A 72,089-nucleotide genomic window follows, 5' to 3' on the forward strand; every position below is an offset into this window, starting at 1 on the left:
CCGAATAGTTCCTTCACAAAGAGGCAAAGGAATACCTTATTAATGCCCTCATTTTGAGGCAATTAATTTGTTGTACTCAATTTTGTGCTCATTTCAGTTTGGTCACCGATTTGTCACTGTCCTCATGACTCCTACTTCTTTACCTGGGGCATAAGATTCAAAAGGTAAGGATCCCATGTGGTAAAAAGAGAAGGGAAATAATTCTAGCTAGGATATAGCTTATGAAAACATATACATGTATTATTTAAATATTTTTAATAAATAATTTTTTTTAGTAAACATCAAATTGGAAGAATCCTAGCTTTTCTTTACAGCAAAAGTTTATAAATTTTTATTTCCTGAAAAAATTTCATTCGAAATTATTATTGCTAAAAAATAGAGATAGAAACAGAAGTCACAGGGCAAGTCGTTGTTGGATTTAAAAGGACTACTTATAGATGTTTAATTGTACTATAAATACACTAACTAGCTTCTAATAATTCATTGCTTCTTTAAGATTACTACAAGGTTTGTGTGACTGTCCAGCTAGCCATCCATGCTACTAAAGTTTCCATCCTTCCTCTTCCTTCTTCTTCTCCTTGTCCTTAAGCTTGCAGCTTCTTCTCCTACCAAAGAAGAATTCTTCACCTTCAATGGATTCTCCGAAGCCAACCTCACCCTCGATGGCGTGGCGACGGTATCCTCCAACGGCCTCTTAATCCTTACAAACAACACGAAACGACAAAAAGGCCACGCCTTCCATCCTTCCCCCCTAAACTTCCGCGGCAACCTTTCCGACGATAGCGTCTCCTCCTTCTCCACAACATTCGCCTTCGCCATTGTCTCTGAGTACGCCGACGTCGGTGGCCACGGGCTGGCCTTTGTAATCGCCCCCTCGGCAAACTTTTCCAACGCCGCAGCACTCGAGTACTTGGGCTTATTCAACGCGAGCAACAACGGCAACGCCACCAACCACATCGTCGCCGTCGAGCTCGACACGGTACTTAACTCCGAGTTCCAAGACATCGACAACAACCACGTTGGGATCGACATCAACGGGCTGCGGTCCTACACGGCACACACCGCTGGGTACTATGCGGATGATACCGGAGATTTCAGGAACTTGACCCTCATCAGTGGCAAAGCCATGCAAGTGTGGGTCGACTACGACGGCGCAGATTCGAAGCTAAACGTTACGCTTTCCCCGATAAACGCAATTGGAACGCTGACGACAAAGCCAACTAAGCCGTTGATATCAATCACGGTCAACCTCTCCACCGTGCTGTTTGACCGGCCCGTGCACCTGGGTTTCTCCTCGTCGATGGGCTATGTGCTGACGTCACACTACGTCATCGGATGGAGCTTCGCCATGAACGTAGGTCAGGCACCGACCCTCGACTACTCGAAGCTGCCCACGATCCCCCTCACGAATCTGAAAGGCCACAGGTCGAGTGCTGCTGGTGACCGTTGCTGCGTTTGCGGTGGTGAGGTGGAGGAGCAAGTATGCGGAGCTACGCGAGGATTGGGAGGTGGAGTTCGGGCCCCACCGCTTCTCGTACAGAGACCTCTTCCGAGCCACCAACGGGTTCGGCGAGAGGGAGCTGCTTGGAGTCGGCGGCTTCGGGAGGGTCTACAGAGGAACGTTGCCGAATTCTGGAGTGGAGGTGGCGGTGAAGAGGGTCTCCCACGAGTCGCGGCAGGGGATGCGGGAGTTCGTGGCGGAGATTGTCAGCATGGGCCGCCTCCGCCACCGCAACATCGTGCAGCTGCTCGGCTACTGCCGCCGCAAGGGGGAGCTTCTCCTGGTCTACGACTTTGTCCCCAATGGTAGCCTCGACAAGTACCTGCACTACGGACGGGCTCATAAGCCGCCTCTCGGGTGGTCCCAGAGGTTCCAGATCGTGAAAGGGGTCGCGGCGGGGCTCCTCTATCTTCACGAAGAGTGGGAGCAAGTGGTGGTGCACAGAGATGTCAAGGCGAGCAATGTTTTGCTGGACGGCGAGATGAATGCCAGGCTGGGAGATTTCGGTCTCGCGAGGCTGTACGATCACGGGATCGATCCGCAGACGACCCACGTGGTGGGGACGATGGGTTATCTCGCGCCGGAGCTCGCCAGGACGGGAAGGGCAACCACGGCTACCGACGTCTTTGCCTTCGGAGCATTCGTCTTAGAGGTCGTGCGAAACAATTTTCTCTTCTCCTCCTTTACGAAGCTAGCTTACACTGCTGGCTAGCTAGAATTAAAATATAAAATAACGTTCATGTGTTCGACACTGATCATCTCTGAATTCTTGATTCTTTTTTTTTTTATTTTTTAAATGAAATTTTGGAAAGACTTTCAAACAAACTATTTTCCTCTGTCGATAGGGATTGAATAACATAGTGGGTACCATTTGATATTTTGTATGCAACAGGTTGTTTGCGGACGGAGGCCGGTGGGGCAGCCGACGGTCGCCCAGCAAGGGGAGCAATTCATGTTGGTGGATTGGGTGGTCGAGAACTGGCAGAAGGGCTCGATTCTCGATACGGTGGATGCCGGATTGGGAAGAGAGTATGCAACGGAGGAGGCGGAGATGGTGCTGAAGCTGGGGCTGATATGCTCGCACCCGCACCCGTCAGCGCGGCCGAGCATGCGGCTGGTGGTGCAGTACTTGGAGGGCCACGCGCCGCTGCCGGAGCTGTCGCCGGCTTATCTATGCTTCACCAATCTATCATTACCTCACAAGGAAGGTTTTGACGATTATGTTGTCTCATATCCATCTTCCGTGCCGAGTGCATCTACTCTCTCCGGAGGAAGATGAATGAATATTAGCCATGTATGGATCGGATAAAGAGAGGTTCGTAGGAAAAAAGATATCTTTGGACTGTATGAAAGTAGAGAATTAGCCGTGAAAAAGTAAAATAATTTCTGCCAAATGGCATACCAAATAGATATATTGCTTTTATTATTATTATTTTTTTGTTGATATCTTTTATTTAATTAATGATTGTGGCAAATTGAGCATTTTGAGTTAATCTCTTTCGATTAAACCCGACTCTCTAAATGCTTGGATTTTGCTTAGTTCTTGGTGCAAACCACTTTTGCCCTTAGTATCTTGAGGATTTTATTTTGAATACTTATGCCTTTTTAAATGCTTATCTCTACTTAATTCATACCTTTGTATGTTTAAAGTTGTACTTTGGATAGTTTATTTTTTGCTTACTCCATTTTGCTCGATTTTTCATCTGGCTTCTTACTGTTCTTTAATCCAATTTTGTCTGAGATTTCATGTTAGGAGAGTGCTAATATGAATCCAAACATAATATACAACGATTTTTCGATATATCTGTTTTAGCGTTTAATGCAGTAATATTAATATTAATTGTTCTCTTATAATTAATTTCGTGTTTGGATTGAAAACAGAAGAAAGGAGACAGAACAAGCGAGAGAGCTTTGATTGGATCAACACCCCAAAAATGTGAAACAAGGTGCTTGGCATGTGGCCATTGTGAGGCAATAGAGGTGCGTGTCCCTCCGCAGGAGAGGAGGAGAGGAGATGGGCTTCGCACAAAAGCACTTCTCAGCGCAGATGATGCCTACTCAAACTAAGCCACTGAGTTGGAAATGTATGTGTGGGAACTTGATCTTTAGTCCGTGATTTTTCAATGTATCACACATAAGTGGAATTGTGAATAGATATATAGTTGAGAATTTTGTGAGTGAGATTCTCTTCCCTTTAGTTTCTCTCTCTCTCTCTCTCTCTCTCTCTCTCTCTCTCTCTCTGTTTCTTGGGGTAAAATATTCATCAGCTCATTAAGTAAGACCAAAGGAAGACAGAAAATCTTTCGATTCGAAGAAGCGTGGCTTAATCATGACGGCTTCCAATCCAAGGTACCTGGATGGTGGGCCGAGGGAGCGCCTAAAAGTTCAGCCGTGCTCACATTTTCTGCGAAGTTGCGACACTGCCGGCAAAGGATTGAAGAATGGTGTAAAAACGAGTTCTATAGCATTCGAGATCATAAGAACCTTCTTATGGCCGAAATCCACAAGATTGATATAGCGGAGGAACTTGGAACGTTGCCCAAGAAGGGTGTTGCGAGAAGAGAGGAATTAAAAGATAAGCTGCGGGAGGTCTTAAGCGATGAAGCCGCCATGTGGAGATCCAGGGCGAACCAGCACTGGTTGCGGGAGGGGGATAACAATACGAAATCTTTCCAAAGTTTTGCTAACGGGAGAATACGGGCCAATGGAATTGGAGTCGTTACCGACAATGGTCGTGTTTATCAATCAGAGGAGAGTAAGAAGGAATATTTTTTTCGCTACTTCTAGCACCTGTTTAAGGCGGGCGACACAGCGCCGCACTCCTTTGGAGACTGGAGTGGGCTATTTACTTCTAGGCGGGTCTCGGTGCCCATGATGAGGTGATTAACGGTGGAGTTCAATGTCGACGAAATAAAGGAGGCGGTATTTCAGCTAGGTAGTGATAAAGCTCCTGGACCGGATGGGTTCCCTTTAAGATTCTACCAGACGTTTTGGGACGTCCTAAAGGGAGACATCCTTAATGTCTTCCAAGAGTTATACGAAGGCAGGATCTCGACTACTCCTTTCGACTACTCCTTCATCTGTCTAATTCCTAAGAGAGAAGGGGCGGAGAGAGCCAACGAGTTTCGACCTATCAGTCTTATAAACGAAATCCAAAAGATCATCTCGAAGGTCCTCGCAAATCGACTGGCAGCTGTTATGAACGAGTTAATCTCTCCCTCCCAACCTGCATTCTTAAAAGGGAGAAACATTACCGACCCGTATATTACAGTCTCTGAACTTATTGGATGGGGTTGTAAGGAGGCTATTGAGGGGGTTGGTATAAAAGTGGACTTCGAAAAGGCGTATGATAGGATTTACTGGCCCTTCCTCTTCAGTATTCTCCGTTGGTGGGGGTTCGAGGAGAAATGGTGTGACTGGATTAAACAATGTGTATGCAACGCTAAAGTAGCTATCTTGGTTAACGGTGAGCCGACTAACTGGATCAAAACTAAGAGAGGGGTACGACAAGGAGATCCACTATCACCATTCCTGTTCCTGTTAGTGGCGGAGTGTCTCGCTAGGCTGACCAGCACGGCCACCTCTAACAACCTTTTTATGGGTCTTGGTCCTTCACATGACAGTCTAACGACACTTACACAGTTTGCGGACGATACGTTCTTTTTCTCTGTAGCAAGGAAACGATATATGAGAAATTTACGACTTATGTGGAATTTATTCGAGTGGGCATCTGGGTTGAAAATCAACAGAGAAAAGTCTGAGCTCTATTACCTGGGACGGATTGAGGGCAAAGCGGAGAGACTTGCGCAGTTAATCGATTGCAAAGTGGGTTCCCTACCCACTACGTATCTAGGCCTACCCCTCTCACCTAAACCTCCCACAAAGGAGGTTTGGAGAGGTGTTATTCAGAAATTTCAGCACAGAATAGATGGGTGGCAGACCAAACTCCTCTCGAGAGGGGGTAGACTTATCCTTGTCAATGCGGTTCTCACCAACCTACCATTGTTCTTCCTAACAGTGTTTAAGGCGCCCAAATGGGTCATCAAGCGTATCGAAGCTCTGCGCAGAGATTTCTTTTGGAGTGGCCAATGCGACCTTCCTGGCAGGGGGTGCCTGGTCGCGTGGAAAAACGTTTGCTTGAGCAAACGGGCAGGTGGGCTAGGGATTCTAGATTTAGCCGCCATGAAAACGGCTCTTCTAGTCAAATGGTGGTGGAGATTTCATACTGCACCCCATTTGCCGTGGATTAAGATTATCCGGGCTTTGTATTACCATAGAAGAAGACCGATGTGGGAGGGGAGGGGTTTCCGACCATCTTCACACTGGTGGAAAGGATTGCTAACCACTAAAGATATTTTCAAATGGGGGACGGACTTTCAACTGGGTAATGGGAGTTCGGTTGACTTTTGGCTTGACAGATGGTGTGAGGATACCACACTCCAAGCGTCCTTCACAGAGCTATTCACACAGCTGGATCGAAAACCTAGGCTGGTCCGGGACTGCTTTGGAAGCAACGATTGGGATTGGAATAGGATACTGGGCGACGAAACGTCTGTCCCGCCTTGCGCCCAAGCATCTCAGAGCTCAAAGAAAGAGTTACTAGCTGTTGTATTGGACTGACAGAGGACAGGATAGGGTGGAGATGGGATAAGAATGGTATATTCTCAGTCCAATCGGCCTATCGCATGTTGAATGACTGGGGCACGAGAGACGGACGGGGCAGTCTGATTTGGAGACTCCGTATCCCACTCAAGATCAAAGTCTTTTGTTGGCTAGTGCTTAAGAAAAGAACACTTACGGCAGTTAACCTCAGTATGATGGGTTGGCCTGGAAACGGCGTGTCCGCTGTGTACCCAATGCGTCTTTATCAAGTATATCATGGTCGCGGGAATCGAAGAAGTCCAGTCGAGGGAGATGGGCGATGACGTCCACGATGTATGGGATAAGTGGAGGCGTAGGGATGGTGGTCTAAGTAGGAGAAACGGCCTACCCGCATTAGCAGCATGCTGGTGGACCATTTGGAAAGCTAGAAACGACCTTATCTTTCGAGACATACAGTTTGACCCAGTAAGTGTGGTGCACAGGCTCAAGTATCTGATCGACTCTTGGAACGACTTTCTTTAATGGTTTTTTTTTTTCTTTTTTTTCCGCCCTCGCGAGGCCCTCGTTGCCTCACCTCTGTAGCCTAATTCACTCTTTCAATGAATGAAGCAGATAGCGTGCTACCTATTCTCAAAAAAAACAGGGTCGAGTCAAAAAGCGTAAATTGATGGAGAGAAAACCCCCCTGCATCGTGTACAAACCATATCCAATATGGAATTGTTTTTCTTAAGACATTTTTCTGATACTCACAAAGTTCAGCTAGTATGTATGGCACGTACTTAACGCAATTATATAAGGATTGGATGAAACCGATTATAAAGGCAGATGCGAGCTAGATGAAACTAGTTAAAAACTAGATTGAACCAGCTAGAAGGGCTGAGCCGCAAGAAAAGTGTGAACCACTCTGGTAGTATATTACCGTACCATAGACAAGCCGAGATATCATTTTTTTATTTGCCTGCTGGTCCGATATGTTGGGCCAAAATTCTGATGACTGTTACACTTACACCACGTCATCAGTAACAAACCAATCGCATTTCTTCTTTTCAAATAAAAGTACAATAAAAATACTTTTTTACAATTATGATGGAACATATATCTCTAAAACCTTTCAATTCATTCATCATAAAAGGTGACTAAGTCTCTGCTAGGATACCGACCGTCCCAAGAGCAAGTAGTAAAGAGTTTAGTGGTTGGTATCCGAAACTCAAGTTCGAATCCTAATTGATTCACATTTCCAACTAAGTTTATTTCTAAATAAAATAAACGAAACGGGTAGTGTGCTACCTATCTCTCAAAAAAAAAACGTCTCTGCTAGGTTGTATTTGGTAACATGTAAAATCACCCAAAAAAAATATTTTCACTTAAAGATGAACTTTCTGGTATTTGATTATCTGTAAAAAAACTAATCACGGAAAACAAATTTTACAAATTCTACAAAAACTTTCACAGAAAAAAACGCATGGCTCAATGGGCTCTCCTGCAAGGCGGTCCACAAGGTCCACTTCACCTCGTGGTCCCGCATGAGAAAAGTCCACGGTCCTTGTGGACTCCACCCCGCTCTCTCTCTTTTATTTGTATATGTTATTATAAATATTTTATGTATACATATATTATTTATAAATATATAGTAATTTACTTTATAATATTAATATATACTATTATATATTATATTACTTATTTATTATATAATATATTTAAATTATATTTTATTTATAAATATAAATTATAATAATAATATATATGTAGCATGATAATTATCATATATCAATAATATATATATATATATATATATATATAGTTTTCTATTTATGTTTTTTTCCTTCAACTAAACACCATAATGAACAATATTTTTTTCTTTCAAACTAAACACTAAAGAGCCAAAATTTATTTTCCTCAAAAAAAAATTTTCACTGAATTTTTTTTAAAATTTTACGTCAAAGCAAACAGCATCTTAGTCACTACTTCCTTACTGTTGCATGACAAGAATTTCAAACGAATAATTTTTGGCCAATTTGCATAAAAAATTCACTTATTTTGGGGTTTTGCAAAACCGGGCCACCTTTTTCGTTTTTGCAGATTCGGTCCGCTTTTTCCGCCGCCTGACCAAAATGCCCCTCCTATACAATAGCCTCCCGCGTATTTCTTGACATACGTATACTACCCTGCCGTACGGTCTGGCGCGCATTAAATGACCCGTTCAATCTCAGTCATTTCTCGGAACCCGAACCACATCCACCCCCGCTATTCGCCGACCCCGCTGTTTCCTGTTTGGCTTTAATTCTTTAATACAATAACTCACGATAAATGAGAAAATATGCACGGCCCGAGCAGGGATAATAGTGCAACGCAAAGTGAAACGCCCGAAAAAATGGTGCAACTGCCATTATAGCAGTGCATCGCTAGGTCGCACCAGTGCAACCTCTCCAAAATCAGTCAAAATTTTACTTTCTCTATTCCTTAATATAATCTCAACTTAGTACTGCAAATGAACGACTACCCCTCCAAATGAAGCCGAAGCGTCGGCGGCGCAGGACGGTGGCTGCGGGGTTCGAAGGTCGGCGATGTGCGACATAAAAGTCGGCAGGCTAGGAAGCTCGGCGGCGGGGCTGGAAGGTCGCCGGCGTAGGACGCTTTTTGAGAGGCGCGACATAGCGGCTAAACGATTGTGCAAACTGTTCTTACGAAAGATCAGCGTTCTTATAACGCATGAATAGGTTAACAGATGAACGCCAATAATAGTGCAAGACAGAGTGAATAACAGAACAATATTTTTAAAAGAGTGCAAAGATGCTTGTAAGAGTGCAATAAGGTATAAATAATAGTGCAATCGATTTAAAAACGAGTGCAACGAAAGTGCAATAAGGTAGTAAACCAGTGCAATATTTTGAAAAGACTCGTACTAAGCTTATAAGGGTTCGTTGGAGAGGTTGATACAAGGTATAATAATAGTGCAACGCCAGGTCGGTGAAATGAAAATTTAATTTAAAGAAGGTTTTAAGTATTGTAACACAGATCAAAAGAGTTTAAGAATCTCTGCTAAAGCGTGTAACAGATGATACCTAGTACGAAATTTTCAAAGATTTGGCGTTAACATGAACAAAATAGTGCAAAAAGGTCGAAATTTATATTATTCTATGATGTAAACAGTGCAACATTTTATGAAAAATATTGTAACTGGTAAATAGTGCAACAAATTCCTAAGCAGTACATTAATTTGTGAACAAGAATTATATTTTCTTCTTTAAATCCGAGTACACGATTTTATACAAGTTTACACAATACAAAAAGGATTTGCCTACAATGAAAAATTCTATTACTTCAACAATAACAAATTGAACATAATAAAAATTATGTTACAGAAATATCTAATCATCGAAGCTTGTCTGCAATTCCACGCGCACATAGCCTAAGATAACATGTATAGGCCAGGGGAGACTTCCGCAGGAGACTGCGAGGAGGAGATTGCAAGTAGAAGACTGCGAGGAGAAGACTGCGAGGAGGAGACTGCGAGAAGGAGACTGCCGAAGGAGACTGCGAGTAGGAGGAGGGTCGTTCGGAAGTGTAGATCCAGCAACGAGGCCTTAAGATTGATTTGCACTATCTGGAGTGCTTTATTTGCCTCAAGCCCTTTGGAGCTCCGCTCTACCATGAAACAGACAGTTCAATCAGCATAACATAAGAATCCATCAATAACAATAAAGATCTGTAAGAATTTAAGAACCTGTATGAGAGGAGGGCCAATGGGCTCGTGGCAAATAACGCAGTCCAGATAGCACGAATCAATCTTAACGCCTCATTGCTGGATGGTACCCTTCGGAGCGAGCCGCCTACTCCACGAACTCTGCTTCGGCTCCCTTCGCAGCGAGCCGCCTACTCCGCGAACTCTGCTTCAGCCATCTACCGTCGTTGCCTTAACGTCATGGATGAACTGTAGCCTAGTAACTATTGGTCAAGGATGCGAAGGCGAGGAACGGCGTTCCCGGCAGGAGGAAGAGCCGCGGCAGTGTAGGAGGAGGCTCCATCTCGTACTTCGGCGCTGCGTTTCCTCTTGCAGGGAACGCCGTTGTCGATTCACGTCCTTCACCAAAGGTTGTGTTTCCGTAAAGGGAGATGCATCTGAAGAACCGATATTTAAAAAAACGAATCGTGGGCTGACAAACCCGCCAGTACATCTCTTCCTCACTTACCGAATATACCTTACACGTCACTTATCGTGCCTTCCACTAGCATTCAAATGCGAGGGGATTAAGGGTGCGACGCGCACGGCGATTATTAGTGCAATGTAGGGTGAAAGACCACAACGATGATTGCAATGGTGCAATGTGGTCGACATAATAGTTCAATGATATCAGAAAGCAGGAAAAGAAAGTGCCGCGCAAGTCATGTAATAGTGCAACGTCCGGTAAAATAGTACAACTAAGTTCATAAATGTGCAACTATGTCATACTAATAGTGCAATGGGTTCATGGAACAGCAAACACACGTTCTGGCGAATAGCGTGGATATGCGCTCCGACCGCAGCGAGCATTTAATGCTTCTAAAAGTACGTAGCGTTACGTCTACGTCATAGCGTCTATTCTGTGAGGATAGGAGACACCGGCGGTTATATCGAAGCTGCCTCGGGAAAAGTAAAAGCGAGTTGTTTAAATATGGCTTCTTCAGTTTCAATGCGCGTAAAGGCGTTGCACTGTTATGGCGAATGTTACTCTAATATATCGCCAATATTGCACTTTTTTTTGCATTTTGTTCCCTGGCGTTGCACTATTATTACAGCCTATCGTTGCACCGTTATGACGAATGTTACTGTAATATCTCGTTAGTATTGCACTTTTTTTGCATTTTGTTTACTATTCGCCAGCCCCGATGTTTGCTGTTCGGCTATTACTTTTCCGAAATATGTGAAGCCAAACAAGTCTGAGATAATAGTGCAACGAGAAGAGAAATGCCAGGAGAAATGATGTAACTGCCATTCTAAGCGTGCAACACTAGTTCGCACCAGTGCAAACACCTTGAAGCATGGACGGATAATAGTTCAACATTCTAGTAAATAGTGTAACGACAAACATTACAAGTAAATTCCTACCCATATATTTATAACAAAGGTAATGAGAATTACAATATGTATATCAATTCGTCATATTGTGAAAAAAATGATAGTACAAATAAAAGAACTGTAACTCGAACCAGCGTCGAATTATTACGTGTCAAAAAGACGCAAGAATTCTGCTGCTATCTCGCCGCGTCTCCTCGTCATATCCTTCTGGCAGAAGTCCAAGTTCCTCCCCTTCTGCAAGTATTCCTCGTATGCTAACAGGAAGATTGCGCAGTCATTTGACTGATCTTGCAAGAGGATATCTTCCAGATTGATCATCTTCCAGTCGACGGGACGGGTACCGCGGCGCCCAAACAAATCAGAAAAATGTTCTTGTAAATAATTTTCTATGAATTTACACTGCATAAGGAAACATTGCACTAATTAAAAATATAATGGGGTAATACTGGTACAATTTCTATGCATTAGGTAACACTTACTGCTTTTTCAAACCCCGCGTTGTATTTAGGGTTTTTAATGGATGATAAGTGGAGGTACTTCCCGCCTTGGAGATCAACAGCCAGCAAATGCCAGTGTTCGAAGTCGAAGAGTGGGATGAACCAGTATTTCGCCTCATTGATCCTCTCCTCGGTGATGTCGACCAAAAACATCTCGGGGCTCATTGCAGTCCCTAGGGTCTGATAAAGGAATGACGTGGTGTATATGCACTTGTCCCCTTCCGCCTCCTTGAGTAAATTTTGGTAGGCGTTAATAACTTCGGAGCTGACGAAGGCCATGTGACTTGTTAGGTCAACCAAGTCTTTTCTCCCGATGTCAATATCTTTCGAAGCCAGTACTAATGCGGAGGGGGTGGTGCTTGTCAGGAATTTTTCAATTCGCTCCTGATCCTCCTTCGGTAACTCACCTTTGCCGTAGTACTTTAATTCCAGGGGCGGTGAGGATCTTGTGACCTTCAATTTTAGTGCTTTTCCCTTTTTTAATCTTGATGTATCATCCGAGGAGGAGGGGATGTCGACGATTATTGGGTGCTGTTACCAAACAATGAAAGAAAGAGATCGTAATTACACCATTGCAGAAAATTCTTACACCATTTCAGGAAGGGCTTACACTATTATAAGCTGTATCGCATTAATGAAATACATCGTTGAAATATTCACACACCTCTGTAATGCTGTGTTTTTGCATGAAAGACTTCGAAGTTTGTGTAGACTCTTTTGTCGCCGCCGATAGACGCACCAAGAGTCTTTTCGGGTGAGACTTCTCCTTTTTTTCAATGTCCTGTACAAAGAATATAAAGTAGTGCAACAAAGAGGGTTATATTACACGAATAGCAATATATTGCACTATTCCAAAAGTATCGATGTAATATCAACTTACACGTTTAGTTACACGAGCCGTTTTACTGTCCACCGCCTCCGCCGCAGCTGCCGAAGTCGGTGCCGCCGCCACCACCTGTACCTTCGCGGCTGCCTCCTTCGCAGCCTCATCCGCCGCCTTCGCCTCCTCCTTCTCCTCCGCCGCCTTCGCCTCCTCCTTTACGGCCGGCGCCGTCGCCTCCTCCTTCTCCGCCGCCGCAGTCGCCTCCTCTTTCTCCTCCGCCGCCGTGGCCTCCTCCTTCTCCTCCGCCGCCGTCNAATTTCTTTATAACAAAGGTAATGAGAATTACATATGTACACCAATTCGTCTTAGTGTGAAAAAAATGACAGTACAAATAAAAGAACTGTAACTCGAATCAGCCTTGAATTATTACGAGTAAAAAAGACGCAAGAATTCTGCTGCTATCTCGCCGCGTCTCCTCGTCATATTCTTCTGGGAGAAGTCCAAGTTCCACCCCTTCTACAAGTATTCCTCGTATGCTAACAGGAAGATTGCGCAGTCATTGGACTGATCTTGAATCGGGATGTCTTCCATATTGATCTTCTCCCAGTCGACGGGACGGGTACCGCGGCGCCCAAACAAATCGAAAAATTTTTGTTGCAAATAATTTCCTATGAACTTACACTGCATAGAAATCATTGCACTAATTAGAAATATAATGGGGTAATGCTGGTACAATTTCAAAGTATTAGGAAACACTTACTGCTTTTTCAAACCCCACGTTGTATTTAGGGTTTTTAATGGACGATAAGTGGAGGTACTTCCCGTCTTGGAGATCAACAGCCAGCAAATGCCAGTGTTGGAAGTCGAAGAGCGGGATGAACCAGTACTTCGCCTCACTGATCCTCTCCTCGGTGATGTCGTCCAAAAATATCTCGGGGCTCATTGCAGTCCCTAGGGTCTTATAAAGGAATGTCGTGGAGTATATGCACCTGTGGCCTTCCACCTCCTTGAGTAAATTCTGGTAGCCGTCAATAACATCGGAGCTGACGAAGGCCATATGACTTGTTAGGTCAACCAAGTCCTTCCTCCCGACGTCAATACCTTTCGAAGCCACTACTAATGCGGAGGGGGTGGTGCTTGTTAGGAATTTTTCAATTCGCTCCTGATCCTCCTTCGGCAACTCGCCCTTGCCGTAATACTTTAAATCCAGTGGCGGTGATGATTTTGCGACATTCAATTTGAGTATTTTGCCCTTTATAAATTTTGATGTTTCATCCGAGGAGGGGGGGATGTCGATGATTATTGGATGCTGTTTAGCAAAAAATGAAAGAATCAGATCGTAATTACACCATTGTAGGACATTCTTACACTATTATAAGCTGTATCGCATTAATGAAATGTAACGTTGCAATATTCACGCACCTCTATAATGCTGGGTTCTTGCATGGAAGACTTCGCAATTTGTGTAGGTGCCTTCGTCGCCGTCGAGAGACGCACCAAGCGTCTCTTCGGGCGAGGCTTGTCCATTTTTTCAATGTCCTGTACAAAGAATTTAAAGTAGTGCAACAAACAAGGTTATATTACAGGAATAGCAATATATTGCATGATTTCAAAGGTATCGATGTAATATCAACTTACACGTTTAGATGCCCGAGTCGCCTTACTGTGTATCGAAATCTCCTTGTCCACCTCCTCCGCCGGAGCTGCCGCCGCCAACACCTTTTCCTTCGCGGCCGCCTCCTTCGCAGCCTCCTCCGCCGCCTTCGCCTTCTCCTTTTCCTCATCCTCCGCTGGCACTGCAGCAGCCTCCACCTTTTCCTCCGCCACAGCCTCCACTTCCGCCTCTACCGCAACATTTTCCACCTCATCTGCCGCTCCCGCCGCTTTCTTTTCATCCACCTTCGCCACGAATGTTACCGGCGCCGTGTCCGGTTCCGCCGCCTCGGTTGCCGCCGGCTCCTCTTTCGGCGGAACGTGTGTTACCGTCGCTGCCACCGGAGCCCCTGCCGCCGGCACCTCTGGTAGTGAAGATAACCGGGGCACGTCTTCACATATTTGGATGACGATGTTATGCAGCTAAATTTAAAAAAATTTAAAATTGGCGTCAATTACACTAATTATTTAGATATTACACTATTTAATTACCTTTTACACTATTACTTACTCCTTTTACACTATTACTTACTTCATCGCTTTTCATAAAGGAGTCTCCTGCGAAAAGACCAGCTTTTGGACGGTCATATTCTTCGCTCCGTCTCGACTGCGAAGCCTGCATACCAAAAAAGCGATTATATGTTACACTACACAAGTATATGATGCACTATTACAAAGAAATTTATACAAATACAGAACTAAAACAAGAGTTTATTAATCGAAGTCTGGTACCGTTACATTATTATTGAGATGAAATTTACGAATCAATCGTTTGTTTACAATGTAAACTAATAAGGGCGTCACATACGTCGGCGATTGTGTCGTTGGCTTTATTTTTTCGTCCCCAGCGAGGTCGGAGATCATACGGGCTTCGAAATCGTTTGGCCCTCCTCGACGTGCGATTTTTAAGACACTCCTTGGGAGCCTTTGGCGGACTCGATAGTTTTTGGCCTGCCCCATTCTTTCTAGATTTCGAAGAAGCTCTCGACCGTTCTTTCCCAATTTCGGGATTCTCCTTAATGGCCGAGATCGGTACGGGCATCGCCAATACGGATCCTATCCTTCCTTTTTTAACTCCCTGTGTCGATCGCGTAGATGATTTAGACGGTGGGGGTGTTGGTACTTGCACCCCATCGTGCCTCCTCTTCTTGCTTTTGATAATTCCAGTAGGTGCCAGGGTGGATTTTGGTGCTGGTAGGAGTGCCGGATTGCTCAGTATGCCGGCAACGAAAGTGGCAAGACTGAACACCACGGCCTCCAGGCGGCTAATTGTCGCCATCACCTCTTTATAACCGCCCGGAGGTTCCTCATTCCTTAGGCGGCGGTGGCGCCTCGGAACTTGAGCCTCGACACCCACCAGCCGTAGTTCCTCCGGGGAGAGTTCGAGCCTGCGGCGGCACGTAGTGAAGTTAAAATCCTCCTTCACTCTAGACGATCCTCGCGAACGACGAGTCCATCTAATTGTATCCCACCTCTGGACACGAGGAAATATTGCACGGCGGGAAGGCAGAGGGCATCTGTACCCAGTGTGCTCATATATCCACACCTGATAGCAAAGATATTATTACACTAATATCAGAAAGATATTACACTAGAGTTCACACAGTTACATGATTTAAGTATACAATAGCTTAATTTGCACTATTATAGAAATTGGATTTGCACGATTACTTGAACGATAGAGACTTACTGGGAAAAGCGGGGTGCATCCAAGAACGTATCCTACCAGCTTCGAATTAGCTTGTAATTTAACGGCGGCAGAGCATAGGCTATCGATTATAAGCCGGTGTACTGCTTCCGGCCAATTGTAGCGTGTTAGGGCGGGGAGATCATCGACAAGACCTACCAGTCCTTTGGGACAGAGATTATTGGTATTGGTGAAAAGAATACAACAAAAAAAGTATAGAATAAGTAATTTCACGAAGTCGGTAATCCTCTTCGTCCTTCTTGGGTGACATCTCCTTCAAAACCACCTCCAGGTTCTTGCGGTCGACCTTCTTCCCCTCAAGGAAACAATTTTGAATATCCGACCCCCAATTGAGGCTTAGGTCTAGAGCTTGGCCCGACAGGGGTAATCCAAGAAGAACTGCCACCTCCTTGGCCGTGAAGCGTATGACTTGAGGGCCTATTTCGAAATCTACACCCTCCTTCCAATGACGGAGGATGAACTCCAGCAATGGCCTATCTGAGGTGATGTCGGGGAAGTGTAAGATATTACCAAGTATCGTACTCTGGATGACGGGAAGATGATGCGGCTTCACTACCGACGCGTAAGTCTTCCTGTACGCTCCGACGAAACACCGAGAATTCACAATGAATCTACCGGCGGGGCCGCCGGCAACCGGCCGCGAAGGCGCCTTACGGCCGTCGGCAGACGATGAATCAGTAGATTGCGACGACTTCGACGCCATTGCAAGCAATGTAGATTTAGATTGGCCGTGTATTCACCGATGGGATTCGAAGTGGACGATGGTGGTTACAAATAGAAATGCGGCTGATAGGGCAATGACCGACGTAAGGCGGTTTAAAGCCCTTAAAAAATTAGAATAGGGTAACAGGGAGCAACAGGAGTTTGAAAGTTAGTGGGATGCTAGTATGGGCCAACCTTCTCACGAAACAGCGTAAGAGTCCATACAAAACCTGACACATTAGTACAACAAACAGCCAACAGCGAGAATGTGAAAAATAGTGGCATTAAATGTAGCGACAGAATAGTACATTGACGTGATCATTATACTCGAGTAAGTAGTGAAGAGGCACTGGCCGGTAAGAAAGGGGAAGAGACACTGCTGGCCGGTAAGAGAGAGGAAGAGACACCGCTGGCCGGTAAGAGAGGGGAAGAGACACCGGCGACACATCGAACTTTCTTCGGGAGAATTCATCCCGGATTTAATCCCTGATTAAACTTCTTATTGCACCATTCTCAACATACTGTTGAAGGTGTATTATAAAATATATGGACCATCATAATCCAGTTCTAAAAATGGTTCTAAAAATGGTTAACTCGTTGCACCATTACTTCAGACCATTGACTCGTTGGACCATTACTTTCAAACCATTGATCGATTACTACGATAATATTACACCATTACGGGCCTATTTGAGCTCTTTTACAGCGCGTCGCACTATTAATCGCGTTTAACGTTGTAAACTTAATCGTGTGGTCTTTCACCAATTAGTGTAATAAATTGCCTAAATGGTGCAACAACTGTCTAACCAGTACAGGAAAATTCCTTGGTGCAAGAACTTTTTTAAAATTATTTGTAACATTGTTTCCTAAGTACTGTAAGTAGCCAAAAAACAGTGTAAGATTTTCTCTGAATTTGTTTATAATATGAATGTAAAAGTGCAACATCGTCGGGAATAATAGTGTAAAATCTGCGCTAATAGTGTAATACAGCTAAAAGCGATGTAAGAATATAATGAATTATACATATATATTTACTATAAGGCGTAACAATGTAAAGAAAGGGATCTCTTTATTAATATACGAGCAAATTATACATTGTCTTTGACGAAAACGCAACATATAATACACGTTTTGCATACAATACGATGTTCACAACATCAACTGTAACTTTCGCATCAACATTATTAGTGAACAAAATTAGGCCTTCATTTTACAAAAGTACTGAATCATCATCAAAGCTTGCCGCAAATCCACGAGCACATAACATACTCTGAGGTTCCTCTATCGGAAGATGAAATAGCAAAGAGGAGAGGGCTCGCTCGGAGGGGTATGTCGGAGCTTAATTTGCACTAGGCACTTTGGCATTGACGTTTTGGCACTACATTGTTCGTAAAGAGACAGTATAGTCAGAAAAAATTTAGAATCTATCGATAAGAATAAAGGATCTGAAGAATTTAAGAACCTGGTATAGGTGGTACCTCGTCGCAAATAAAGCACAGTACTTCAGATAGTGCGAATCAATTTAACGCCTCCTTACTGGATGATACACTTACGCCCGAGCCTCTTCTTCGTCGACGTCTCCTGCGGGTCTCTCCTTCGTCTGTGTGTACCTCCATCATCGCTGTTTCCTCGTCCGCCGGTTTGCCCAAGTGCCTGGAGAGTGCTTTTATAGAAACGAACAGGCATTTGAGGAATAGAGTCGAGGTTACTCCTTTACCTACGTTGCGTAACCATTTAGGTAACGCGACTATAATCGCTCCTGCGAAATATTAGTTTTCGCGCGTGAACAGAAAGTGGCTAATGCTCACCTGAAAGAGCCGTATTACTGTAATCATCACTTTAAAATATCAATAAAATCATTCAATTCGTATAAAAAATAGTGCAACAATTGCTTGTAATAATAGTGCAACGTTAAGTAACAAAATGCAAAAAAATGCAAATACTGGGGAGATATTAGAGTAACTTCGTCATAACAGTGCAACGCCTTTACGAGTAAAATTCGAAATAGTCGCCTTTACTTTCCCCGAGGCAGCTTCGATATAACCCCGGTGTTCTCCTATCCTCACAAAGAGACGCTATATAACGTAGACGCTCGCTACGAGTACTTTACAGCATTAAATGCTGCGCGTGTGTTTGCTGAGCGTATCCACGCTATTCGCCAGATCCGTGTGTTTGATGTTCCATGAATCTATTGGCACTATTATTGTGACATCGTTGCACCTTATGAACTTAGTTCTACTTTTTTACCGCTACGTTGCACTATTATTGTGACATAGTGACACCCTTATGAAATTAGTTCTATATTTTTTGTCTGTACTGTCTTTTTCGATGACAGAGCGGAGCTCAAAATTGCCCAAAAACAATGAAACATTCCAGATAGTGCGAATCAACCTTAACGCTCGTTGCTGGATCGCTTCTTCTGATCGCTCGTGCTGGATCGTAACCTCCGATCGACCTCCTCCCCCCCTCCTCTAGCATTCTCCTTGCACTGGAACGACGCTACGGGTTGCATGTTAGAAGGTTGTTCCACCGTTCTCCGCCGTAGAGCCTTCGCCTTGCACTATTAACCCTGGGCCGCGGAGGTATAGCCGCCGCGGCGGCGGGCGGCAAAAAGAGGTGGTGAGGCCTCTCGCTACTTCACATCCGCTATATTCGACGTCACCATGTCTTTTCATTTGCACTATTACCTTAAGATTAAATTAAAAATTAACACCAAATCTGTGAAAATTTTGTGCTACATATCATGTCTGTTACAGCGCTTTAGCGGAGAATCTTGAACTATATGATCTGTAGTTGCCAGTGTATTACTACCGTATTGCACTGTGTTTACACGGTTTCGTTGCACTCGTAGATAAAATTGATTAGACTGTTATTTCCCGTATTGCACTCTTACGAGTTTCTTTGCACTCTTTGAAAAATATTTTTCTGTAATTAACACTGCTGTGCACTATTATTCGCGCTTAACTGTGAACTTATTTAACAAGCAAAAGGACGCGTGATCTTTTATAGGAAAACTTTACACAATCGTTTAGCCGTTATGTCCGCCCTCTCGAACTCCGAACCCGCCGGCCGACGCGTCCAGCCCCCGCCCGAGCTTCCTGGCCTGCCGACTCTTTTGTCGCACATCGCGGACGTCCTACCCGGCAGCGACCCTCCTGCGCATCCGAGCTTCGGCCCTGCATTTGGAGGGGACGCCGTTCATTTGCACTTTTAAGTTCAGATTATATTAAGAAATGGAGAAAGTAAAATTTTGACTGATTATGGTTTGTTTGCACTGGAACGAGGCTAGGATGCACTGTTATAGAGGTCGGTTGCACCATTTCTCATTTCGTAGACTTCACATTGCACTATTATCCCTGTTGCGGAGCGCGCACTATTTGTCAATAGCGTTCGAAAATTTCGTAAAGTCTTAAGCAGAACAGGAAACAGCGGGGCCGGCGAATAGCGGGGGCGGATGTTGTCCGGGTTCCGTGAAATAAGCGGTCATTTAATGCGCGCCAGACCGTACGGCAGGGTAGTATACGTATGTCAAGAAATACGCGGGAGGCTATTGTATAGGAGGGGCATTTTGGTCAGGCGGCGGAAAAAGCGGACCGAATCTGCAAAAAGGAAAAAGGTGGCCCGGTTTTGCAAAACCCCAAAATAAGTGGATTTTTTATACAAATTGGCCTTCATTTATTGTAAACTTTTACGGAAGTAGATTTTTGTGGCCTCCTCAAACAGTCAAATTTATTTCAGCATTCAAGGCATGTGACTCTAAGACATTTCATATTTAACTCAAAGAAGTCTGAGATTCAAGACTCTGGGTCGTTTGGCCTAGATTTTGAAAAAAAATTTATGTAGAATTAATTTTGTTTTAAAAAAAAAATTTTGGCTAAAAACTGTAAAACGCTTGGTTGAGTTTAGATAAAAGTGATTTTTCTGAAATAATTTTTAAAAATATTTGGTATTTTTTTTTTGCATAAATTAATATTTTTATTAAATTTATTTTAAAATAATTTAAAATTAAAATTAAAATTTGAATTAAAATTAAAATTTTAAATTTTAAAACTGTACAAAATTTAAAATTTGATATTTTTATTTAAAAATAAATTTAATACTTGAATTTTTAAATCTAAATCTAAATTTAAATTTTAAATTTCAAAGTTTAAATTTAAAATTTGAAATTTGAAATATTTAAATTTTAAATTTTAAATTTAAAGTTTTAATTTTTAAATTTTAATTTTAAATATAAATTTTAACATTTTAAAATTTAAAATATNTTTTAAATTTTAAATTTTATAATTTTAAAATTTAAAATTTGAGATTCAAATTTAAAATTTAAAATTTAAACTTTAATATCCAAATTTTTAATTTTTGATTTGAAAAGCTGAAATTTAAAAATTCAAATATGAATTTAAAATTTAAAAATTATAATTAATTTTAAATTTTAATTTTGAATCTAAAATTAAAATAAAAATTTGAAGTTTGAGTATAAATCAGAATCGGATTTTAAAAAACAATTTTTTTTCTGTTTCTTATTATGGAGTTTTCAGAATTAATTTTCTGATTTTAAAAAATATAATCAGATTTTTCAGAACTTTCCCAAATACTGAGCCCTCAGAATTACTTTTCAGAAGCAGGACCAAACACCCCTTCTTTGTATTTTCCTTTTTTTTTTTTTTTTTTTTTTTCTTTCGAAGAACATGACTAACAGACAATTACTCTAGACAAGGTAGTTGAAAGTGACAAAGACATTAGTTGAAAGGTTGTTGTGTGGACACGCATAGTCCAATGGAGCTCCTTAGCTAACACGGGAGAAGCATTTTTCTCAATTTCCTTGTCATTTCAGGTCGGTCAACAAGTTGTCACTGTCCTCATGACCCAAGGGTCAAGTGAATTTTTTATTAGGGCATAAAATTCAAAGGTAAATGTTGCTTATACACACTCTCAATAAAATGTACATATATTTTACATCCTAGTAATTCAATTGTATTTATTGAATGGATAAGATGGATGTAAATATATATTCAAGTTTAGAACTTTAGATATAGCATTGCTTAAATTTTAATAAAATAAAAATTTCACGTTGTAAAATATGAACCGGTAGAAAATAGCTTATACAAATAACTGCTATACTTAAATATTTTTATTAATTTTTTTTTTAAAGAAGAAACACTAAATTGAAGAGGAATCCTAGCTTTTCTTTGTAGCAAAATTTACAAATTTTGTATTTTATCAAATATTTTATGAAAAAAAAAAATATTGTTAAAAATAAATACAGAAGCCACGTGATTTGTCAATGTGGCAAAGAGCCATAGATCTATTACTCTGCTATAAATACGTTAACTTCGAACTGCTTCATTCTACTCAGACATTGTTTCTCTATAAAGACTACCGCGACAGGGTTTTGCATAGCAATTTTATCCATGCTACAAAAGTTTCCATTCTTCCTCTTTATTCTTCTTCTTCTTCATTTCTTTCTCGGTAAGCTTGTAGTTTCTTCTCCTACCGAAGAAGAATTCACCTTCAATGGATTCTCCGGGGCCAACCTCACCCTCGACGGCTTGGCCACCGTATCCTCCGACGGCCTCTTAATCCTAACAAACAACACAAGACAACAAAAAGGCCACGCCTTTCACCCTTATCCTCTCCGTTTCCCCCGCAACCCGTCCGACGGTAGCACCCCCTCCTTCTCCACCACCTTCGCCTTCGCCATCGTATCTGAGTATGCTGACCTCAGTGGCCACGGGATCGCCTTTGTAATCACCCCCTCGACAAACTTCTCCGAAGCCCTACCGTCCGAGTACTTGGGCTTGTTCAACATGAGCAGCAACAGCAAGGCCACCAACCACATCGTTGCCGTTGAGCTCGACACGATTCTTAACTCCGAGTTCCATGACATCGACGACAACCACGTCGGGATCGACATCAACGGACTGCGGTCCTACAAGGCCAACACCGCCGGGTACTACACGGACGATACCGGAGAGTTCAGGAACTTGACCCTCATCAGTGGCAAAGCCATGCAAGTGTGGGTCGACTACGACGGCGTAGATTTGAAGCTGAACGTTACGCTCTCTCCTGTGAATGCAATCGGAAGGTCGACGACGAAGCCTACTAAACCGTTGCTATCGTTTCCGGTCAACCTCTCCTCCGTGCTGTTCGACTTGCCTGTGCACGTGGGCTTCTCCTCGTCGACGGGCTCCGTGCTGACGTCACACTACATCATCGGATGGAGCTTCGCCATGCACGTAGGTCAGGCTCAGGCACCGCCCCTCGACTACTCGAAGCTGCCAGCGATCCCTGGCACGAATCTCAAACGCCACGGGTCGAGGGCTCTGGGCATGCGGTTAGCTGTAGCTTCTCTATTATTAGTGCTGCTGGTGACTGTTGCCGCATTCTCGGTCGTAAGGTGGCGGAGAACGTACGCGGAGCTTCACGAGGATTGGGAAGTGGAGTTCAGGCCCCACCGGTTCTCCTACAGAGACCTCTTCCGAGCCACCAAGGGGTTCGGCGAGAGGGAGCTGCTGGGCGTCGGTGGCTTCGGGAGGGTCTACAGAGGAACGTTGCCGAATTCGGGAGCGGAGGTGGCGGTGAAGAGGGTCTCCCACGAGTCGTGGCAGGGGATGCGGGAGTTCGTGGCGGAGATTGTCAGCATCGGCCGCCTCCGCCACCGCAACATCGTGCAGCTGCTCGGCTACTGCCGCCGCAAGGCGGAGCTTCTCCTGGTCTACAACTTTGTCCCCAACGGTAGCCTGGACAAGTATTTGTACGACGGCCGGGCTCATAAGCCAGCTCTCGGTTGGTCGCAAAGGTTCCAAATTGTGAAGGGGGTTGCTACGGGGCTCCTCTATCTTCACGAAGAGTGGGAGCAAGTCGTTGTGCACCGAGACATCAAGGCGAGCAATGTGCTGCTGGACAGCGAGATGAACGCCAAGCTGGGGGATTTTGGTCTCGCTAGGCTGTGCGATCACGGCGCCGATCTGCAGACGACCCACGTGGTGGGGACGATGGGTTATCTCGCACCAGAGCTCTCAAGGACGGGGAGGGCAACCACCGCCACCGACGTGTTCGCTTTCGGAGTTTTCCTCTTAGAGGTCGTGTGAAACAATTTTAGTGAATTACGTACAGTAATGTCCGTATGTATATTCAACACTCATCGCGTCTGAATTCGGGATTATTTTTTTCATAAAGGAGACTTTGAAGAGGCTTGAACTTTAATCGCATGTCCAACAACCAGTTTCCTCTATTAACCTGATCGAATATAGTGCGTACGTTTTGATAATTTATTTACATCCTGCAGGTTGCTTGTGGGCGGAGGCCGGTGGAGCAATGGACCGCGGGCTCGCAAGGGGAGCAATGCCTCTTGGTGGATTGGGTGGTCGAGAACTGGCGGAAGGGTTCAATTCTCGATACGGTGGATGCCGGATTAGAAGGAGAGTACGCGAGGGAGGAGGCGGAGATGGTGCTGAAGCTGGGGCTGATGTGCTCGCACCCACACCCTGCGGCGCGGCCGAGCATGTGGCTGGTGGTGCAGTACATGGAGGGTCGTGCACCGCTGCCGGAGCTGTCGCCGGCTCACCTCTCTTGCACCAATCTTTCATTACCTCACGACGACTGCTTTGACGATTATGTTATCTCATATCCATCTTCGATGCCAAATACATCTACTCTCTCCGGAGGAAGATGAATGAATATTAGCCATGTATGTAAGAACAAATAATAATAATAATAATCACAAAAATAATACTAGTAAAGTCAAATTTGCATGCATAAAAAATTATTAGTTTTATATTTTTATATAAATAAATTATTTTTGTAGATTTTACATATTATTTCTAAATTTTAATAAATTAATTAAATTATTTCTATTTTATTTTTTTTATTTTTCTCGTACCTCGTCGTCTTCTTTCTGCTTGCTGTCCCTCCTCATTCGTCGCCACTACATAGACGTCAAGCTTCTAGAAATGTAAAATGGGGCCATCCGGCCTAGCACGATTACGAGTCGAGCCTAGGTACGACATGGTATTTGTTGAGCCCGTTTTGGGCTCGCCCGGCCTGGCAACATGACTGGTGCTGGGCCAACCCAACGAGGTCCGTCAACAATTTGTCGCCACCTCCCAAACTGGACCTTACCGGCTCCCTAACTCCCTAGTCCGATTTTTTTTAGAAAAAAAAGAGTTTTCGAAATAAAGGCTTAGTTTGGTATAAAGGCCGCTTCATAAGGCTTAGTTTGGTATAAAAGCCCATCTAATTGTATTACGATAAAATAGAGTTGGGATAAAGGCATCTAGGTATCTGCGTGAATATGTGGAACGCAAAGTACGTACGGAAACAAACAAGCTATTTTTCAATCGTAGTTTCTCACCACACGTAATACGATCTCCCCACAAATTTCGAAATAGAGGATAAGATCCGTGAGAATTATTCAAAATATTTTTTAAAATAAATATTGTGATCAAATTGCTTAATTAAAAATTATTAATATGTATATATCATATTATGTATTAATTATTTTAGTTATTTAATACTAATATTATTGGTTATTTACTTATATATAGAGAGAGAAAGAGAGTTACTTTTTTAAATAATGAATGAAGCAAGATCTATTAAACGATTAGCATTGTATAAGAGATAGAATATTCAATTTTAGTGGTTGTGCCATACTTTAGAAACGTCCAATTGAGGTCCTGCACTCCTGTTGTAATTATGTCGTACACTAACTCTAAATTATGTATCAAATATAAATTTATATTATATAATAAATTATTTAAAAAATTTATATTATATACTATTTTACACTTGATTATTAAATATTTTATTAATTATTTAATATACTGTACGATGTATGAAGCATTAATATCAACTAGGTGACGGAAAAGATTTATTTTCTCTTTTGAAACTATGAGCATATCAAATTAAGCATTCTCTGCACCGTATATATATGTGCACCGGGTGTTTATGTGCACATATATCACATACTTAAAACTCTTTGATAGAGATTTGAAAATCTAATTTATTTAATAGAATTTAAATTATCAACTTTGAGGTCATATATGTTTAATTAAACTTTGATGTCAAAATATTCATCATCTAATATAAGTTATGATGTATAAAATGTTAATATATATAATTTGCATATAACTTTTTAGTTAAAAAAGTTATTTATAAAATAATTTTCAAAACTATTTAATTTTATTAATTTTTAAATAAAGTTGTTTGAATAATATAACTATTCAAAAATTAAGAAAATATTAATAAAAGAGTTATTTTTTACAATGTACATATATAGTACTATTTGATAATATTTTTATTTAGTTATAATTTTAATCTTACAAGTTTAATAATTATATATTTTAATTAATTAAAATATTATCTATCCGCTGCGAAGCGTGTGCCCTGCACTGGTTTAATATTTTTTTTGAGAAAAAGGTAGCACGCTACCCGCTTCATTCATTGGATAGATGAACTAGGCTACAAGAGTGGGGCAACCAGGTCCCTAATAAAAATATATAAAAAAAAAAAAGCAAGCAAGTAGATAGGTTAAGTAGAGAGCAGGGAATCCCAATCCTTCACCAGCTGTTTAAGGTTCGTAACCGCTGTCCCCGGGTTCGGTTGAATACTCTTAAAGATCCAGTCGTTTTTGGTCTTCCAAACGATCCACCAGCAACCTACTAAGTCCGTCAAACTATTTCTCTTCCTATACAGGCATTTCCTGGTACTCCACCTATCCCATACTAGGTTCACTTCCTCCCCGAGGTCTTGGGCCTGTACCCCGTCAACGCCTCTGACACAGATAAATTTGCTAATCACACACTGGGTAAATAGGTGGTCGACTGTTTCCTCTTCCACTCTGCACAGTACGCAAGCTGGGTTCTGTTTCCACCCTCTCTTAAAGAGCCTGTCCGCCGTAGGGGTTCTCTTCTTGAGGACCATCCAGCAGAATACTTTTACCTTTAGAGGGATACTAATTCTCCAAATACTGGCGGCTCGTGCATCCCTTGTTCCCCCGTCCGTCAACGCCTCGTAGGTCGATTTTACCGAGAAAAGTCCATCCTCACTCTATCGCCATTGTAGTCTCTCTGGTGTGTGCACGATTGCACTAGTTTAATATTACACCTTATTTTTGTGGGCTTTTGTGGGATCCGGGCTGTGTGGCAGCTTAGATCGCCACTCCTACACGATCTTCTTCTTCTGAAGAAGAATCGACCTCCACAAATCAAGCCTCTCTGGATGCGTCGTTCTTACTAATTTAACCTTTCAATTCATTCATCATAAAAGGAGACTAAGTCTCTGCTTAGCCACTACTTACTTACTGTCGCATGACGAAGAATTTTTACAAAAGTTTATTTACTGTAGACTTTTGTGGACGCATATTTTTTTTTCATCTCTCCAAACAATCAAACTTGTAAGATTTTTAGCATTCAAGGCATGTCACCCTACGACATGTCGTATTTAACTTGAAGAAGTCCGGGATCCAAGACTCTGTATTTTCTTTTTCTTTTTCTCTCTTTTTTCCTTCAAAGAACATGATTAACAAACAAAATTACTGTAGACAAGGTAGATGAAAGTGACAAAGATATTAGCTAAAGGTTTGATGCGTGGAGACGCATAGTCCAATGGAGCTCCTTTACAAGCTCCTTTACAAAGACGGCATCCTCGTCATTTCAATTCGGGCAACAAGTTGTTACTGTCCTCATGACTCAAGGGTCAAATGAATTATTTAGGGCAAAAATTCAACCTGCTAATACTATTATAGTGCGTTGTCGAGTAAGAATATGCTTAATCCTCATGTTAGAATTAGAAGGCAGTGAAAATTTACAAATTAGATAGTCAACATATCCACAAATCGCATCGGATTGCTTATTTTGCTAGCCTGCTTGAATCCTTTTTATCGCGACATTTTTGGATCTTTCACGTATCTACTGTTCTCCCACGCGCGTTGCGGATAGGATGCGAACTGTCAGAGTCCTCTTCATTGTTCATACTCCAAAACTCCGAAAATATAGATGAAAATTCCATAAAGAAACAAAAGAAAAAAGAAAGAAGAAATCTCTTATACGCTATTTTCTCTCATATTTGATAATACAAGAGAAAAGGAGAACTGATTTTAAAATATCGAAAACTCTACAATATTCAAAATCTTACATAAAAATTAGAATTAGAATTAAGATATCTATTACGATATTTTAGATATTCACTAAGAGATACATTTTTAAGCTAATAAAAAGCGTATAATTTATTCTTATTTTTAACATATTAGAATAAATCACAATTCACATCTTATGTGAAACGGGTTAAACATGAATAGACAATTATGGACACACCAATGGACTATTTGAGTTTTTCACTCAAAACTCTATTTTGTTTTATTTTGTAGAATTAATGTACACAACGGTCAATTACTTTGAAAGAGTGTGCTTTGAAAGTAACAAGCATATTAATTAATGTAGGGAGCAATTAATCATATTCTAAAGAGGTTGATTGTGTGTGTACGTGGATTATATGTGCACTCCAGTAATCGATCGAGCTCCTTTACGTACAACGCAAAGAATTTTTTTTTGTAACGCCCTTATTTTACAGCAACTTGTTCTACTCAACTTTGTTGCCATCTCAGTTTGGTCAACATATTGTCACTGTCCTAACGACCCAGCCCGGTCAACTTAAACGTTTTTAATAAATAATTTTGTTTTTAAGAAACACTTAATTGGAGGAATTAATCCCAATTTTCTTTGCGGCAAAGATTTTATTTTTTTTATATTTTATCAAATTGTTATTAAAAATTATTATGATAAGTTATACGTTGCTGCAAAAAGGACTTGGGTATTCAACTGTGTTGCAAATACATCAATTATACCATCTACTCGTGTTTTGCTTCTTCGAGACTATCTGGAGGTTTGCATAGCTGTTCGTCGATGCTACAGAAGTTTTCATCCTTCCGCTTCTCTCTTCTTCTCCTTCTCATTCTTAAGCTTGTGGCATCTTTCCCTACTGAAAAAGAATTCACCTTCGATGGATTCTCTGGAGCCAACCTCAGCCTCGACGGCATCGCGACGGTATCCTCCGATGGCCTCTTAATCCTAACAAACACCGCAGAGCCGCACAAAAGCCACGCCTTCCATCCTTCCCCTCTCTGCTTCTGCCGCAACCTCTCCGACGGTAGCATCCCCTCCTTCTCCACCACCTTCGCCTTCGCCACCGTCCCGACCGAGAACTCTGCCATCGGCGGCCACGGGATCGCCTTTGTAATCACCCCGTCGACGGACTTCTCCAATGCCTTATCTGCCCAGTACCTTGGCTTATTCAACACGAGCAACAACGGCGATGCCGCCAACCATATCGTCGCCGTCGAGATCGACACGATACTCAACCTTGAGCTCCAAGACATCAATGACAACCACATCGGGATCGACGTCAACGGGCTGGTGTCATACAGGGCTCACACCGCCGGGTACTACGCGGATGATACCGGAGAGTTCAGAAACTTGACCCTCATCAGTGGCAAGGCCATGCAAGTGTGGGTCGACTACGACGGCGCAGATGCGAAGTTGAACGTTACGCTCTCCCCTATAAATGCAATTGGAACGCCGACGACGAAGCCTACTAAACCGTTGATGTCTTCCACGGTCAACCTCTCCGCCGTGCTGTTAGACTTGCCCGTGCACGTGGGCTTCTCCGCGGCGACGTACCCCCTGATGACGTCGCAATACATCCTCGGATGGAGCTTCGCCATGAACGTAGGTCACGCTCATGCGCCGCCCCTGAACTACTCGAAGTTGCCCGCGATCCCCCGCATGAATCTCAAAGGTCATANACGGGCTCCGTGCTGACGTCACACTACGTCATCGGATGGAGCTTCGCCATGCAAGTAGGTCAGGCCCCGCCCCTGAACTACTCGAAGCTGCCCGCGATCCCCCGCATGAATCTCAAAGGCCATAGCTCGAGGGCTCTGGGCTTGGGGTTAGCCGTGGCTTCTTTAGTGTTCGTGCTGCTGGTGACGTTTGTGGCGTTTGCTGCGGCACGGTGGCGGAGCAAGTACTCGGAGCTTCGTGAGGATTGGGAGGTGGAGTTCGGGCCCCACCGGTTCTCGTACCGAGACCTCTTCCGAGCCACCAACGGCTTTAGGGAGAGGGAGCTGTTAGGAGCCGGCGGCTTTGGCAAGGTCTACAGAGGAACGTTGCCGACTTCACGGGCAGAGGTGGCTGTGAAGAGGGTCTCCCACGAGTCGCGGCAGGGGATGAGGGAGTTCGTGGCGGAGATCGCCAGCATCGGCCGCCTCCGCCATCGCAACATCGTGCAGCTGCTCGGCTACTGCCGCCGCAAGGGGGAGCTTCTCCTGGTTTACGACTTCATCCCCAATGGTAGCCTCGACAAGTACCTGCACTACGGCCGAGCTCATAAGCCTGCTCTCGCGTGGTCCCAGAGGTTACGGATCGTGAAGGGGGTCGCGGCGGGGCTCCTCTATCTTCACGAAGAGTGGGAGCAAGTCGTTGTGCACAGAGACATCAAGGCGAGCAATGTGCTGCTGGACGGCGAGATGAACGCCAGGTTGGGGGATTTCGGTCTCGCGAGGCTGTACGATCACGGCACCGATCCGCAGACGACCCATGTGGTTGGGACGACGGGTTACATCGCGCCAGAGCTCGCAAGGACCGGTAGGGCAACCACCGCCACCGACGTGTTCGCTTTCGGAGTTTTCATCTTAGAGGTGTATTTTTCTCAATCAATCTTATATAAACTGTTAGTTAGAGAACGAATATCGTGTTGTGCGTTTTAATGTTTCATATTCAACAGGTTGCTTGCGGACGGAGGCCGGTGGAGCAACCAACGGTGAGCTGGCAAGGGGAGCAATTCCTGTTGGTGGATTGGGTGACCGAAAACTGGCGGAAGGGTTCAATTCTCGATACAGTGGATGCCGGATTGGAAGGAGAGTACGTGAGGGAGGAGGCGGAGATGGTGCTGAAGCTGGGGCTGATTTGCTTGCACCCGCACGCGGCGGCGCGGCCGAGCATGCGGCTGGTCGTCCAGTACTTGGAGGGCCGTATTCCCCTCCCGGAGCCATCGCCGGCTTCTCTCTGCTTCACCAAACTATCATTGCCTCACAATGTAGGTTTTGATGATTATGTTGTCTCATATCCATCTTCGGTGCCGAGTGCATCTACTCTCTCCGGAGGAAGATGAATGAATATTAGCCATGTGTGGATAGGATTGAGAAAGGTTCATTTGAAGAATAAGAATTGGTTTACAATCCACTGTTAATTGTAATTTTACAACAATTCTAATCAAATGATCTTTTTTCTTTTTTTTTTTTTTGAGAGAGATAGATAGCACGCTACCCGTTTCGTCTATTTTATTTAGAAATAAACTTAGCTAGAAATATGCATCAATTAGGATTCGAATTTGGGTCTCGGGTACCAACTAGCAAGTTCTTTGCCACTTGATCTTCGAAAAGGCCGTGCATCGCCACTATTCCGATTCCCCTATATGATTATTATTATTTTTATTATTGTTATTATTATAGGATTTTTAGTTGGTAGCTAGTAATCGATGGGTAGGTTATAAAGATGAAGAATACATCACCTATGCTTTCTCAATATAAAATACAAAAAAAAAAAAAAATTGTAAGAAAAAAGTTTTAAGTGGTTTACTTCATAAAGAAATGAAAATCTAGAATATAATTGCTGTAACATAAACAATACTATCAAAATTAATAAATTTTATTTCAATTTTAGAATTTAAAATATGTAAATCAAACAAGTCCTAAAAGGACCGACCGTCCCTCACGCAAGTGGCAAAAAGGCTTGGTAGTTAGTACCCGAGACCCAAGTTCGAATCCTAATTAATTCACATTTCTAGCCAAAAAAATAAATCTAAAAGGAGTGAATAAAAATTGAGAACAGTTATTCATCTGCCGAATAAATACGTGGTAGTAGTTGATGATAGGCTAAGAATTTGATTTATTAATCTCATTACATACTAATGTTTCTATAGATTGATATCTTCTCTTTTTATTGACATCTTTTATCTAAAATTTGCTATATTCCTTATTATACCTTTGCAATGGTGGATGGGGTCAAGCATTTATCATGGTCAAAACACGTGGATTGAATAAACTTGCAATTGGTCACTAGTTTCCAAAAAACTAAGCTCCTACTCATTGGTGCTGTTTGGATTGGATTCAGGAGGAGAGATAAGGGGCTTATCTCCTCCTCTCTTGTACCAAAAAAAAAAAAAAAAAAAAAAAAAAAGGTGGGTGAGAATAATTTGTTTCACCCATATCTGGTGTGGGAACAAGCTTGTTCCCACCTCTGGGATGAGAGAGAGAAAAATTTTTGTTTTAATTAGAATTTAAATTTTTAAAATTTAAAATCTTAAAATTAAAATTTATAATTTAAATTATAAATTTTAAAGTTTAATTTTAATTTGATATTTATTTTTAAATTTAAATTTTAATTAAAATTTTTAAATTTTAAATTTGATATTTTATATCTTTCAAATTTAAATTTGGTCTTAAATTTAAAATTTAATATTTAAAATTAAAATTTTGAAAATTAAAATTTTAAATTTTAATTTCAAATTTTAAAATTTAAAAGTTAAAATTTAAAATTTAAAATTTTAAAATTTTAATTCAAATATAATGAGAGGGGTAATATCATTATTTTCTATTTATAACTATCAACTATTTTTCTTATTCCATCTTATTTATCCAAACGCTATTTTTCTTATTCCCGGAAAGAATCAAATTTTCATCCAAATACAAAATTGATCTAGTTCTCACTTATGTCTAAACTTGTTCCTATTCCTGGTATAAGCTAGTTCTTACTTATATCGGAACCAAACGAAGCCAATGGCTATACATGTATTATATATTATTACTGGATGAGACTGCCCCTAGCCTGTAGGCCCTGACACGAGGTTAGAATTCTAACTCTTCTAGAAAAAAATCCATGGAGCTGAAATGAAATAGTTCATTATCGATTGGTGGAATAAAATCGTTCATTATCAATCTCACAATAAATTCTAACACTGCATTGACCTCAATTAATTGAATCTTTCATTCTCAATCTGAATCCATTAGCCCTAACCAGGTTTCAAAAATTAAAAATGATAGACTCGAGTTTTTTTTTTTTAAGTTGACTTAAGCTTGACTGAGTCTATTCGTTAATTCTTAGTAGACTCTATCGGGTCTTGTTATGACAAACGCACAAACGAAAATAAAATGATGAATACAAAATTATCAAAACACAAGCAAAAATAATAGAACACACAGATTTACGTGAAAAAAATTTTACAGGAAAAAAATTATGGGCGAGGGAAGAGAGAACTTTACTATCGAAACGAAAGGGAATACAATGTTTTTCAGATTACAACAAATCACGATCACACGCCTCTAGGATAAAAACGAAGAGAAAAATTCATAACGGATTTCGAATCCGATCCATATCGTGGGGGGCTCCGCCCCCAGCCCGAGCCCTCCCCTACCCACTACTGACATTCATTTTTCCTTCACAATTTAATTTTCCAATTGGTCGCACCGCGAAGCTGTCGGCGAGTCGTAAACCCGAAATAGATTTCGAGTCATATCTAACAGGTCTCACGGGATTATCTTACACCGGACCCATTCTGAATGTATCTCGATATTATCTGAACCAAGTTAAATTCGAGTAGAATTTTTTTTTATTTTCAGAAACATTATAATTAATTAATGCTCAGATGTTATTTTTGTTGTATTAAGCTACTGTTCTACTAAGTAGATAGAAAATATTTACTATCAACGTTTTAGTTCTTTGATATATATATATATATATATATATATATATATATATAAAGGTAGCAATATCTAAGCCTACAACTCTAGACATCAAAGTTTATGAAGTTAATGGTAAATATTCCAGCTCCTCTAGTTTTTATTTTTATTAGGGGAAACTTCAAAAAACCCGCATGTGGTTTCCAACTTTCTCACTTTAGTACCCTGTGGTTTAAAGTATATCAATTTGTTCTCCTGTGGTTTTGTTTTTATCTTTTCTATAGCTTTTCTCTTAATATTTCGTTAAATTATATACAAAAAAACATCAGATATCCATCTAGATTTATCTAATATTTACTTTAGTACCCTTTAATTTTAATTTTGTCACTGATTTAAGAAAAAAAAATAATAAAATTGGTAAAAAAAAGAGAAAAATAAAACCACAGGGGATAAATTGATACACTTTAAACCATAGGGTACTAAAATGAAAAAATACGAAACCACAGGGGTGGTTTCTGAAGTTATCCCTTTTTATTATTTCTAGGATTAGTCTACAAATGACTAGTGATTTTTTTTTTTTGGAAAAAAAGAAAGCAAGCCATATATTCGTTTTATTTATTGGAGTTTCAAAACTGAAGTTAATTATCAATTTCGATGCATGTCTACCACTTATCTTCTATCTCTTTCATTTTAAAATTATTTTCAATGGGAGGGATCAATAGCTACATATATGCCTTTCCATCTGCTCCTACCATTGTTACGTTTCTCAAGCTCTGTATATTTAGCATGTTTAATTAGCTAATGTTAAGCTTGTTGCACATAGATTACTATTCTTGAAACAACAAGAGGTTTTTAAGGTGAGAATTTTTTCTCTCCATATTTTTTGCTCTATATTAATGTAACGCCCCAATAGTCCCACATCGGATGGGATACTGATTCTGATCGATTTATATGAGTCATACATGCTAGGTGCTTAAGCATTTTGGGCCGATGGTTTGGGCCCAACGAGTTATTATTGCTGGCGGGTCGGGTCGTTATAATTGGTATCAGAGTCGAATACCGGCCGGAAGTGTGAGAACTAAGTGCTATGCGGGATAAAGTGCTACACTAACGGGTTTGGTGGGAGCCACCTCTAGAATCTCACATCGGTAATGGTCCTGATTTGTCTGTCTGTGATCTGATTTGGACCCGACGAGCAAGTCAGGGACCACATCGGATGGGATACTGATTTCGATCAGTTTATATGAGACCTCCTGGTTTGTCTGTCTGTAATAACCGCGCTTAAGTATTTTGGACCGGTGGTTTGGGCCCAACGAGTTATTGTTGCTAGCGGGTCGGGTCGTTGCAATTAAACTGCCAAAACTATTAGTCTCGTGTATGACTACATTAAGGGCGTGTTTGGTTCGCTTCTTTTTCACCCTGAAATCGGAATCGGAATGGATAAATCCGTTTGTGGGTGTTTGGTACGCGGGAGTTCCATTCCGATTCCAATTCCCGAGTGGAATGGGAATCCCCCAATCACCTCTTTTTTCAATCCGGCCTAGGAGGCCGGATTGAAAGTTGAATCCGGACGGAATGAATATTTATTCGGATTAAATTTATTTTTTCAACTTTTTTAATTAAAATATGAGTTAAAATTTTAAAATTAAATATATAATTTTAAATTTTAATTTAAACTTAAATTAAAANCTACTGTTCTACTAAGTAGATAGAAAATATTTACTATCAACGTTTTAGTTCTTTGATATATATATATATATATATATATATATATATAGTAGTAGCAATATCTAAGCCTACAACTCTAGACATCAAAGTTTAAGAAGTTAATGGTAAATATTCCAGCTCCTCTAGTTTTTATTTTTATTAGGGGAAACTTCAAGAAACCCGCCTGTGGTTTCCAACTTTCTCATTTTAGTATCTTGTGGTTTAAAGTGTATCAATTTGTCTCTATGTTGTTTTATTTTTATCTTTTCTATAGCTTTTCTCTTAATATTTCGTTAAATTATATACAAAAAACATCAGATATCCATCTAGATTTATCTAATATTTACTTTAGTATCTTTTAATTTTAATTTTGTCACTGATTTAAGAAAAAAAAAATTGGTAAAAAAAAAGAGAAAAACAAAACCACAGGGGACAAATTGATACACTTTAAATCACAGGATACTAAAATGAGAAAATACGAAACCACAGGGATGGTTTCTGAAGTTATCCTTTTTTATTATTTCTAGGACTAGTCTACAAATGACTAGTGATTTTTTTTTTGGAAAAAAAGAAAGCAAGCCATATATTCGTTTTATTTATTGGAGTTTCAAAACTGAAGTTAATTATCAATTTCGATGCATGTCTACCACTTATCTTCTATCTCTTTCATTTTAAAATTGTTTTCAATGGGAGGGATCAATAGCTACATATATGCCTTTCCATCTGCTCCTACCATTGTTACGTTTCTCAAGCTCTGTATATTTAGCATGTTTAATTAGCTAATGTTAAGCTTGTTGCACATAGATTACTATTCTTGAAACAACAAGAGGTTTTTAAGGTGAGAATTTTTTCTCTCCATATTTTTTGCTCTATATTAATGTAACGCCCCAATAGTCCCACATCGGATGGGATACTGATTCTGATCGGTTTATATGAGACCTACATGCTAGTAATAATAACTATGCTTAAGCATTTTGGGCCGGTGGTTTGGGCCCAACGAGTTATTATTGCTGGCGGATCGGGTCGTTGCAATTGGTATCAGAGTCGAATACCGGCCGAAAGTGTGAGAACTAAGTGTCATGCGGGATAAAGTGCTACATTAACGGATTTGGTGGGAGCCACCTCTAGAATCTCACATCGGTAATGGTCCTGGTTTGTTGTCTGTGATCTGATTTGGACCCGACGAGCAAGTCAGCGACCACATCGGATGGGATACTGATTTCGATCAGTTTATATGAGACATCCTGATTTGTCTGTCTGTAATAACCGGGCTTAAGTATTTTGGACCGGTGGTTTGGGCCCAACGAGTTATTGTTGCTAGCGGATCGGGTCGTTGCAATTAAACTGCTAAAACTATTGGTCTCGTGTATGACTGCATAAGAGTAATTTGAACAAGGTATATATAATTTGGCAGATAACAAAGATATTAATAATGTAGCTAGGGAGCAATCACATTCTATAGGGTTGATGTGTCTACGTGTAGGCCAATTGAGTTTCTTTGCACACAAGGCAAAAGACTTTTTGAACGCCCCCATTTTTACGGCAATTTGTTGTATTAATTTATTAGTTTTCTTTGTCTCTAATTTCAGTTTGGTCAACAAATTGTCACTGTCCTCATGACCCAGGGTCAACTTAATATTTTGGGGCGTAAAAATGAACCCACATTGTGAAAGCTGCTAGATTCGAGGAATTAGAAAATTTTAAACATTTTTATGTAGATAATTATTTTAAGAAACAATCAATTAGAGGAATACAAACTTTTTTTTTTTATTTTATCAATTTTTTTATTAAAAGTTATTGTTGTTTTTTTTTTTTATTATTATTAGACATAGAGACATAAGCGACATTATTGCTTCTTTGAGACTATACTTGAAGGTTTGCATAACTGTTTCATCCATGTTACTAAAGTTTCCATCCTTCCTCTTACTTCTTCACCTTCTCCTTCTCCTTAAGCTTGTAGCTTCTTCTCCTACCGAAGAATTAAACTTCACCATCAATGGATTCTCCGGAGCCAACCTCACCCTCGACGGCGTCGCGACAGTATCCTCCCATGGCCTCTTAATCCTAACAAACAACATTGTTGAACAAAAAGGCCACGCCTTCCACCCTTCCCATCTTTGCTTCTGCCGCAACCACTCCGACGGAAGCATCCCCTCCTTCTCCACCACCTTCGCCTTCGCCATCGTCCCCGAGTTCACCAACCTCGGCGGCAACGGGTTGGCCTTTGTAATCACCCCCTCAACAGACTTCTCCGAAGCCCAACCGGCCCAGTTCTTGGGCTTGTTCAACAGGAGTAGCAATGGCCGCGCCACCAATCATGTCGTCGCCATCGAGCTCGACACGGTACTCAACGTTGAGTTCCAAGACATCAATAACAACCACGTCGGGATCGACATCAACGGGATGCGGTCCAACGAGTCAAGCGCCGCCGGGTACTATGCGGACGATACCGGAGAACTCAGGAACTTGACCCTCATCAGTGGCAAGGCCATGCAAGTGTGGGTCGACTACGACGGCGTAGATTCGATGCTAAACATTACGCTCTCCCCTATAAACGAAATTGGAACGCCGACGACGAAGCCTACCAAACCGTTGATGTCGTTCACGGTCAACATCTCCGCTGTGCTGTTAGACTTGCCCGTGCACGTGGGCTTCTCCTCGGCGACGGGCTCTATGACGTCGTCACACTATGTCCTCGGATGGAGCTTCGCCATGGGCGTAGGTCATGTTCAGGCCCTGCCCCTCGACTACTCGAAGCTGCCCACGATCCCCCGCTTGAATCTCAAACGCCACAGGTCGAGAGCTCTGGGCTTGTGGTTGGCCGTGGCTTCTTTAGTGTTTGTGCTGTTGGTGACGTTTGTGGCGTTCGCTGCGGCACGGTGGTGGAGCAAGTACGCGGAGCTGCGCGAGGATTGGGAGGTGGAGTTCGGGCCTCACCGGTTCTCGTACAGAGACCTCTTCCGAGCCACCAACGGGTTCGGCGAGAGGGAGCTGCTGGGAGTCGGCGGCTTCGGGAGGGTCTACAGAGGGACGTTGCCGAATTCTGGAGCGGAGGTGGCCGTGAAGAGGGTCTCCCACGAGTCACGGCAGGGGATGAGGGAGTTCGTGGCAGAGATCGCCAGCATTGGCCGCCTCCGCCACCGCAACGTCGTGCAGCTGCTCGGCTACTGCCGCCGCAAGGGGGAGCTTCTCTTGGTCTACGACTTTGTCCCCAACGGTAGCCTCGACAAGTATCTGCACTACGGTCGGGCTCACAAGCCGGCTCTCGGGTGGTCCCAGAGGTTCCGAATCGTGAAGGGGGTCGCGGCGGGGCTTCTCTATCTTCACGAAGAGTGGGAGCAAGTGGTGGTGCACAGAGACATCAAGGCGAGCAATGTGCTGCTGGACAGCGAGATGAACGCCAAGCTGGGAGATTTCGGTCTCGCGAGGCTGTACGATCATGGGATCAATCCGCATACAACCCACGTGGTGGGGACGATGGGTTATCTCTCGCCGGAGCTTGTAAGGAGTGGGAGGGCAACCACCGCCACCGACGTGTTCGCCTTCGGAGTTTTCATCTTAGAGGTCGTGTGAAACAACTATTTTTCTTCGTCAATCTTAGACTGTTAGTTAGCAAGCTAGGGAATGAATGTAGTGTCGCATGTTTTAATATTTTATATATTCAACAGGTTGCTTGCGGGCGGAGGCCGGTGGAGGAATTGGCCGTGGGCCCGCAAGGGGAGCAACTCATGTTGGTGGATTGGGTGATCGAGAATTGGCGAGAGGGTTCGATTCTCGACACGGTGGATGCCGGATTGGGAGGAGAGTACGCGAGGGAGGAGGCGGAGATGGTGCTGAAGCTGGGTCTGATGTGCTCGCACCCGCATCCGGAGGCGCGGCCGAGCATGCGGCTGGTGGTGCAGTACTTGGAGGGCCGCGCGGCGCTCCCGGAGCTGTCGCCGGATTATCTCTACTTCCGCAACCTATCATTGGGCTACAACGAAGGTTTTGATGATTTTGTCATCTCCTATCCATCCTCCGTGCCAAGTGCATCTATTTTCTCCGGAGAAAAATGAACATTGGCTTTGCAATTTTTTTTTTTTTTGAAAAATAGATAGCATATTATCTAATTTTATTTATTAAAAAGTAAATTAAGCTACAAAAGTAAGATAAGGAACCTCCGAATCAAACTGAAACAAAAAAAAAAAGGGAAAAAAAAAGTTATCTATGATGCGCAGTTATCTACAGTTTGTATGAATATAGAATGCCACGTATTCGGATCATTCTTAATGTTACTGTGGACTGCTGCACTATGCGCGAATGCCTAAGTTTACCACAATCCGTTCTGAATTCTTCAACCCGAGCTATACTTTAAAAAAAAAAAAATTGATTTCTAGTAAGAATAATTATTTTAAGAGAAATACTTTTATACATCGGCCAATTTAAATCTGACCATTCAATTTTTGAGATTAAGATTGACTTTTACACAATGGTAACCTGCTCAACAAGTTACCAATCAATCATAAAGATAATATTTGAAACTATGCATTAGCTAATTATCAAATTTGATAATATCCAACAAATCTTCATTTCCTAATTTAATTTTGTTACTTACCAACTTAGATAATAGCTAATTTCATAAGTGATAAATTTTCATAAATTCGAATTTAAAATTTAACTTGAGTTTAAACTTTATATTTATAATTGTATAAATTAAATTTAAATTTTAGAAAGAAAAAATTTATAATTAAACGAGTAAACATTTCAATTCAAATTGTCAAATTCAATATTAAACTAACAAGAAAGTTCAAAAATTAATGTTAATATCTTTAAAATTGTAATTTAAGTTATAGTGTATTTATACACTTTTATTATTTATTTAAATAAAATATTTCTACATTTTAAAGTAAGTTGAAATTGTTAATTCAATTTTGAAAAACAGCACTAAATTTCAAAAATATTGATCAAATTTAAATTATAAATTTAGATTTAATTTATATTATACTTAAAAAATAAATTTTGTTAACTATTTAAACATAAAGTTTCGATGTTTGAAAATTAATTTTAAATTATAAATTACTAAATTTATGACTCAAATGCAATCATAAATTATTATTAAAATCGGCTTTAAAAATAAATAATTTAATTAAAAATTTATTCTTTCCATAATTTAAGGGTAGTATGCAAAACTTTTCAATATTAGTTATTTAATTTTTTAATATTAGCTCTTTGTTTTTTCATAAAAACCCCTAGATCACATACCTGGTGACCGGTACTTCTTGTGCAATAGCAGATCATCTTTTTTTATACATAAATCTTAACCCTTCATTGATTAAAAATAAACGGCTAAGATTACAACAGAGTATTGAAGCATTGCTCTTCTTTTAATAATACTTAACACAAGCATCAATAAATATATATTTTAGCATCAATTTAAACTAATTATTATAACAGTTCTAAACAATCGATATATAGTTTAGTTTAAATTAAATCATTTTTTTTCCCATCCAATCCTCCAAAAATTGAATTACAATTCTATATTCTTCATATTTTTTAGATAAAAAAAATACTATTTTAACTTAGTAAACAAAAATTTGGGAATAGAGATAAAAAATAATATTATCAAAACAATCCAGCTATATTGCTGCTGAATCTAAATATAAAAAATATTAATAATATAAAGATAAGTTTTGTCCGATTTAAGTTTGTTAATGTCAAATTTATTTCAACAACAATTTGATTCTTTATTAGAATTTTAAGTACGTATTCAAAATTGAGTAAATCCCCGAAACTGGGCCCAAGAAAAAAAAAAAAAAAACCCTCTACCATCTTAGGCCAACTAAAATCCAGCCCCACTCCCCACTAGAGGAACAAAAACAAATCAAAAAAAAAAAAAAAAAAATCAAACCTCCCTCCCTACTCACCCTTAGTAACAAATTTGTTTCAGAATTATTTTTATTCCACTTTATGCCTAATAAAAAAAATTGTAATCTCTCTATTTCAAAATTAGCGTTTGGATATAAAGATGAGAATAATGGCTTATTCTCCACATTATATCAGAACCAAACACTATCAAAATGTACTAGTGCATGAAAAGAGAGAATAGAAAAGTTTTCTTCTGAATTTATGGAAGACAAAAGATGAATAAAAAAATATTTAGAAAGAGAGTTCTAGTGGAAATTAGAGAAGAGGAGAGGGATGTATTTTTTTCATAATAAATTTTATTCCTTCTGTATACATTTTATTAAGAAGTCATATTTATGATAAAAATTCGGTATGAATACTTTCGTTATCTCAATAATTAATATATCGGAGCAAGTACTGATTTACAGTAAATGATGTCAAAATGAATTTTGAATTCTCAAGCCTCAACAGCAATGCTAGCGGACACTAGAGTGGTTTGTTCCAAATCGTATAGTTATGTATTTATCTTTCTCCACATGATTAAAGTGTACGAAGACCAAACTAACTATCCAATATCCCTCTAGTTTTGTCTGAATTAACTAGTTTAATAATTATAATTATTTTGTAGTTAAGATAATTAATAATCTACGAACTAAATAAGCTGATAATTTTTTTAAAAAAAATTTAAATTTTAAGTAATTAAGAATAATTTAAATTAACAAAATAAAAAACCGTGCAGGGTCTTAATTCAAACGACTCAATAGTTGAAGGGGTTCTTCGTGCATCTTCTCGCTTAGATATTCAAGTAGCTTCTGGAGATTTCGAAAAGAAGTGCGAACAGAGCGCGCGATGCAGGTTCCGAATCTTTGAAGGGGGTTGCTACGGGGCTCCTCTATCTTCACGACGAGTGGCAGCAAGTTGTTGGTGGATTGGGGCTCGATTCTCGATACGGGGGATGCCGGATTGGGAGGAGGGTACGCAACGGAGGAGGCGGAGATGGCGCTGAAGCTGGAGCTGACGTGCTCGCACCCGCACCCGCACCCGCACCGGCACCCGTCGGCGCGGCCGAGCATGCAGCTGGCGGTGCAGTACTTGGAGGGCCGGGTGCCGCTGCCGGAGCTGTCGCTGGCTTAGCCCTGCTTCACCAATCTATGATCATTACCTCACAAGGAGGGTTTTGACGATTATGTTGTCTTCTATCCATCTTCCGTGCCGAGTGCATCTACTCTCTCCGGAGGAAGATGAATGAATATTAGCCATGTACGGATCGGATAAAGAGAGGTTCGTAGGAAAAAAGATATCTTTGGACTGTATGAAAGTAGAGAATTAGCCGTGAAAAAGTAAAATAATTTCTGCCAAATGGCATGCCAAACAGATATATTGCTTTTAATTTTGTTTGTTGATCTCTTTTATTTAATTGATGAGATTGTGGCAAATTGAGCATTTGGAGTTAATCTCGCTGGATTAATCCCGACTCTAAATGCTTGGATTTTGCTTAGTTGTTGGTACAAACCACTTTTGCCCGCAGTTTCTTTTTTTTTTTTTTTGAGAAATAAGGTAGCAAGCTACCGGCTTCATTCATTAAGTAAAATGAACTGAGCGTACAGAGATGGAAGCAGCTTAGGCTTCCGAAATACAAAAAATAACAGACAAAAGGCCAAAAAAAAAGGGAAAAGAGGTGAAAGGGGAAGGTTAGAGAAAGAGGGATAAGACAAGTGTCGCTTCAGTTCAGCACGGTCCAGCTGGTCAAAAGGAGTTTAACACGTTCGAGAGAGCGAGTCGCATCAGGTGGAATTGTCTGAAAAACGGAGTTGTTTCTATCCCTCCAGACCACCCACCAGATCGCAGCCAGAAGAGTTAGTCCTCGCATTCTTGACGATTCGACCGGAGAGGCAGCTAAATTGGACCAAAGACTACGAACGTCTCCAAGGGTGTCACTTGGTATATCTAGTCCATCCACACTGAGAAATAGGTATCGGACGTAGACACAGTTACTGAAAATGTGGTCGCAGCTCTCCGTTGATATAGCGCAGAAAGCGCATTGTTGGTCAACAGGCATGCCTCGTTGGTGCAGTCTATCGGAAGTGAGTAGTCTCTTCCGAAGTAATAGCCAAATGAAGACTTTGATTTTGAGGGGAATTTTTAAACGCCAAGTATGCTGGTTCAACGGGGTTCGCTGTCCCGCGTAAGTAAGGAACTGGTAGAGAGATTTGACTGTGAAAGTTTGATTGGCTGTCCACCTCCATTTATACGAGTCTGGTCTGTCGCAAGGGGAGCGGTGTAGAAGCAAGTTTTTTAATGTCGTCAGCCGTGTGCGTCGTTCAGCAGAATTGACTATCGGGAAGCCGCGGCAGATGAAACGCCATCTCCATCCATTTGCGTTCCAGCACTGAGATATTCTGGCCTCCTTGTTCGTAATAGCCATGAAAATATCCGGAAAGAGGGTCCGGAGGGGGGTTTCTCCATACCAGATATCACACCACATCCTGATGTTCTGGCCATCCCCTAGGTCGTAGGTTACACCGCAGATGAAAATTTCGCGGCATCGTACCACTCCTTTCCACCACTGCGAGTAAGGGGCGAAAGCTCTGCCCTCATGTAGTGGCTTTCTTCTGACGTAGTAGAGGGATCTGATCAGTTTGCACCAGTGCAGGTTTGGTTCGTTGAAGAAGCGCCACCACCATTTGGTCAAGAGAGCCGTATTCATGGATGCCATGTCTTTGATGCCTAGTCCGCCTTCTCTCTTGCTTTTACAGGTGGCTTTCCAGTTGACAAGACAGGCGCCACCGGCGATTTTGGAGCACCATTTCCAAAAGAATGCTCGTCTTAAGGCTTCAATTCGATGTATTACCCACTGTGGTGCTTTGAAGATTGAAAAGTAGAATAGTGGTAGGTTAGAGAGAACCGAGTTGACGAGCGTAAGCCGTCCCCCAAGGGAGAGTAATTTGGCTTTCCATCCTTCTATTCTCGCTTCTATACGATTGATAACCGAGGCCCAGTCCTCCTTGCGGAGTTTCTTGTTGTGTAGCGGCAACCCCAGGTAGCGGAAAGGTAGCTTTCCAACTTTACAGCCTAAGATGTTGGCTAGTTTCTCAGCTTTGCGTGGGTTAGACCCAATATAGTAGAATTCCGATTTGTCCAAGTTGATTTTCAGACCCGAAGCCCATGCGAAGATTTTCCAAATGAACTGCAGGTTCTGCATGTAGCGTTTTCTTGGCTCGCAGAAAAAGATTGTGTCGTCGGCATATTGAATAAGCACCGTCTGGCAATCGTCCGATGGTCCGATACCGCGTAATAGGTTGTTTCCTCTCGCAGTCTCCGATAACCTGGCTAGACTGTCGGCTACCAGTAAGAAGAGGTAGGGAGAGAGAGGGTCGCCTTGTCTTAGCCCCTTCCTAGCTTTCATCCAGTTAGTCGGGGTGCCGTTCACTAGAACGGCCACTTTAGCGTTGCAGATACATTGTTCGATCCAACCCCACCATTTATCAGTAAAACCTAGCCAATGCAGTACGCTTTTTAGGAAAGACCATCTGACATTGTCAAATGCTTTCTCGAAGTCTACCTTGATGCTTGCACATTCTCTCTCAGTTTTTGAACACCAGTTTATTAATTCACTTGCAGTGACGAACGAATCGGCCAATAGTCGGTCCTTGAGAAATGCTGATTGCGAAGAGGTAATGATGGATGGCAGAGCGAGTGCGAGTCTATTGGCCAATACTTTGGAGATGATTTTTTGGATTCCATTGATGAGGCTAATGGGGCGGAAGTCTTTGGCTTTACGCGCTCCTTCTATTTTAGGGATGAGGCACACGAAGGAATAGTCGGTCGGTCCAGTGAAGAGTTTATCTTCATGGAGTTCAATGAAAACCCGAAAGATATCGTCCTTAACCGACTCCCAGAAGGTTTGGAAGAAAAGAAGTGGGAAACCGTCCGGCCCGGGGGACTTATCACTGCCAAGTTGAAAGGTAGCTGTCTTAACTTCGTCTAGGGTGAAAGGGGAAGTTAGTGAGTCAGGATTGACTAAAGTATTGGTTTGGTAAAGGCCACTCCAATCTCCAAAAGAAGGTGGGTTGTCCGCTGCTTGCCCGAACACTCGCTTGAACGAATGGAAAAAGTAGGATCTCTTGAGCTCTTCGTTGGAGATTTGCTGACCCGCATCGTCCTCGATGACGTCGATAGTGTTGTTGCGCGTTCGTCCGTTAGCCACGGCATGAAAAAATTTGGTGTTGCCATCACCTTCCCTTAACCAGAGCTGTTTGGCCCTGGTCTTCCACAAGATTTCCTCCTCCTCTAGGATTAGCGAAAGGTGTGACTTTAGCTCAGCCCGTTTAAGTAAGGCTTCCTGGGGCAAGTCTTGCTTTTCCTCGAGGTGGTCGATGCTCTGAAGTTCGGTCATTAATTGTTTCTTGGTTAGCGAAATGCTGTGGAAGTGAGTCCTGCACCATTCCTTTATTCGGACCCTGCAGTGTCTGAGCTTGGCCATTATAGTGAGGATCGCCGAGTTCTTGCGACCAGTTTCGTTCCACCAGAGAGGTACATTGGAAAGAAAATCCTCCTTTGTGAGCCAGACCCGCTCAAACCGAAATCTTCTAGGCACAGGGGAGCGCCCCGTATTGAGAACAATCGGGGTATGGTCGGATGTGATCCTGGGAAGAGCCTTGACCTTACAGAGAGGGAAAGATTGGTCCCATTCCGTTGAGACAAGGAATCGATCAAGCTTGGCCAGAGTGGGTGTGAGTTGCATATTCGACCAAGTGTAATTTTGGTTAGACAAAGGTAGGTCTATGACTGCGAGATCAGAGATGAGATCCGTGAACATGGACATAGCTTTATTACTCCACGGTTTGCCTTTCCTTTCCGATTGATTTTTAGTGAAGTTGAAGTCCCCGCAGATTGCCCAGTTTGAGGTGCATGAGGCATGAAGAGATTTGAGTTCTGAGCAGAACTCCTCTTTGCCGTCCCACGCTGACGGCCCGTAGACGTTGGTGATGTAGAAGGGCTTTCCACTAGTGACATGAGTCAAGTGTAGAGTCAACGAGAGCTTTCGCACTAAAACCTCGTCGCACCTGAAGAATTTCGAACTCCAGCAAGTGATAATTCCACCGGAGGCCCCAAGTGCCGGTATAAAGTGACACCTGTCAAAGCTAGAGCCGCAGCAGGAACGGAGAAAAGACCGAGATACTGAGTCCACTTTGGATTCTTGGATACAAACGACAGAACAGAAGTAGCTGGCGACGACGGACTTGACAGAACGACGCTTAGCAGGGTCGTTAAGACCCCGTACATTCCAACATAAAATGTTAAACATCAAGAACAGCAGCACACACTAAAAAGGACAAAAAACTACAGCCTACAGCGTCCAAGGTCTACAGTCTACACGTCCGCACGGATGAACTTGCGGAGCTCCTTGGCTTCAGCGTCAGAAAGAATAACCCCGCAGAGATGGCTTTTCGACCCGATTCTCTTCCTGTTCCATTTGTGCGTCGTGTTCCGGGTGCATGGCGATTTGCCCTCGAGAAGTCGCTCTTTCCTGCGCATCGCCCTGCCGAGAGTAGAGTCAGACTTCAGGTTGTTGAGTCGGGCGCTCGACCTAGGCAGAGCATGTTCGACGCCAGGGTCAGTTCTAAGGTTACATAGTCGCGCACTCGACCTAGGCGGAGCGTAGCCGGTGCTGTAGTCGTTGGATCCGAGCAGGCCCGAGTGGGGAGTCTCCTGGAAGGATGGAAGGGGCGATTCCAGCAAGAATGGGGGGGCCACACTCGGGCGTCCGAGAGTGGAGGTGCTCTGGCGGCAGAGTGGGATGGTAAGTCCAGCGTTCGGGGCCACATCACAGGTTTGGAGGTCCCTCCCACCCCCTTCGTCGCAGGCCCCTACAAGTGTTAAGCTGGCAGCAACAGTTGTCGAATTATCCAAAGGCCAAGTAAGGGTTAGTATCTGAGGCCCATAGGAGGCCTTGAGCATCACGGGCCCGCAGTTTCTTAACTATTCTATTTTGAATACTAATGCCTTTTTAAAATGCTTATCTCTACTTAATTCATAATTTTCTATGTTTAAAGTTGTACTTTGGATGGTTTATTTTTTGGTTACTCATGATTTCTTCATGGGGTGATAATGGAATTTTTGCTGAGACGATGTTATAGCTGTCCATAATCATATTTGTGATTTATATTTTTCTTTTTGTTTTTCTATGAACAATTAAACGTGCACTGTGTATATGTTTGTAAATTTAATTTATAATGATTGATTGTAAAAATATTATTCCATTCTTATTTTTGAATTGTTGGGTGTGATTTTTTTATTCTTACTTTGTTGTTGCTTCGGGACACACCTTTTCACATAACTTCTCTTCACACATTTTTTTGGTGAAAAGGCGCTTAATAGAAAGCAAACCTTCATGAGACCGATCTTGTCAGAAGCCAGCAGGAAAGAAATAGCATTACTATTGGGGTCACTCTCTTGTGAAGCTCTCTCCCCCAACAACCACTGTTTGGTATTCAAAGCATCTTAAAAGACATTTTGTAGAACTACTATTATATTTTACTCTCTCTCGCTCTATGTACAGAGAGAGAGAGAGAGAGAGGGGGTAGTATGGTGCCTCCATTATTTATTTTTTAAAAAATAAATTTGGCTGGAAACGTAAATAATTAATTAGTTTTTAAATTTGATATTTCAGATACCATCCATCAAGTCCTTTAGCCAACCACCAATCGTACATCGGATAGTTGATTAAAAGTTTGATGGTTGGTGTTTGGTATTCCAAATTTAAAATCTAATTACTTTGTTATCCTTGCTGACTTTATTATTCAAACATAAACAATATAGATAAAATATTACCTTTATGAAAACTCTATATATATTTAGAGTAATGCTTCTATACTCTTTTTTTTTGGTTACCGTTCATTTACGTGTATTCAACGACTCAGATTTAGTTTTTTTAAAATTGTGACCTGCAATAGCAGGTTACTTTGGGAGAGGTACCGATTACCAGGTACCTCAAAAAATGATATTTTTGTCTTTTAATACATGAGCAATTTAGTCATTTTACATCTACTATATTTTCAATTTTTTTTTTTTTTTTGTTGTTTCCTTTTGCTCTCTCTATCTTTCCTTTTATAATTTGGCATTTCATATAAGGAAATTTCAAATGATTTGACAATAGATCATTGATTAAACTTTAAATAGTAATATAAAATTTCTCTAATTTAATTTACTTTAAATTTAAATTTTAATATTATATTCAAATTTATATTTTAAAAATTTAAGTTTATATAAATACTTTGAAATATGGTAAACAGAAATAATTAGTTGATTACTAGTTCTTCTTGATTTAGGTTGATTTTGGGTTTCGAAAAATTGGTCAGTTTTGAATTTGATATGGATTTTTGAAATCGTCGAGTTCGGAAATAAGTTTTGTGATTGTAGTCAGATTCGAATTCAAATTCCTACTATTTTTTTCTCACCAAAAATTCTAATCTTTTTTAATTTATATGTTTAAATTATATTAAAATATTTATTAGCTCTACAGTTAAATTATTATTCTGTTTAAAATATTATTATCTTTACGGTTCCAAATGTTTTAATGTTATTCGGTTCAATAGGTTAAAATCAGATTCTCGATAGAATAGGTCAAAGTCTGATCAGTCAAATCAATCGGTTCAATTAGTTTTAAATCATTGAAAATTAATTAAATGTAATATAAAATTCCTCTAGAGAAATCTAGTTGTAGAAAATCTTACTCTCTAAGTTTTTTATGCATTACGTTTTAAACTGGTGCGAATAAATTGTATTTTTAAATCTTGATTAGAATTTAGTTTTAAATAGTAATATGAATTCTTCACTTTTAAATTTTAAGTTATTAAATTTTTAAATTTAAATTCATCGTATTTAGAAAAAAACTATTTCTAAATATTCTTATAATTTAAATTAATGCATAATTTGAGAACACTAAAACATTTAAGTAGATTCCTAAATTAATGCCTAATAATTTCATAAATTGGTTAATCAATTAATTTCCTAAATTAGTACTAATTAATGCATAAATTTAGGATCTCAATTAAAAATTCTTTTAAATATTATATTATTTATTCAAAAACTACCTTGATAAAATATTATTTTACTTGCTAAGTATTAAAGTTACATTTTTACCCTCTATTAATCAACAGTTAAGATCTTTTTATATTTTTTTTAAAAAAGTACCGAATCATTTCCATATATTTAACCAAGAAGTCAAAGATTCAAGATCTCTTTCTTTTTTTTTTCTTTTTTTTTTTTTTTTTTTTTTTTTTTTTTCTTGTTTAGAAAGTACTACTGAATAGCCTGTATGATACCGTGAATATAACATATTTTAATAATAAATTTTAATTAAAATATTCATATTATTTTATTCTCTTAATTATTAATTAAATAAATTTAAATTAATAAATTAAATAAAATAATGTAAATTGGTTTATATGGCACATAAATTTTTGTAAGAACTTGTTAGTAAATAAATTATTTTATAAAGGCATATATAAAAAAAAGAAAAAAGTTTAAAATTTTTTTTAAAAAATTTATATAAAATAAAAATGCAGTAAATTTAATAGATATATTAAATATTAGTTATTAGTTATTTAATTTTATTTTATAAAATATTTGGTCAAATTTTGTAGAAATTTTAATAAATATTTTGTTTAATTGACTAAAATAAATCATAAAAAATTAAAAAGTATAAAATTCATTTAAAAATAAATTTGAGTGGTCTATTTCAAATCATCTTAATAGTTGAGGGTGTCTTTACACATTTTTTAACAAAACTTTTTATGGTAAAAATGTATAGAAACTTCTTAAACTTTTAGTTTTTTTGACTAAAGTAATTTATCAAAAACTTTATAAATTTTATCAAATTCATTAGTAATTTCACCGCATTTAATAATTTCAATAATCTTTGATCATTTTAATTTAACTAAATATAAAAATTAAAATAATAAGAAATCAGAACTTGAGTGGGTTTCAATTCAAAAAAAATTATAGTTGAGGAAAATCTATATATTTTTACCTACGAAGAATACTATTTGGTGCACTAGATGTATAAATAAATTTTGTACATTTTATTTTTAAAAATCCGATATATAAATTTAAACTCTAATATTTTTTTATATAGAGGCTTTCGATATAAGATAGATCGTATTTATGAAATTATATTATAATTTTTTAGTATTATTTATTAACGATTAGGGTTGGTACGTGTAATATTATAGACCGGGTGTTGACAAATTATTTTTATAGATGTGGAGTGATTTGAGAGGAGAATCATTTCATACGGGGATGTATAATTGTTAAACACCATATTGATAAATCATTGATGTTTCAAATTAAATTCTATAATATTATGTATATAGATTTTTTATATAGTATAGATTATATCTGTTAAATTATATTGTATATTTATGCTAAGAAAATAAATTAGATGTATATTATATTTTTGTAGATTAGGTGCATCTAATTTTTTTTAAGTGAAAACGGAAGAATCGGAGGACCCTCCAAATCCTTGATACGACCCAACTCTTCTCGTACAATAGGTAGATTCTGAACGGTTGATGTGTGTACACGTATACTCCAATTGGGTTCCGACATTAACTTGGCCGTAGTATGTATATATAATACATGTCTCCTAATTAGAGTCTAATTCTAATTCAATTAGAATTATACTCCTAATTATAATCCATATATGCCAAATTAAATCTAAATTATATATAATCCTAATTAGATTAGGATTTAACTCCAATTTAGATAACTACAAATCAAAACCAAATATAACAATCTCCACCTTGGTTTAATTTGTACTTTAGCTGCCGTTATGTCGAGATCGTCATAAAACTCCACCTTGAATTTAATTCGCCTCAATACTCCTTAACGCTCCGTGCTCCGTCTTCTCCAAATGCCCCATAGGACCTCAAGTGCTACTAACTGCCACCAAGTTCAAATAATATTTGAATTTGGCAATAGTAAGAGACTTAGTAAGCATATCCGCCGGATTGTCCTCAGTACCAATTTTCTTAACAATCACCGTGCGTTTCCCAATCACATCCCGAACAAAGTGAAACTTTACATCGATGTGTTTTGTCCTCTCATGAAACATCTGATCTTTCGACAAATGAATAGCACTTTGACTATCTAAATAAACAATCGTCGGATCTCAACAAGAAGTAAACTCTCCAAATAAGCCTCTTAGCCACATAGCTTCCTTCACACCCTTTGACATAGCAATATATTCCGTCTCCGTCGTAGACAAGGCAACAATAGGTTGTAGTGAAACTTTCCAACTAACTGCACATCCGCCAATAGAGAATACATAACCTGAAAGTGATCTCCTCCTATCCAAATCACCTGCAAAATTCGAATCAACATATCCAACCACACCATCCTTACATCTCCCAAACTCCAAACAAGTGTTAGTGGTATCTCGTAAGTATCTCAAAATCCACTTAACAGCCTACCATTGTCGACGCCGCCCGTCTCACCGCGTCCACAGCCTCCGTCGTGTCCGTCGCTGTCGCCGCCCAAGCCTACGCCGCTCAAGTCGCAGGCCTCACTCCCAAGCTGCCGGTCTCACCGCGTCCGCATCCAAGCCGACGCCGGTCTCCTTGCGTCCACAGCCTCCGTCGTGTCCATCGCTGTCGCCGTCCAAGCCGACGCTGGTCTCCTTGCGTCCACAGCCGCCGTCGTCTCCGTGCCCAACACTGCTGTCGCTGCCGCCGCCGCCATCCAACAAGGCCGCACCCGCCTCGGAGCAAAGAGAAAGGAGAGGAGTTGAGCACCATTTGTTTTGAGTACATGCAAGTGTACCCCAAACTAGGTATCCTGAGTAACTTTTAAAATTAATTTCTTGTTGAATCACATTTGGGATCATAATTTGGTAAGCTTTGTTGACTACATGCAACATTAACTTCTTTTCGAAAATGCAATGTGACTCTTTTGTTATCATAACTTCTTTTGTCATTAGGTTCTTTTTTTTTTATATTTTCCTTTTGTTATTAATTTTATTTAAATATTTTGCTTTAAAAAGATAATAATAATAATAATAATAATAATAATAGTAGTAAGTTTTCGTCCTTAACAAGTTATAGGAGCATAAAACACCCTATAATGTGAGTGCATATACCTATTTTACTATTTTGATTAACCTTTCACATATCGCATTATATCAAGGTGAGTTTAGATACCCAGTTTCTTATCAAATTAGTATAATGAAATTGACAATAGTATCCCGTATAATATACCTAACAAAATAAAAAAAAATTGTATATCCACTTAGCCTTTTTTTTTTGGTTTTTGTTGCTGCATCTCCCAACTAGGTTAAGTTTTTTTAATTTGACTGCTTTACTAGTTACCATTTTCGTCTAATTAATTGGAAGGGTATATTTTAATCATGACCGACTTAATCGGAGGTAGCCCGAATGTAATAAAGATGGCGTAATTAATCGGGTACCTACGGGTACCCGGGAAGCATGAACTCCCTAATCTCTGATCATTTTAAGTCTATTTAAACTAATAAATAAGCGCATTTTCTTTTGATTTATTTAAATCTTTTCGTTTTTCCGCTGTTCATTTTATTGGGAAAACACGCTGCTCTTTATTTTTCAACTTGAAACAATCAGTTTTTATATGACCCTTCTTCTTACAATAACCACAAATCAGATTCCTATGCTTTGACTTTGATCTAGATGTACCTCTATTACCAGAACCCTTCTCCCGAGACCTCCCTCTAGCGACCAAACATTGTCCTGAAGCTCCACCTGTCTCGTTGCTTATCTGTATGTCAATTCTCTCTTTTGAAAGTAAAGAGGATTTAACATCATCGAGGCATAGAGTATCTCGTCCAAACAAGAAAGTCTTACGAAAATTCTTATAAGAGGGCGGTAGAGAACATAATAATAAAAGGGCTTTATCTTCTTCCTCGATTTTGACATTTATCGAGCGGAGATCCATAATAATAGAATTAAATTCATCTAAATGCGACTTAATAGAGGTACCTTCCGCCATGCGCAACATGAAGAGACGTTGCTTCAAATATAATTTGTTGGTGAGAGACTTCGTCATGTAGAGAGACTCCAATTTAAGCCAAAATCCTGCAGCGGTCTTTTCATCTAAGACCTCACGCAATACCTCATCAGATAAACATAATTGTATTGCCGTAAGAGCTTTATCATCAATCTCCTCCTTCTGCTCCGCCGTTAACGAATCGGGCATCTTTTTTTTTCCTAACAGTGCCTTCTACAATACTTACTGCGTCAATATAGCACGCATCTTGACTTACCATAATGCGAAACTGTTAGTCCTGTCAAATTTCTAAATCTCGAACTTCGTCGTCATTTTAATCCTCAAAAGGAATAGAAAGGCTCTGATACCAGTTTGTTAAAATCGGAACGACGAAAAATAGATCCAGAAAATAATTTAATACAAGCAAAGAAAAGATAAGGAAAGAACACATCGATATTTACGTGGTTCGGCCAACGGCCTACGTCCACGGACGAAGACGGAGCAAATACTTTATTAATGTCGAAAAAGCGGAGTACAAGAAGATCTCTCTCAAAAAAACCAAAACGTAATTAGATCCGAAACGCCGCAACAAGAACCTCCAAATGAAGGACTTCTCTCTCACCCATCCGTACAGACCAACAACATGCTTCGATCCTTAATTAATTAGCATGTTGTGTTAACCGGCCGCGTCTCCTTGATGGTACGGACTACCAACATGCATGAATTAATTTGAGCCGCCGTGATCACCAGCCCGAAAGAAGCATAAAGAGCTTGAACTTAATTAAGAGCTTAATTAGGCATGGCTTCACAAAAAAAGAATCACCCAAGCCGTACGGACCACCAAGCAACGTAGACTTAATTAATGGATGGCTTCTTAATTTCGTCGCGGCATCATTAACTTGACTGTAGCATGTATATATAATACATGTCTCCTAATTAGAGTCTAATTCTAATTCAATTAGAATTATACTCCTAATTATAATCCATATATGTCAAATTAAATCTAAATTATATATAATCCTAATTAGATTAGAATTTAACTTCAATTTAGATAACTACAAATCTAAACCAAATATAACACTTTCCACCGTGCTGCTTAATCGGGCTATGTATGTGGGCTTCTCCTCATCGACGGGCTCCATGATGTCGTGACACTACGTCATCGGATGGAGCTTCGCCATGCACGTAGATCAGGCCCCACCCCTTGACTACTCGAAGCTGCCTGCGATCCCCCGCAGGAATTTCAAACGCCGCAGGTGGAGGTCTCTGGGCTTTGAGCTAGCTGAGTTTTCTTTATTTTTCATGCTGTTGGTGACGTTTGTGGCGTTCGCTGCGGCACAGTGGCGGAGCAAGTACGCGGAGCTGTGCGAGGATTGGGAGGTGGAGTTCGGGCCTCACCGGTTCTCGTACAGAGACCTCTTCCGAGCCACCAACAGGCTCGGCGAGAGGGAGCTGCTGGGAGTAGGCGGCTTCGGGAAGGTCTACAGAGGGACGTTGCCGAATTCTGGAGCAGAGGTGGCAGTGAAGAGGGTTTCCCACGAGTCGCGGCAGGGGATGAGGGAGTTCGTGGTGGAGATCGCCAGCATCGGCCGCCTCCGCCACCGCAATATTGTGCAGCTGCTCGGCTACTGCCGCCGAAAGGGGGAGCTTCTCCTGGTCTATGACTTCGTTCCCAACGGTAGCCTCGACAAGTACCTGCACTACGGCCCGGACCACAAACCGGCTCTCGAGTGGTCCCAGAGGTTCCGAATCATGAAGGGTGTCACGGTGGGGCTACTCTATCTTCACGAAGAGTGGGAACAAGTCATTGTGCACAGAGACGTTAAGGCGAGCAATGTGCTGCTGGACGGCGAGATGAATGCCAAGCTGGGAGATTTCGGTCTCGCGAGGCTGTACGATCACGGCATCGATCCGCAGACGACCCACGTGGTGGGGACGTTGGGTTATCTCGCGCCGGAGCTTGCCAGGACGGGGAGGGTAACCACCGCCACCGATGTCTTCTCTTTCGGAGCTTTCGTCTTAGAGGTCCCGCGAAACAATTTTCTCCTCTCCTCCTTTACAAAGCTAGCTTACACTGCCGGCCAGCTAGAATTATAATAACCTTCATGTGTTCGACACTGATCATTAATTTCTGAATTCGAAAATTTTTTTATTTTTTAAATGAAATTTTGCAAAGACTTTCAAACAGCTATTTTCCTCTATCGACCTGAGACTGCTAGGTAGGGATCGAATAACATAGTGCGTACGTTTTGATATTTTATATCCAACAGGTTGTTTGCGGGCGGAGGCCGGTGGAGCAACCGACGGTCGCCCGGCAAGGGGAGCAATTTATGTTGGTGGATTGGGTGGTCGATAACTGGCAGAAGGGCTCGATTCTCGATACGGTGGATGCCGGATTGGGAGGAGAGTACGCCAGGGGGGAGGCGGAGATGGCGCTGAAGCTGGGGCTGATGTGCTCACACCCGCACCCATCGGCGCGGCCGAGCATGCGGCTGGTTGTGCGGTACTTGGAGGGCCACGCGCCCCTCCCGGAGCTGTCCCCGGCTTATCTCTGCTTCACCAATCTATCATTACCTCTCAGCAAAGGTTTTGACGATTATGTCATCTCCTATCCATCTTCCGTGCCGAGTGCATCTACTCTCTCCGGAGCAAGATGAATGAATACTAGCCATGTATGGATCGGATAGAGAATGGTTCGTAGGAAGAAAGATATCTTTGGACTGTACGAAAGTAGAGAAGCCGTGAATAAGTAAAAAATTTCGCCAAATGGCATGCCAAATAGATATCGTGATCATTAATCAAATTGTAAGTCCGTGTTCGAATGGATCATAAAACAGAGCAAAGTAAAAATTTTAATGTGGTTTAAAAATCTTTATAATGAGATGTTTATATACTTCAAAAATATATATATACAACAAAAATAAAACATAGATTATCAAGGTCTGATCGACAAAAACGCTTGGAGCACAAGCAATTTCAGTGGGTGGGATTTCTTTATTGTTCATATCAATGTGATATGTGGGTATTAAATATAAAAATATATAAATATCGTTCTCTATTAGTTTATGAAGAATAATTGTTGTTTCGCATTGTTTAATATGATATTAGAGGAGAAAGTTCTAAGTTCGAGTCTTGTTAAACTTCTAACATTATTTAATTTAAGTCTGTGTCCTTAATTTATTAAAGAAAATCTTTTTTTTTTTTTGAGAAATAAATAGCAAGCTATGTACTTCATTCATTAGAAAAATGAACTAGACTTACATAATGGAGGCAGCTAGGCCTCCGAAGAAAGAAAGAGAGGAACAGAAACAGGAGATTAGAAATAGAACGAGAAAAAAGTCAGCAAAAACAGTAGAAAGAAAACAATATTGGCGGACAAAAACCGAAAAAAAGACTTAGTGATGAATCAAGAATGAACAATCAATATCACGTGGTCCATGATGCTGTTAGGTGTCTAACGCATTGTAGTGCCCGAGTAGTGTTGGGGAGTTTCGCTCGGAACAGAATGTCGTTCCTCTTAGTCCAAACGATCCACCAAATAGCAGACAGTAGAGTTAGAGCTTCTAGTCTCTTCTGGGCATTTGGTAGACTGACTAATCTTGTCCAAAGTGCTCTCGCCTCCGTCGAGGGCTCGAACAGAGATTCCGGTCCTTCCACGTGAATGAGTAGTAATCGAACAAACACGCAAGAGCTCATGAGGTGATCGCAGCTTTCTATGGTGGCGGCACAGAAAACGCAAAATTGTTCCACAAGCCATTCGTATTTATGTAATCTGTCAGCGGTCAAGATTCTCTTTCGCTTGCAGGAGCAACCATAAGAAGACTTTAGTCTTGACCGGGTTTTAAGTTTCTAGATAAAAGGACTCATTACGTCTTTTAGACCGCCGTTGGTGAGGAACTGGTAGAGGGATTTGAGGAGAACAGTTGGTTTGAAGTCCATCGCCATTTGACAGTGTCCGGCATGTGGCTTGGGCTTATGAGCCGGAGCATATCCTTCAAGAGCGTCAATTGTCTGTATTAAAGAAAATCTTGAATCCAGATTTTGACGTGAGGGATAGTCTCAAATCTAGACATTGATGTAACAGGTAATATTAAATATAAAAATATTATTTTTTACTATTAAGTTTTTGAAAAATAATAGTTGTTTTGCATTATATAATAGTAGGAACATTCCATCCATGCTTATTAGACTTTTTTTTTTTTTTTTGAGAGAAAGATAGGTAGCACGCTATCCGTTTCGTTTATTTCATTTAGAAATAAACTTAGCTGGAAATGTGAATCAACTAGGATTCGAACTTGGGACCTCTGGTACCAACCACAAAATCTTTATTAAACATGAAAATATAAAAATACCGTTCTCTATTAGCTTAATTTTTTAGAGAATAATAGTTATTATGAATTATTTAACCGGGGGAACATCCCACCCATCCTTATACACTCGGAAGGTGGTCTGTATAAATAGCATTTTTTATAATTTTAACGTACACAGACTACTTCAATCATAGGCCATTTCAAAATTTCCTCCAATTTTTTTCATCTAAATTAACTTTTCCTAAACTTTTGAATTAATTAATTATCGAAAAAAATTTAAAATTTATTAAATTTATTAATAATAATTATAAATTTCATAATTTTAATTATTTGTTACTAATTAATCATCAATAACTAACTAATCTTTCGAGGAAAGGGGTGAACATTTATAGACCTTTCCATCTACTCCTACCATTGTTAAGCTCTGTATATTTAACATGTTCAGCTGATGTTAAGCCTGTTGCAAATAGATTATTCTTGAAAAAATAATAGATTTTTAAGGAGAGATTTTTCTCTCCTCATGTTCTTTGCTTTACATTAATTAACCTGCTAAAACTATATATTAGTGCCGTATCGACTAAGAATACAATTAATCCTCATCCACATATATTTTAATTATACAACGATTTTTCCTCATGATAGCTTAAGCTTTTGGCTGATTCGAGTTTTTTTCTCTAAACTCTATTGTGTCTTTTTTGTAGAATGTACATAGCAGTCAATTACTTTGAAAGAGTGTACCTTGAAAGTAACAAGGATATTAATTAATGTAGGGAGCATTCGTATTATAAAGGGTTGATTGTGTTCATATGTGCACTCTCACTAATTGCGTTCGTTTCACACAAGGCAAAAGAATTTTACGGCAATTTATTCTACCCAATTTGTTGTCATTTTGATTAGGTCAACATATTGTCACTGTCCTAATGACTCAGGGTCAACTTAAACAATTTTAATAACTAATTTTTTTTAAGAAACACTTATTGGAGGAATTAATCCCAATTTTCTTTGTGGCAAAAATTTCGGATTTTTTTTATTTTATCAAAATTGTTATTAAAAATTATTATGATAAGTCGTATGTTGTTGCAAAAAGGAGTTAATTAGTGTATTTAAGTAGTGTGCCATAAATACATCAAAAACATATACTCGTATAGTGCTTCTTTGAGACTAGATTGAGCTTTGCATAACTCTTTGCCGATGCTTCTGAAGTTTCCATCCTTCCGCTTCTCTCTTCTTCTCCTCCTTCTCATTCTTAAGCTTGCGGCTTCTTCTCCTACTGAAAAAGAATTCACCTTCAATGGATTCTCTGGGGCCAACCTCACCCTCGACGGCATCGCGACGGTATCTTCCGACGGCCTCTTAATCCTAACAAACACCACAGAAAAACAAAAAAGCCACGCCTTCCATCCTTCCCCTCTCAGCTTCCGACGCAACCTCTCCGACGGCAGCATCCCCTCCTTCTCCACCACCTTCGCCTTCGCCATCGTCCCAACCGAGAACGCCGGCATCGGCGGCCACGGGATCGCCTTTGTAATCACCCCCTCGACAGACTTCTCCAATGCCTTATCCGACCAGTACCTTAGCTTATTCAACGAGAGCAACAACGGCGACGCCGCCAACCATGTCGTCGCCATCGAGCTCGACACGATACTCAACATTGAGTTCAAAGAGCTGCGGTCCGAAGAGTCGCGCCCCGCCGGATACTATGCGGACGATACCGGAGAATTCAGGAACTTGACCCTCATCAGTGGCAAGGCCATGCAAGTGTGGGTCGACTACAACGGCCCAGATGCGAAGTTGAAAGTTACGCTCTCCCCTATAAACGCAATTGGAACGCCGACGATGAAGCCTACTAAACCTTTGATGTCTTTCACGGTCAACCTCTCCGCCGTGCTGTTAGACTTGCCCGTGCACGTGGGCTTCTCCGCGGCGACGTACCCCCTGATGACGTCCCAATACGTCCTCGGATGGAGCTTCGCCATGAACGTAGGTCAGGCTCACGCCCCGCCCCTGAACTACTCGAAGTTGCCCGCGATCCCCCGCATGAATCTCAAAGGTCATAAGTCGAGGACTCTGGGCTTGGGGTTGGCCGTGGCTTCTTTAGTGTTCGTGCTCCTGGTGACGTTTGTGGCGTTTGCTGTGGCACGGTGGCGAAGCAGGTACTCGGAGCTTCGTGAGGATTGGGAGTTGGAGTTCGGGCCGCACCGATTCTCATACCGAGACCTCTTCCGAGCCACCAACGGCTTTAGGGAGAGGGAGCTGTTAGGAGCCGGCGGCTTCGGCAAGGTCTACAGAGGAACGTTGCCGACTTCACGGGCAGAGGTGGCGGTGAAGAGGGTCTCCCACGAGTCGCGGCAGGGGATGCGGCAGTTCGTGGCGGAGATTGTCAGCATGGGCCGCCTCCGCCACCGCAACATCGTGCAGCTGCTCGGCTATTGCCGTCGCAAGGGGGAGCTTCTCCTGGTCTACGACTTCGTCCCCAACGGTAGCCTCGACAAGTACCTGCACTACGACCGGGCTCATAAGCCTGCACTCGGGTGGTCCCAGAGGTTCCGGATCGTGAAGGGTGTCGCGGCGGGACTCCTCTATCTTCACGAAGAGTGGGAGCAAGTCGTTGTGCACAGAGACATCAAGGCGAGTAATGTACTGCTGGACGGCGAGATGAACGCCAGGCTGGGGGATTTCGGTCTCGCTAGGCTGTACGATCACGGCACCGATCCGCAGACGACCCATGTGGTGGGGACGACTGGTTACATTGCGCCAGAGCTCGCAAGGACCAGTAGGGCAACTACTGCCACCGACGTCTTTGCTTTCGGAGTTTTCATCTTAGAGGTAGTGTGAAACAACTATTTTTCTCGATCAATCTTATACAAACTGCCAGTTAGAGGACGAATATCGTGTTGTGCGTTTTAATATTTCATATCCAACAGGTTGCTTGTGGGCGGAGGCCGGTGGAGCAACCGACCGTGGGCTGGCAAGGGGAGCAATTCCTGTTGGTGGATTGGGTGACCGAGAACTGGCGGAAGGGTTCGATTCTCGATACAGTGGATGCCGGACTGGGAGGAGAGTACGCGAGGGAGGAGGCGGAGATGGTGCTGAAGCTGGGGCTGATGTGCTCGCACCCGCAACCTGCGGCGCGGCCGAGCATGCGGCTGGTCGTGCAGTACTTGGAGGGCCATGTGCCCCTCCCAGAGCCATCGCCGGCTTATCTCTGCTTCACCAAACTATCATTTCCTCACAATGTTGGTTTTGATGACTATGTTGCCTCCTATTCATCTTCCGTGCCGAGTGCATCTACTCTCTCCGGAGGAAGATGAATATTAGCTGTGTATAGATCGGAATGTGTTAGATATGTCTCGAAATTGATAATCGATTTCTGTTTTGAGATTCCGACTCGTAATGAAATTACTATCTATTTTTCAGTTGTTTTATTATTATTTATATCCTTTGAAAGGTCCATGCATCGCCACTTATCCCGATTTTCCTGTATGATTATTATTATTACTATTATTGTTAAGGGTTTTTTAGTCAGTAGTAATTGATGAGAGGGTTGTAAGGAAGAAGAATACACCACCTAAGCTTCCTCCACATAAAATGCAAACAAATTATAGTTTCATAAAAATTTTATGTTTTTTAAAAAAATCAGAATAAATCCGCATCAAATTTTCATTAAAATCACTCCTCATCATGGGGTTTCATCGGGGCTGAATATGATTGTGCTCGCTCCATAAGAACATTTTTTTGATTTATTATTGGAATAAAAATAAAAAATAAAATTGGTTTGTATTGCTAGCAAAGTTTCCATATTTTCTTCCCGTACCCCTTTTATCAAATAGAGTAGATCCCTGTTTAATCCAAAAAAAAAAAAAGTTTATATTAAAATGTAAAAATGGAACGAAAAATCAACAAAATATTTTTTTTTCATTTGTTTGCAAGTAAAACATATCTCTAGATTGTACTAGCCTAACCCACAAATTTGGTGGGCACAGCTCACGTGCGAGACTATTTGTTTATTATGTAAATGCTATGAATTCTGAAGTTGCATTAACGACTTCATGTTGGGAATCGTCGTTACCAATAGTTATCCTCGACGTCAATCAATGCAACATGCGATGTAATATTTAAAGTTGTTTGAACGGTGGATGGGTAAAAGAATAGCCATGGTCAAAACACATGGATTGTGAAAAAACTAGCCATGGCCCCGTTTGGATACTCCTGAAAACGTAGCATAGTTAAACTATGCTATGGCGGTAGGAAAAATATCTTATGAAGCGTTTGAGAGGAAAAAAAGTAACGTAATTTTTGGAGTATAGTTAAACTATACTCCAAAAAATAGAGTAAAAATATAATCCATTCTAACCAAAGAAAAAAAATTCCACCATTCTTGAGCTCCCTTATTTAAAAAAATGCATCAAGTTCTAACTTTTAAATTTCAACATAGATTTTAAATTTCAACATAGATTTAAAATTTAAAATTTAAAATTTAAAATTTAAAATATCACATTTGAAATTTTAAATTAAAATTTTAAATATTAAATTTTAAATTTTAAATTTCAAACTTTAAATTTTAAATTTCAAACTTTAAATTTCAAATTTCAAATTTCAAATTTCAAATTTCAAATTCAAATTTAAATTTCAAATTTAAATTTTGAACTTTAAATTAAATGTTGATTTTTTTAAATTTAAAATTTAATTAAAATTTAAATTTAAATTTAAATTTTAAATTTCTAATTTATAAATTTTAATTTAAATTTTTAAATTTAGAGATTTTAATTTAATTTCAAACTTAAATTTTTAAATTTTACAATTAAAATTTCAACTTTAAATTTTACATTTTAAATTTTAATTTCAAAACTTTAAATTTAACTTTTACAGTTTTAAATTTCAAACTTTAAATTTTAAATTTAAATTTTAACTCTTTAAAATTTAAAATTTAACAATTAAATTCAAATTTCAAATTTAAAATTGAAATTTGAATCTGAAGTGCTCATAGTTCAAATTTCAAATTTTAAACTTTAAATTTTAAATGTATTTTTTAAACTTTAAATTTTAAATTTATTTTTTAAATTTAAAATTCTAAATTTCAAATTTCAAATTTTAAATTTTAAATTTTTTATTTTAAAATTTTTATTTTAAAATTTTAAATTTAAAAATTAAATTTAGATTTTTAAATTTTTAAAGTTTAAATTTGTAAATTTCAAATTTGAAAATTTAAAATTTAAAATTCAAAATTCAAATTTTCACATTTCACATATCAAATTTTAAATTTTAAATTTTTTTTGAAAATTTAAATTTTAACTTTTAATCTGAAAATTGAGAAAAATCATGTAAAATTATACAATGCGTATCCAAACAGTTTAAAATTTGAATCCGTGAAATTTTTTAGAGTTGCAGGATTCTCTATTTTATCTAGACCGAAACCACAGTTTATAAATTCCGTGGAGATATTTTACTGTGTATCCAAACAGGCCCTCAACGGATAAGTGTGAACGGTTCGTGGAATAAAATCGTTCAATCATCGATCTTAAAATAAAGTCTAACAATGCATTGACCTCAATTAATAGATTCTTTTCATTCTTAGTCTCAATCCATTAGTTCTAGCTAGCCAGGTTTCAAAAGAAAAAAAAAAAATGATAGTCTCGAGTTTTTTTTTTTTTTTCCATTTTTTTAGTTGACTTAGGTCGACCGAGTCTATTCGTTCATTCTTATTAGACTCGATCCGATCTTAGCGCGATCATCTTAGATCAGGCCCGTTCTTAGTATATCTCGATATTATCTTAACCAAGTCAAATTAATTTGAGTAGAACTTTTTTATTTTCTTTTGTTTTTAGAAAGATAATAATTAATGCTGAACTTTTATTTTTGTTGAGCTGATCTATAATTCTATTGATAGTACATAAATAATATTAACTATCAATATTTTAGTTCTTTGATCTATAATATATATATAGTAGCACCATCTAAGCCTAAAACTCTAAACATCAAGGGCTAAAAAAGTTGATAGAAAATACTATTCTACTACTATTAATAATATTCTGGCCCCACTAGGTTTTATATTCATTTTCTTATAGTTTTACCCTATGAATAAGTAGTAATTTTTTCTTTTAGAAAAAAAAAAAGATAGCATGAATAAGTGGCAAGAACTTAGCATGCATAGGTGAGACAACTGTGGTCCCTCGTTTGCTTCCTCCCTTTTATCTTTTGGTGTTTGGTGGATTCACAAACCACATCTTGGGAAACTATTTACCTATCTAGCCTTTTTACAAAAAAAATATTTCCTATCTAGCCTTCTTTTAAAAAATATTCCCCATCTAGCCTCATTTTCAAAGATTAAAAAAAAAAAAGAGAAATTAATATCTTTAATATATATTAAGGGGTTAAGTGGGGAGATTATCTTTTTCTCTCTCCTTTCCCGAGATCCCTTCTCACTCTCTAATTTTTGCGTATAATTTATTTCATATCGATTTATTTCAAAATAGAAAATTTTCATATGGCGCATCAACCAATTTTAATCTTTTTATATTTTGATGGAAATATTATGCATGCACTACAAGAAAAGATAGTATTGGTGGCAAAAATAAAATGGCGACAAAATTTATCGCCACTATATAACTACTTATGGTGGCGATAAAAAAAGTTGCCATTAATTAATTAACTTAAAGTGGCAATAAAAAAAATTGCCACTAATTAATTAAGTTAAAATGGCGATAGTATTTTTACCACTAAATACTATTTTGTCGCCACTATTTTCTTATCTATGGTGGCGATAAAAAAAAATCGCCACCGATTAATTACTTTAAAGTGGCGATACTAGTTTCATCACTAAATGACTATTTTGTCGCCACTATTTAGTTATTTATGGTGGCGATAAAATAAATCACCATTATTTAGTTACATATAATGGCAATAAAAAGTATTGCCACAAATTAATTAAATTTAATTTAATTTTTAAATTAAATTAAATTAATATTTTAATTTAATTTTAAAATTAATAATTTAAATTTTTAGAAAATTAAAAAAATTCGTATTCCCTGAGCTGACCTGGCCTCTCCCCTGACCCCTCCACATCCTCTCAGCTGCACTAAAGAAAAAGCCCTAGCCCCCTCGAAACCTATTTCCTTAATCCGCTCCCACCCTCTCCGTCTCTTCCTTGACGAGCTCTCGTCACGGCGAACTCCTCGCCGGCGAGCTCGTCACCGGCGAGCTCCTCACCTAGGGTTAGTGCTTCGCCGCTCCCGATCCGACCGTCTCGATCTCCCCGACGCCTCCCTCTTCTCCCATGGCGGCGGATCACTCCCTCGGAAGATCCGCTGTAAGTGATCGTGCTCTATTTGTTCCATTCATGAGCTCAGATTTGTGTTTCTACGGTTTCTTCTCAAGCATTTGTGATCGAATGAGGTGTTGATTGCTTCGTTTTCTCTGGTTTCTTTACTTCGTTGCTCTTTGATGTATGGAGACTCTTCGATCGGTGGTTCTGATTCTATTCTTGTTTGATTGGGTTATTGATCGCTTAGAATAAGTTTTCTTATCTCGTTACTGTGGAGTTAGGCCCTTTCATGTCCTTTGGCATGCTTCTTCGTTACTAATTGTGCACTTGTCATCCGAAGGTCTTCCCGATTTGAAGAATTTATTTGATTATATTGATTTTATCTCTTGATTGTTTTACGGTTGAAGGTTTTCGGAGATGTTTACATTCTTTGTTTCATTGAGAACTTCTGTTTGTGTACGAGAGATTTCTCTAGCTGGTTGAGATAACGTTTATTGGAGTGCTATATCACATTTTATGTGTTAATTATTGTATATATTGCATGTCGGCAGTTCAATTAGTGTTCCTAACTATATCTTGAGAGAATAATGCAGGATTGGTCCTCAATTTTCTGGCAATTCAGCAGAAACATTGGGATCTTCCTCCTCCATATGCAATGGATCGTCAGTATTATCTGTTGTTTGTTTGTCAGAGAAATTTATTTCCCCATGGTTAGATTAGTGAATTAGTGCAATCATCCGATTCTGGACACTTATTTTCGTGATTTCTGAGGGTAAGATTGCAGTACTTCACAACTTAGTTCAGTTGAAGTAGAAGTTGGCTGCTCGGAGGGTAGTTGTGTCGTCTAGTGGCTTGCATTACAATCCTCGAACAGTTCAAATTTAGCATAGAGTTTGAGTCATAATGTTCTAGAGCAGTCAAGGAAATTGGCTCAGGAAGCCATTTCATGGGATTATTCGAAAAAATGCATTCATATCAGGAAAATTCGATATTCACTTACATTGATCAGCTTGAAGATCATGGAGATGCTCTGAAAGAGTGATTTAAAGTGGCAATCTCAGAACGTTATCGTCTGAAAGAATCAACTCTATTTAAAAGATGTCTGAAGAAAATTGGCTTAAGTTTATCCCCATTTTAATTATTATTATTTTACCTTTATTTGTTGTTTCTCTTTTTTTTTCCCTTTTTCGGCTGAGGTCTTGGTCTCAAAGTTATTCGTTCTTTCAGTAAATTTGTGAAGTTAACATTAGCACGCCCTCTAGATTGCATATGATGCAAATGAAGTCTCCGAAATTTTATCCCATACTACAAAAGAGGACAGCATGTGAGAGGCTTTAGATCTCTTTGATGATTGATCACAATTAGTCCATCTCATAAAAGGTAATAAGTAGACGAACAGAGCTGTAGTTTATTCGATCAGGTAACCATTTTCGTAACACTTATCTAACAATGTATTATTCAGTTGATGCTTAGTGAGGGTTGAAAATGGTTTGAGTAATATCTTTTGTCCGCTTTAGTTCGAGTTCAGCCGTGACATGGATGTAGTTTCCTTATCTACATAAAATTACCGGGCCTTCGAAAAAAACATTTTGGGATACGATACATGCAACGTGACTTGAATACTCCAAATTAGTTGGACATGACTCTTTTAGTTTTTATGTAAGGTGGAAAGCCAAAGCTAACAGCAAAGCTGAGGCTTGTGAAGTTTTCTGCGGAAATATAATGTATTTTGTAGATGATATTTCTTCTTAACTAATTGAGCATGTCTTTAATATTTTCATATAATTTATAGAAAGTTACTGTGGAAAATTTTTCGAGCGTTTCCCAGCCTTCATTCTAACTTCGCTTCACTTGCAGAGCAACTTCAAGAGAGCAGTCTTGGTGAAAATGTTGGCAATTATGAATAACCATACTTCCTCTATCTTTCCGTCACCCAATTGCTTACAGCTTAGCAGACGATATCGATGTAACACTGTGGGTGTGTTTGAAACATCAATGTGTGGGTTCGATACGGGATCTTGTTCATACAAGCTTAGATCTATTGCAAGTGAAGATTCTTTTGGGTCAGATTAATGATAATAAAGTAAGTTCTAGTGGCTATAAGATTTAATTTCCAGCCCTTTAGAAACAAGAGATTCAGCTTTTACTTTTTTTTTTTTACTATTTACTTGGACTGCGTTGGAACAAAATAAAAAATATAGAATGAATTTTAGCTCGATTAAAGCGATCAGCATTTTACCTTATAATAGAAAATCAGATTGAACTGAGTCATATTTGAAACGTAGGAGATCAATATTGGGCTCAATCAAAGTCGAAATGGCAGATGCTAGATTGGGCCAAGCTCAAATCAAGACTATTTTATATTTGTGTTTGTATACTTAAATAAATTAATTATAGTTTTTTTACAGTTCGAACATTTATGCAATTAACAGTTAGCGCTAAAAAACAAAATAGCTCTTCCGCATCCTAGCTCCTATTTTTTAGCGCAGAATCAAAGTAGTTGTTAATAATCATTAAACAAAATTCAAAAGACAATTTTTGTGTGTAGCAACTATGTAAAATCACTCCACTTGTGTAGAATTGTTTATATTTAATATAATTTGCTTTTCTTTTTTTGTTTGTATGAGGAAATGAATTGCTGTGATTAATAGGAGCCTGAAGCATTTCTTATCATTTTTTAAGTATATTTTCTATTTTCAAAGTTGAGAGGAGTTTAGAATGATGTTGAACTATATATCGAATCATTATTAACTCTTTGCCGTTTAAATTTGATTTTGCTATTTTTGTTTTAAGAGCCTGTTGTGATTCAGAAGTGAATAGCCCTTTTAATTGTTGTTATAAAAGATATAATTTTGTTACTTTTAATATTTGTTTGCTTTTGTATTATGTTCTTGTTTATTAAAATAAGCGTATATTATATATTAGTTTTTTTTATTACCTTTTTAGTATGGTGACTTAATTGCATCAATGCGTGCGACAAATGTCTTGCTTATATTTTTCACTAGAGGTGGGCGACCTGATAGTTGCCACTTAAGGTAAAATTTGGCTGGCAAAAACAGTATTGCCACCTTATCTCCATAAAAGGTGGCAACATATAAGGGCCACTTAAAAAGTCAATATTTGATGGCCGCAAAAATATCGCCATGCTCTACTCTTTAATAAGGCGGCGAACTAATAGTTTTCACTAAAGTACATATTGGTGGCGAAAAATATTCGCCACACTATCTTTACTAATATGGCGATAAAGTAATGCCATAAAAGTCATATTTGGTGGCGAGCAAATGGTCGCGACACGTATTTTCAAAAAGGTGGATTGTCATACTGCACAATTTATTCTAGCGCCAAACACTTTAAGTGGCAGCTTGTGTCGACTGTTAAACCGCCACTTTTGAAAAGGTGGCAACTTTTATTATATATATGGGTGCGACACTTACTCGCCACAATATATAATATTCTTGTAGTGATGGGCTCGAAGGAGTTGATTATATGGCCTCGATCAAAAACTATTTCGATTTTCGTATTTAGTTTTAAATACATATAAAACATAAAATTTATAGGCCGAATTGGATTCAAGATTATTTTGATATAAAATTAATAGGGGAGAGGAGAGAGAAAAAGAATAATCTCCCCCATTAACCCTTAATATAATCTTAAAAATTAATGGTTCTTTATTCTTCTCTAAATCTTTTGAAAAATGAGGTAGATGGTGAAAATATTTACAAAAGAAGGCTATGATAGGATAATATTTTTTGTAAGAGAGGCCTAGATAGGTAAATAGTTCCATCGTTGGTGAATAGGTAATTAGGGATCACCAAATCGTCTTAGCAGGACAATAGGGATGCAAAGGGCGTGATACGGGGCGGGAGAAGTCCCACCTCCCGCCTCCATTTCTTATTGGGCAGGGCGGATTCGGCGGGTTCACTTTAATTTTATTATTTGGCCTCCCACTTAATGCGCCATTCGGGGAGGTTGGGGCGGGAGCGGATTTTTAAACGGATCCGGGGTAGAATTGACAGAAGAAAAGAGTCTCCAGCCCTCGCCCCATTTACTTGCGGAATCGCGCGGCGGTTCGGGACGAGTTACTATTTTTTTATATATTTTGTTTCGCCACTTACCATCCCATTCGGGCGGATCGGGCCGACTCCACAGACCGGATCCATTTGCATCCCTAGCGAGCAAAGCAGCTTAGATGGACTCAAAAAGAGTCTTTTAGTATACATCCAGAGCGAATATACCAGACTACACACACATACTTGAACTTATAAGATTATTTGTTGTTCTTTTTTTTTTGTTTAGAAAATGGTAGTACGCTATCCGGTTCATTCATTTCGAAAATGGAATTTACTACAAACTATAAGGCAATAGGCCCTCCAAAAGAAAAATATAGTAAAGAAAGAAGGAAAAGAGAAATAACCAACAAAAGTACGACAGTCTTATTCAGTTTCACAAAATTTTCTCCTTTCTTACAAACTTCTTGATACGCTCGAACTAGGTGGCATCAACTCGCGTTCGTGAGCCACTGTGTTCGGCTCGAATTGAACTCTGATCGGCTCGACCGTTTAGTTAATGAGCCCGAACACGAACTAGATTTTTAGCTCTTAAATAAACGAGCCGAACACGAGCTGGGGTCATTCGCTCCGTGCTCGACTCGATAACAGCTCGGAATACATTATATTTTATATTTATATAATTTATATTTTTATAATAAATAAATAATTATATATAAATAATTTTTATTATTTTTTTAGCAAAATAAAATATAAAATGCGAGCTTAATTATAAAAAGACTCATTTATATGTAAAGTTTCAACTTATTAGATCAAAGTTAATGATAAGATTTGATAATATTTATTTTTATATATAATTTAATCTATATTTTTTAATTATTGTTCATTGGCCAGCTCGTGAGCCAGCTCGTGTTCGGCTCGTTAATAAACGAGCCGAACACGAGCTGAATTTTTGGCTCGAGTCAGCTGCGTGTTGCGTCGTTTAATAAACGAGCCGAACACGAGCCGACCCCAGCTCGCTCGTGTTCGCTCATTTACACCCCTACGCTCGACTAAGAAGAGAGGTTAGCAAAGTGGTTTTTAAAAATCGCATTATTTCTTTCCTCCAGATTAGTCCACTAGCACACTGCTATGTAATTATATTCTTCGCCACACCATTTGTCTGACCAAAGTCAATGAGCTCTCCATCCCAAGTCGTAGTACAGTCAACATTGAAAATCTACTTTGTGAACAACATACTCTTCCCCATTGGAGAGCAGGTCTGCAAAGTCTCCTTCGTTCAATGTCTCCCCAAATAATACCGTTCTAAATAAATTATTCCATTGAAACTTCTTCTCCTAAATAGAAATTATTCTATATAGAATCTATTTTAAATAGTCCTAACATTCTCTGTTATGTGCAACAATAAAGATAGGGGAAACGCATATTCATTGCTCTATATTAAACTGCTAAGACTATTTAGTCTCGTATTGAACAAGTTTAGGAAGAATATTAATTCCTCATCCATATATATATTATAGAGAGGAGAGAGTGTTTGAGAAGAATACTCTCAAAAGCACCAAAGGGGTGGTGCTTTTGAGTTTTTTAACATTGGATGGAGAAATGTAGGGTTGAGATGATTATAATAGGTGGTGGTGGTAGGTGGAATAGTGTTTGATCTAACAGAGGTATTAGTAATTGGAGAGTAGATCTAAGGGCTAGAAACTTAGAACACAAAGGATTGCTACTTTTAAAAGTATTCTAGCTCAATTATATATATATATATATATACATATATATATATATATATAATAATAAATATATAATGATATATAAATATATATATATAGTATATGTATAGATATATACGAGTGATTGGCAGTTTTAGCTGAATCGACGATCGCTCTCGTTAGACTTGATTCTAGCGCATGTTGAAGTTTCTAGAAATAATTTTTGCGATTTTTCGATATCAGGTTACCTAGCAATCGAAATGATTCAAATCAAACTGATTTATTAACGGCTTATAAATAAAACTTCTAATATAAATAGGGTGATATACACTAACAATTTCGATCGCAAATTATAGATCTTGTATAGATACATTATAAAAAATTTTGTATCAAATTTCCATCTCTGATTTGAATACCCTGTTCTCTACACCGTAAACTTGAAAACGGCAGATAATCAACACATTAAATGAATTATGATTTTGAGATCCTTTCGATAAAGTAGGTAAATGATATGTCCAAAAAATCGCAAAAAATTATTTTCTAGAAACTTCAAATGCGCTAGATCAAAGTCTAACGGGCCGATCGTCGATTCGAAAATCCATCATCGAAACGGTCCAGGAGCACGGAACCTTCGTGCTCCTAAGAGCACAGCAGCACTCTTGTATATATATATATAATAACACGTATTTCAAATTTGGCGCGTTCTGTCGACAGACTCCATTTTAGCGGAAAAAATATCTGTTCCTCTCTTCCGTACGTAAAATAAAATACGTAATGAAAACAACTTTTCTTATGTTAGAATCTTAAAATAGAAAAAAATTACTTATTCAAATTTTTGAAGCGAAAGCAATATTCTACTGTGATCTATTTTTAATTTAAAAAATTAATTTTAATTTTTTATCTTAAAATAGAAAAATATTATGCTTATCCAAATTTTGGTAAGAAATCTACAGTAAATCTATTTTCAATTCAAAATTTAAATTAATTTAAAATTAAAATTTGGGAACTATCAATTATACAATGAAAATAATTTAAAAGATAGAGTTGGTTGCTAAATTTGTAAATCATATTTTGAAATTAATATGATGTACAAAGTTATGATCAATTTGTAAGAAAATTATTCAAATAAGAACAAAGATTATGACTAATTTGTTAAAAAAAAATTTATACTTATCTATTAACTTTAATTCTACGAAATTGAGATGTCCAATTGGTAAAAATATAAAACTAAAAATGAACGGTTTATGAATCAATCTGTTTAAAAAAACCTTTCTTATCCATGTCATATTTAACAGTTAGAAATTTAAAATTTTGTTCCAAATCGTAAATTAAATTTAATTTAAAAAATATAGAAAAATGCCAAGTATATCTATATTATCTATATATAAATTTAAAATAAAAATAATATAATAAGTATGTTGATAAACAACTATTAATTGTATTTTGAGTTCAGAAATTATATCATAACAGGTCTTCTAAATAATATATAATAAAATTTATTTTTAAAATAAAATATAATAATTTTGAATGAATATGATGTACAATTTTCATATTAATTTTAAACATAATTAATAAGATAATTAATTGTTACGTACATTGTACGTACACTCAACTAGTGTATATAGTATATAGTAGTATCATATATATACATGTTAAGTTACTATCAGTATATATATATATATCATATACGTATATTAATAGTGTTTAGAGCAACTATTCTACTCGGGAAATTCAGAGAGAATCTGATACTTCCAATTTTTCTCGGCCTTTGGATAAAAAAATTAATACGATTGGGGATGATTGCGGTACCCGGGTTGAGTAGTACCCTGAGGGTTGAAGTGTGCCACAAACGTAATAGTATTAATCACAAAGGTTAGAAATGAATCAAAAGAGTTAATCTGGAGGACAAAAATGGAAGCATGC

General features: G+C 39.5%; 3 protein-coding genes, 1 long non-coding RNA gene and 2 pseudogenes across 5 annotated transcripts; 5 read left to right on the forward strand and 1 right to left on the reverse strand.

Moving 5' to 3' along the window:
* Positions 460 to 3,009, forward strand: LOC109715201 (annotated as a pseudogene).
* LOC109715206 lies at positions 9,316 to 10,819 on the reverse strand. The gene is made up of 2 exons (XR_002217546.1): positions 9,828 to 10,819; positions 9,316 to 9,748 (listed from the first exon to the last, which is right to left on the reverse strand). It is a non-coding gene; the product is annotated as an uncharacterized LOC109715206 (long non-coding RNA).
* On the forward strand, positions 21,883 to 30,830 carry LOC109715205 (L-type lectin-domain containing receptor kinase IV.1-like). Its single transcript, XM_020240105.1, is given in 6 exon segments — positions 21,883 to 23,621; positions 23,828 to 24,229; positions 26,394 to 26,402; positions 28,815 to 29,331; positions 29,457 to 30,232; positions 30,319 to 30,830. Coding segments are annotated over 6 exon segments (3,762 nt in total). The 5' UTR covers positions 21,883 to 21,950; the 3' UTR covers positions 30,706 to 30,830.
* On the forward strand, positions 36,725 to 42,255 carry LOC109715198 (L-type lectin-domain containing receptor kinase IV.1-like). 2 transcript variants are annotated; one of them, XM_020240097.1, is made up of 3 exons: positions 36,725 to 38,542; positions 38,647 to 38,962; positions 41,601 to 42,255. In XM_020240097.1, the coding sequence occupies exons 1-3, from the start codon at positions 36,875 to 36,877 to the stop codon at positions 41,606 to 41,608; spliced, it is 1,992 nt and encodes a 663-aa protein (XP_020095686.1). In that variant the 5' UTR covers positions 36,725 to 36,874; the 3' UTR covers positions 41,609 to 42,255. The 2 variants fall into 2 exon arrangements, with proteins under 2 accessions (XP_020095686.1, XP_020095685.1); XM_020240096.1 differs by lacking the exon at positions 41,601 to 42,255 and having other exon boundaries at positions 36,731 to 38,542; positions 38,647 to 39,153.
* Positions 46,304 to 55,592, forward strand: LOC109715374 (annotated as a pseudogene).
* Positions 58,381 to 60,510, forward strand: LOC109715200 (L-type lectin-domain containing receptor kinase IV.1-like). The gene is made up of 2 exons (XM_020240100.1): positions 58,381 to 60,015; positions 60,114 to 60,510. The coding sequence occupies exons 1-2, from the start codon at positions 58,381 to 58,383 to the stop codon at positions 60,498 to 60,500; spliced, it is 2,022 nt and encodes a 673-aa protein (XP_020095689.1). The 3' UTR covers positions 60,501 to 60,510.

Source organism: Ananas comosus, linkage group 9 (genome assembly GCF_001540865.1).
Source record: "Ananas comosus cultivar F153 linkage group 9, ASM154086v1, whole genome shotgun sequence".
In the NCBI taxonomy this organism is placed as follows: Eukaryota; Viridiplantae; Streptophyta; class Magnoliopsida; order Poales; family Bromeliaceae; genus Ananas; species Ananas comosus.

Excerpts from the sequence above, each read along its gene's own strand:
- LOC109715198 (XM_020240096.1), top strand. The coding sequence starts at position 36,875 with ATGTTACTAAAGTTTCCATCCTTCCTCTTACTTCTTCACCTTCTCCTT. Across the intron at positions 38,543-38,646 it reads TCGGAGTTTTCATCTTAGAG|GTTGCTTGCGGGCGGAGGCC; the intron begins GTCGTGTGAAAC and ends TATATTCAACAG.
- LOC109715200 (XM_020240100.1), top strand. The coding sequence starts at position 58,381 with ATGCTTCTGAAGTTTCCATCCTTCCGCTTCTCTCTTCTTCTCCTCCTT. Across the intron at positions 60,016-60,113 it reads TCGGAGTTTTCATCTTAGAG|GTTGCTTGTGGGCGGAGGCC; the intron begins GTAGTGTGAAAC and ends CATATCCAACAG.